Genomic DNA, 72,089 nt, shown 5'->3' with positions numbered 1-72,089 from the left:
GCACATCAGTACGTACCATCAACAGGCTAGTGTTCATCACGAACGTGGTTTTGCAGTCAGTGCAATGTTTACAATTGCGGAGTTGGCAGATGCCCATTTGATGTACGGATTAGCACGGGGCAATAGCCGTGGCGCGTTACGTTTGTATCGAGACAGATTTCCAGAACGAAGGTGTAGCGACAGGAAAACGTTCGAAGCAATTGATCGGCGTCTTAGAGAGCACGCAACATTCCAGCCTATGACTCGCGACTGAGCAAGACCTAGAACGACGAGGACACCTTCAATGGACGACACAATTCTTCGTGCAGTTGACGATAACCCTAATGTCAGCGTCAGAGAAGTTGCTGCTGTACAAGGTAACGTTGACCACGTCACTGTATGGAGAGTGCTACGGGAGAACCAGTTGTTTCTGTACCATGTACAGCGTGTGCAGACACTATCAGCAGCTGATTGGCCTCCACGGGTTTGCGAATGGTTCATCCAACAATGTGTCAATCCTCATTTCAGTGCAAATGTTCTCTTTACGGATGAGGCTTCCTTCCAACGTGATGAAATTGTAAATTTTCACAATCAACATGTGTGGGCTGACGAGATTCGCATGCACAATTGTGCAATCACGTCATCAACACAGATTTTCTGTGAACGTTTGGGCAGGCATTGTTGGTGATGTCTTTATTGGGTCCCATGTTCTTCCACCTACGCTCAATGGAGCACGTTATCATGATTTCATACGGGATACTCTACCTGTGCTGTATAGAACATGTGCCTTTACAAGTACGACACAACATGTGGTGCATGCACGATGGAGCTCCTGCACATTTCAGTCGAAGTGTTCGTACGCCTCTCAACAACAGAGTCGGTGACCGATGGATTGGTAGAGGCGGACCAATTCCATGCCCTCCACGCTCTCCTGACCTCAACCCTCTTGACTTTCGTTTATGGGGCTTTTGAAAGCTCTTGTCTACGCCACCCCGGTACCAAATGTAGAGACTCTTCGTGCTCGTATTGTGGACGGCTGTGATACAATACGCCGTTCTCCAGGATTGCATCAGCGCATCAGGGATTCCATGCGACGGAGAGTGGATGCATGTATCCTTGCTAACGGAGGACATTTTAAACATTTCCTGTAACAAAGTGTTTGAAGTCACGTCGGTACGTTCTGTTGCTGTGTGTTTCCATTCCATGACTAATGTGATTTGAAGAGAAGTAATAAAATGAGCTCTAACATGGAAAGGAAGCGTTTCCGGACACATGTCCACATAACATATTTTCTTTCTTTGTGTGGAAGGATTGTTTCCTGAAAGTTTGGCCGTACCTTTTTGTAACACCCTGTATAACATGGCTGATCTTCCACTTAGCATTCAACAAATAGAATTGATCTGCAGACGGTACAAGTGTTACAACAAATCCCATTAGTGAGAAAGCAACAGAAGAGACTGTACATACTGTTTTTCAGAGAAGTATTAAGTGGTTCTTTGAAAATGGTCTCACCCTTAATTTTCAAAAAACACACTATATTCAGCTCTGCAAAACAAATAGTATCATATCAACAATTGATGTAACACATGAACAGCAGTTAGTAAATAGGGTAGAATGGCCCAGATTTGTGGGGTGCATGTTCTGAAGAAAACTTGAGCTGGGAGAATCGTCTCAGTAAGCTTATCAAATAGTTAAATTCAACAAATTTTGCTCCTTGTATCACTGCTAGTTTTAGAAACGAAGGAATCGTTCTTCTATGATATTTTGCGTATTTGCTCTTAATAACGTCTTATAAAATTATTTTCCGCTGTAACTCATCACTTACAAGCAGTAAGAATAATATGTGATGTTCATCCGAGATCGTCATATGGGTAACTCTTCAATAGGTTAGACATTTTAACTTCACTAGCACAACAGATATATTCTCCAATAAATTTCGTCAAATAATCCATCACAATTTAATAAGAATAGAGATGTTCACACTTACAACGTTAGACCAAAAACTGAACTTTACTACCCACTATTTAAACTATCAATGAGGATTTCAATATGCAGCAGCAAAAAATTTCTGATTGCCTGCCCAAAATATATAGCAGCGAAGCAAGTTTCAAATTTAACGTAAAATCATTTCTCCTGCACAGCTCTTGTTGTTGCGTGCGTAGGACTAACACATAATGTTTTCAGTTACTCAAACTCCAAACATGTGTACATATCCCGTACACTTACTCATTCATCATTTCGATTAATGAATCGTTCAAATGATCAGTGGAACATGCGGCCATCTAAGTAACTAACATGCATCTTCCAATCGGGGAACCGTTATGTGATAGACTATTGTTTATGACAACGGGACTGATTTGATAATTGTTGAAGGATGACTGAATGCTCGCTGGTATCTGTCAAGACTGGTACTCCTTGGTGCGATATCCATCATGACTAGGGTACCATGGGTGGACCATCATTCCATCCTCATAATCGGCTGCAAGTCGTCACCACCGACACGTAAGCCGCCCAATGTGGCGCCACTTGAAGTAAGACTTGTAACCCGGCTGCCGAACTTCCCCCGATGTGGCCTTCCGGCAAACGATGCCACACGATCATTTCATTGTAAACAGAAACAATTTTAAGTTACACTTTGTGACAACATATTGGCGGGGAAGAGCTTCCTGTTTAAAAGTTCAGGCTCACATAGGTGTAGCACAGGAGTGACGAATTCCCACGTTCGTGGCTCTTCAACAATCACCATGTAGTGTGCATAATATGTATATTTACATCAACACTGATACTCAAGAAATGTGCACAGTTGTCGTGGCTGCTCCGAAGCGCACGTTTTTCAGCTATATCTGTAGAAAGTAGCAGTAGTCTTTGTAAATAATTGAATATTAGCTCATGGCACTGACAGTCACTTTGCATTCGCTACTAAGGAAACGCTCCCCAAAAATAACCAACATTTCGCTTGGAGCCACCTAGTTCGACGCATTCACATGTTACAAAATGTCGGCATCTCAACCTCGTATTTGTTTACTGTCAAGTAGTTGAAGTTCTTATAAAGTACAATGTCATTGAGATCTTACAATGAGTTCAATTTAAGATACAACTACAGGAGTAAATGATTTATACACGCCGGCCGGTGTGGCCGAGCGGTTCTAGGCGCTACAGTCTGGAACCGCGTGACCGCTACGGTCGCAGCTTCGAATCCTGCCTCGGGCATGGATGTGTGTGATGTCTTTAGGTTAGTTAGGTTTAAGTAGTTCTAAGTTCTAGGCGACTGATGACCTCAGAAGTTAAATCCCATAGTGCTCAGAGCCATTTGAGCCATTTTGATTAATACACGAACTTCCTCTACATCGGGAACAACAACCTAAATTACACACACACTCTCTCTCTCTATCTCTCTGAAGCTCTTTGCATTGATACAGAGTAATATTGACATCTATAATAATCTCAATCTTCTTCACAAAGTACATCAAGCCTTATAAGTTGCTAATGCAATTTGAATAAAATGAACATTTCAGTTTCTCGTGACTCGATTAGCTAGAAATTTGGTGCTGTGCTGTGTTAGGCACAAATGAATCGTCCTCCACCTGAACGTTGTCTGGAAAACTCGGTTCTCCGCTAGGCCTGGCACTGTGTCAGGCGGCGTTCCCTGCCTCCCGTTGATCGTTGAACTCAGTTGTCTCGTTCTTCATAGATTAGTAACGAAGGGATCCGATCCATTGTAAAATGGAGAAAGTCATTTCCGTTTTCAAGGGCAGGCGCACATTATTATAGGCCTGCATTTCTGAAGACAGTCTGTTGTAGAATTGTGGAACATGTTTTATGCTTGCGTATTACGAACTTTTTGGAGAAAGAAAGCCGTTTCTACATGAATCAACGTCGATCTTATGAAACTCAACTCGACCGCTGTGTTCATGAGATGCACAGCGCCGTTGTGAATTGCGCATAGGTTGATTACGTGTTCCTTGACTGCCGGAAGGCATTCGATACAGTTACGCAGTGTCACTTAGTGACCGTATCACGAACTTAACGAGTAACGGACCAGCTTTGTTTAATGGGTCAAAACAACCCAAACAGAGCAGTTTTCTGTACAACAGGTCATGAGTGTTAGGGGCAGTACTATTGTTCAGATTGTTGACGGGTATGGAACGTTGTCCTAGTTCGAATCTACTGTGCCAGCAATTATATATTTTAATGACCGCATGAAATTAGGAGAAAAAAGAAATATGCACTTGAAAATGGCGTTTTGCCTGCGTCTGCTTACTGTGAGAAATAAATGAATGACATAACCATACAGCCAAGTGGGAAAACGAAAGTGTCGACCCCTGGACATTACAAATGGCGGAACTTGGTTGTTAACGGCTTGGGTGATCACCACGGACGGCAATGCATGATCTGCAGCGAGCAGCGTGCTCACATTCTGGCTACAATGTTGGTAAGGAGTTGTTGTGGTGGGGCGTTCCATTCCACTACCAGCGCGGTTGCCAAATGCTATATCGTATTGGTAAACGTGCTGCAATGCAGACGCAGACGTGCATGATTGAGAGTTGACCCCATGCTGGTGGCGAAGTATTAGCGCCTCTAGGGCGCTTCTCTTTCTAGCTTCGTGTGGTGGGAGGGGAGATGACATCGTGGTACTGATTGTGGCTTGGATTTGTGCGTTCTTTTTTAGATGATAGAATAGTCAGAGGGATAGTAGAAGAAGCAGGAAAATGAACGGCCCAGCTGACTGGCCGGCGTGGTATTTAAAAATGATAGATGACAGGATAGTAGAAGGGACAGTAGGAGAGTGAGGAAAATGAACGGCCCATTGGCTAGGCGGTAAATTACAATTAAATGACAGATTAAAGGAAAGGAGAAGGGACAGTAAGAGTGGAATGAAAACGAAAGGCCATTATCCTGGCCTCATCTTCATGGCGGCGTCGGTGACGGCGGTGGCAGACAGTCTTGAGGCAGTGAAGTAGGGAGGGGGGAGGAGGGGGAAGAGAAAGAAGTCGGAAAGTGACAGATGGAGAAGTGAAAAGGGGAAGGGCCTGTAAGGATTAGGCCGACATTGGGGGGGGGGGAAGGGGCGTGGGGCGGTGGGGGTGGTGTGAGGGGGGGGCTGAATGTCATGACGTGGTAATGAGATGGAGCGATGATATGAGGAAGATAAAGTGACATGAAATGAAAGTGGCTAGTGAATGGGGAGTCATGGGGGGGGGGGGGGGGGGGAAGAGAAGGTTAGGCCATCGGGTGGTGGCCAGACGGTCGACATGGGTGCCCAGGGATAGGATTAAAGGATTGGGAGAGAGGCGGGTTTGCTGGTAGAAGGAAGCGGCTGCGGAAAGGATGCGGGCGTGAAGGAGTGGCACCTCGGCCAGGATGTGGAGTTCTTGGATAGGGAAGTCGACAGGGAGGTGGAGGGCACGCCGGAGGGCCCGATTTTGGACGGCTTGTAGTCGGCGGAGGTGGGTGGGGGCAGCATTGCCCCACACCACCGCCGCGTATTCAAGGATGGGACGAACAAGGGAGGTGTGCAATCCGACAGCAAGGTGTGTAGGGAGTGAAAAGGTGGGATTGATGAGGGGGTAGAGCAGGCATAACCGCCCTATCGCCTTTCGACGCACGTCATCGATGTGGGGGCGCCAGGTGAGGCGCTGGTCCAGGGTAACGCCCAAGTACTTCGCAGTACGAGTCCAAGGGACTGGGGTACCAAGGACCAACACCTGTGGGAGCCGAATGGGAATATGGCGCCGGCAGATGATAAGGGCTTGGGTTTTGGGTGCTGCAATGCGTCTACCCAACGTATTGCACACGTGCTCCATTGGATTTCACTCCGGTGGAAGGGGTGGTGGGGAGTGGGGGGGGGGGGGGCAGTTCATTCACCGAATCTCCTCTCTTTGCGACATCTCCTCTACCTGCGCTTTTCGATACGGTCGCGCTTTGGCATGGCCGAATGCACCCCTGGAAAGTCGCACTCAGAGACTTAGTACAGTGTCACAATAACGTTGACTGGCGAGTGGTCCGTGTTAAAGATCTGGAGGGCAGTGTGTCCTTGCAATATGACGCCTCCCCACACAATAACAGGTGGACCACCAAAAAAATAATGTTCTAGAGTGCATAACGTATCCTCATTAGGCGAGAGGTGGGAACTCGGCCGTCATAAAGCGTCGTGACTTGAGCGTAATTACAGCCTCTGAATAAAAGTGTCATTTCTGTTCGTCTTATTGCATATTTCTTTCAGTTACCTTCCGTACAGTACTGTACTGTGCCAGTTCATTCTATAGATGGGTCACGTTTCATCGAGCTGTCATACCTGGCAATGACGTATCATGCGAAAGCTACATTCGTATATGTCCAGGGTAAGTCACCTAACATTACCACTCGAAACACCTCCCAAACCACACTTACTAACCAATTCCGCAGACCGAAAGCGAGGAGAGGGGCTGGAGTAATTGGTTAATACAAACCATTGAGAAATGCACTGAAGTATGATTTTCAACACATACTTTTTTTTTTAATGGAAACCTGTTATTATTTTTCAGCACAGCATTGTAAAATGTTAATTACATCCAGAGTAACTTGTAATGTAAGGTTGACGATTGAGTAACTCCTCAGCAGTTCGATCGTGTGCATCAGAGAGAACCGAATTATGTAGGGATACAAAAAGAACAGTGATGTAACGTAGGTACAGAAGAGACATGAACAGCACGTTACGTCCACATGCTAACATTTTTATTAGTCTTTTTCTCTGAAGAATACTGTACGGAACTGATTTCTCAGAAGAAAATGTACGTTAACATGAGAATGTAGCTAAACTTACAAATTTACTATCTTATTTTCAATTACAGAATGTAAAAGACTGTGTCCTGACATTTCAGGCCAGTATATGTTCAGAGTCTTGCCCTTCATGTGCTACACACATTTGCAGTCTACCGCGTAATGAATGTCTTACATGACGCAGTCCGCCTGGTGTAATGTTACCACTGGATGCCTCAATACGACGTTTCGTATCCTCTGGGGTTGTGGGCACATCACGGTACACATTCTCCATTAACGTACCCCACAGAAAGTAATCTAAAGGTGTAAGAGCAGAAGAACGGGCTGGCTAATTTATGCATCCGCCATGTCCTATGAAACGCGCGTCGAACATTCTTATCAAGGGTCAGCCTAGTGTTCGCTCCAGAATGTGCAGGAGCACCGTCATGTTGTTACCACATACGTCTACGTGTTTCCAGCGGGACATTTTCTAGTAATGTTGGCAGATCATTTTGTACAAACTCGATGCATTTTGCAGCTTTTTGAGTGCCTTCAATGAAGTGAGGACCAATGAGATCGTCGCCAATTACTCAGCACCGTACATTTACATTCCACGGTCGCTGTCGCTCTGCCTGTCGAAGCCAGCGAGGATTTTCCACGGACCAGTAATGCATGTTTCACAACTTCACTGCACAGTGGTTTGTGAAACCTGCTTCATCGGTAAACAGTTGGATCTGCAACTCATTCTCTGTTAATGCCCATTGTCATAAATTCACTCTATTATTAAAGTCATCTCCATGTAATTGCTGATATAGCGACACGTGATACGGGTGAAATTTGTGACGATGAAGTATGCGCATCACACTACTTTGACTCATTGCACTGCCTCTAGTGATATCACTGGAACTCGTGTGTGGGTTTACGGCAACAGCAGCACCCACCAACTGCACCTGCTTCTCTTGTGATGGGTTTGTTACGGACCCGTTTGCGTGTTATACGATCATACCTGTTGCATACAATTGTTTGTAGATGTTTTCAAATGTGCGGCGCTTTGGATGATCTCTGTCCGGGTACCTATCTGCATAGAATCTTCAGGCAGTAGCTGCATTTTGTCTACACTCGCCATAGATGAGTATCATCTCTGTCTTTTCAGAGTTCTGGGAATAAACCATTTTCACAGATTTTTCAAGTCCGTCCCCGGTAGCTAAGTGGTCAGCGCGACAGGATGTCAGTCCTAAACACCCAGGTTCGATTCCCGGCTCGGTCGGACATTTTTCTCCGCTCAGGGACGAGGTGTTGTGTTGTCCTAATCATCATCATTTCATCCCCATCGATGTGCAAGTCGCCGAAGTGGCATCAAATCGAAAGACTCGCACACGGCGAACGGTCTACCCGACGGGAGGCCCTAGTCACACGACATTTTACAGTTCTTACAACAATGTACACTGTTGTACTTGCGACCTTCTTACATTCCTACTGTGCGTACTTATGTTCTTACTTGTGTACAGTACACTATCACAGACGTCCGGTAACAGAGTGTTCTACAGTTATTCTGAGAACAAGGACTAATTCAGCAAACCCTGCGTGCAGACACGGAGACAGCTAAACTCGTGAACATCGTAGTCTTCGTAAACATACCCCTACAGATCTTGTTTGTTACAACACGCGATTGAAACGTCTGAGGTTTTAAGCGTCAACTTTAAGTTACAAATTACTCCGTCAGTACTTAACATTTTACAGTGTAACAAACGGCTTTGACTAAGTATTTCTTTCTATTTTCAGTTGTGCTAAAAATAATAACAGGTTTTCATTTTATAAAACGTAAGTACGTGCTGGAATTCATACATCCGTGGATTTCTCAGTGGTTTGTATTAACCATTTCCACCAGCCCCTCTCCTCACTTTCGGTCTGTGGAATTGGTTATTCAGTGTTTGTTGTGGTTTGGGAGGTGTTTCCAGTGGTAATGTTAGGTGACTCACCCTGCAGTAGCCAGCATCCAGAGCGCCTTAAAGTGAAACGTCAGCATAAAACTAGTTGTCGAAAAAGCGGTTATCAGGCTGAAATTATTAGAAGAAGTCTAAGAAAATCTATTTCAACCATTTAAAACCTACTTAGACCAATTGGTGAACTTCCCTTTTCACTTTTTGACCCTTAGTATAAAAAAGTGTTTTTCGGCCTCTTAGAATACGCGACCCCTTTCCCAGTAAAAAAAAAGATAATATCTGGCGACACCCCCCCCCCCCTCTCCCCCGTATGTCATTGATTTCAGAGGCAACGTATTTAATTTACTTTTTGTTGACACTAGACCGATCGAGAAATCAAGCGCTCTGTGCAAGGTAGTCGCATAGCTCTGCAGGCAGTTACAGCCTATATTTTTTTGCCGTGGTGGAGGCGTGGAAGCGAGAAGGGGTCGCAAGTCGCACAGCCCCGCGTTTTCGCTAGTTTGTCCGAGTGTTCGCCAGCGAGTATCACTGTCACTATTGTGTCTTTGCCTTTCGTTCCGAGAGAGCATAAAATGACGAAGTTTCTCCAGTGATCTGCGCAGCTCTCCACGTCTGGTACAAGTGTCAGTGGCGAAAGCGAATCAAAATCGAAAAAAATAGAGTTCATGACGACAATTTTTCGAAGTATTCAAAATTTTTGGTAACGTTTTTGCGAAACAGCGATCTTGTAAGATAAATAAAATTAGTGAAAAAACAGTCTAGGTCACGATGGTTATTTCATTTAAAACGACCGGTTGCGCCCTAGTTTTAGGTCATCTTCAGAATAGCACCATCAACTGAAGTTGACGATGTCCAGAACAGTGACTGAAGTAGCTCATATCTAATTTGAGCTACTTCAGTCAGTGAGGTCTACTGACTTCTGGACATTGTCAACTTCAGTTGATGGTGCTATTCTGAAGATGACCTAAAGCTAGGCTGAAACAGCTCATTTGAAGTAAAATAACCAACACGGTCTAGACACTTTGCACTAACTTTATTTTTGAAGTATGTTTTACTGTCATGAATAATAAACCGCAATGTATAATTTGCGGTGAAATAGTGTCACGTGCAGGCATGAAAGCATCAGATCCTATGCGTCACTTCTCAAATAAACATTCCAAGGAAGCCGATAAACCGTTTGATTTCTACGAAAGGAAACTGAGAACCCTTAAACAGCAGCGAATTACTATGATTCAGGTAATAACATAGTACTGTTATTCGTTTGATAAATATAATATTGCGTTAGTGATTATTTATTTGATTTTCTGATTTAACGATATTTATTATTTTATTTTAGGTATCAAATGTCTACGAAAAAGCGTTATTAGATAATTACCGAGTTGCTAAAGTAGTCATGCACAGATGTCAGGAATTTTATTTTACCAGCAGCGCTGGATATGTTTGAAATTAGGAGCAAGCTAAAAAGCACACCGCTTTCTGATAATATCATTGAACACAGAATTAATGAAATGGCTGGTGACATTCTAGAACAATTAATCGAGAAATTAAAGAAGAGTCCACATTTTGCTTTGCAATTTGATGACTCTGCTGATGTTTCTGAGGCGTGCAATTTATGATGTTTTTCTTCTCTGAAGCGGATGAAAGTATCATGCCCGATATTTTATTTTGCAAAGTAAGCACTTCCTGCGAACGCTGCTGACCAGTGTTTGTACGACACGTTATTAGAAAGCACCCGCAACTATGAGATTGATTAGACAAAATGTATCGCCATTGGGTGTAGTGAGTGTGCTAAACTCATGACTGGCAATAACATTGGACTTTTTTGCAAGATTAAAATCAATAATGCAAAATGTTTCGTGGGCACATGCTTTCTTCATCAACAAGTTCTGGCAGCCATGGTTTTACTTTCTGATTTAAATGATGTGCTTCAAGAGGTGATGAAAGTAGTGAACTCTATTAAAGGCGAACCGTTGCAAACTCGACCGTTTAGAGTCATCTGTGAAGACATGGGTTCGCTCCATCAAAATCTCCTTTATCACACAAACGTAAGGTGGCATTCCAAAAGAAAGGTATTGACACGAATTCTAAAACTGAAAGCTGAATTGTTGATGTTCTTCTAAGATTCTAAATCTGGATATGCGAATAAATTTTGTGGCCGTGTTATGGTTATTAAAATTAACAGTTCTCGCCTATTTTTTTCTGCACCTAAATATTTTAAACAGGAGCCTCCCAGGAGAAGAAAACGTTTAACGCCCAAGGATAAAATTTAAGGATTCCTCGCAAAACTTCGTTTGTGGTCAACGTCTTTACGGAAGATGATATTTGTCTCATTCCCTTGCGTTCATGAGATCGTCGAAGAAATTGCAATGGAGGAGTCGGTTGTAGAAATTCTCGCATTCCTTGAACGACGTAATGTTTCCATATTTTGGAGGAGAAATTATTAAGTTACTTTCCTGACCTGAACTCTGACGTTGAGCACTGGCACAGATGAACACTAAATGCTCTTTTGGATATATCAGTACGGCTGGCTGAGCAGTGGACGAGGTCGAAAGAAACATATAGACTTCGTTGCTGACGACATTCTTCAAACAGACATCCTCTGGATGAAACAAAAATAAGAATATCCGCAGCTGGCAAGGGAAGCTTTATAATTATTAGTTCCCTTCGTCATTTACTGCCTATGCGATCTAGTCTTCTCTGCAATGGTGAACATAAAAACTAAGAAGAGAGACAGGCACCTTTTAGAAAATGATTTAGTTATTTGTGACTCAAAAGTATAACCAAGATTTCACAAATTATTAAAAATAGGCACCACCATCTCATTGAAACAGTTGTATTTTTACTGTAGTGTAGGACCTACAAACCTTGCTTACTTTTATCTGGCTAAGTGGCACCAGTGACGGCTTTCACTGCTGTCACACAGTGAATAAAAACTGTTAGAAATAGTAAAATCCTAATACGTTTCATGTATGAATTTAAATAGTACAAATGAGAGACTTTAGTCCTTAATGGTCAAAGAGCAGTTGTACCGATAAAGGGTTGTGCATTTGTGTATAATCGCTGAATCTTACCATTATTGCTAATGACTTTCCTCTCGATGGTATTGCTTATGCTCCACGGGAGAGAAATGACGATGAGATAACAGAAAACGCGGGAGAATAAATAGCGTAATGTTTACATTAGTATTATTATTACAGCGAACGAAGTACAGTGAAGCTTCGCTTAACAGGCACCTTCTATAAACAGTAGTTCGTATAACGAGCCATACACAATGTAATTTTGTAAAAGGTGGAATCGCTTCAAGAGCGCATAACGAGTTTGATCACTGCTTTATTTTTTTATTTTTTGGAACCAATTCAAAAACCGCTTCTGAGAAGACAGACCTCTTCAGCTGCTTACGAGTAGTTGGGCAACAAGTCACTCACTGTTGTATGACCTTCCGCCTTTTATAACAGAGGCTCCAACAAATGACAATGCCGCCGACAATGCAGTACTCGGCTGTACTGTTAGCGACACTGCTCACGTTGCAATTGTTGTCTCCGGTACCTCCGCGCCCACCTGCTCGACGACGTTGCAAAAAATGAAATGAAATGATCTTATGGTACTGATGTTCGGAGTCTCCACCCGTGGAAGTTCGGCCGGCAGGTTGCAGGAGTTTTCATTTGGCGCCACAGTGGATGACTTGCGTGTCGGTCATCAAAATGATAATGAGGACAATGCGACACCCAGTTCCAGAGCGGAGAAAATCTCTGGCCGGACCGGGAATCGAACCCGGGCCCTGTTCATGGCAGCTAGACGCGTTCAAAAATGGTTCAAATAGCTCTGAGCACTATGGGACTTAACATCTATGGTCATCAGTCCCCTAGAACTTAGAACTACTTAAACCTAACTAACCTAAGGACATCACACAACACCCAGCCATCACGAGGCAGAGAAAATCCCTGACCCCGCCGGGAATCCAACCCGGGAACCCGGGCGTGGGAAGCGAGAACGCTACCGCACGACCACGAGATGCGGGCAGCTAGACGCGTTGACCACTTTTTTTTTTATTTTGTTTGTTAGTGTTCGAGACATCTGATCTGGGCGATCGGGCCATAACACTCGTTCCAGTTCATTGTTGATCCTTTCACTCAGTTTTTTGGTTACAGAGGGCAGGCAGCCCACTCATTGAATACGCTGAGCTACCGAGCCGGCAACCCCTTAGATAACGAGAAGGACCTACGACGTTCCAAATTCTCTGTGACTTCTAACACTCGTGTTAATTTATGGCCTTGAAATGCCTATTTATGAACTCCATTTTAGATTTGTCGTCTTCAGCCAGCATGAATTCAATAAAGCTGTCCATTAATCAACATGTACAGAGATGTTTCGTTTAACTAGACGTCTTCTGCATTTAGCACTCATTTTGAGGAGTAAGTAAAAACAAATATATTTAGACATGTAAAAAAGAATGTACAGTATTATACGTAATATTGCTATTTTATATAAAATGTGTTTCGGTATTTTTTGGGAATGGAAAGCTTCACGCTATTTTTACGTGATTTCCCACAGAGAAATATGTTTCGCATAACAGTGTTTTGCATTGCGGACGTCACTCACAAGCGAATTATGCTCATTAAGCAAAGTCCCAAGGTATAGTCAATTTGTAAAGAGTGAGATCTATTTTCGGATTCCTCAAACTTACATAGGATATTGTTCATTTAATTATGTATCGATTACTGAAAACTGTTTTCAGGTTTTGCGTTTATTCATCGCAAAGACGGTGTATTTATTCCAAAAATCTACATTCTGTTCAATTCAGAATTAATGTTAAACATGGAATTACGTAATGTCAGTAAAAATTGTTTCACTTTTTTTTTCTTTTTTACTATGGGACTTAACATCTCAGGTCTTCAGTCCCCTAGAACTTAGAACTACTTAAACCTAACCAACCTAAGGACACCACACACATCCATGCCCGAGGCAGGATTCGAACCTGCGACCGTAGCGGTCGTGCGGTTCCAGACTGAAGCGCCTATAACCGCTCGCCCACCAGCGGCCGGCTCACTTTTCTTAGACCTATGTTTGTGTATTACAGAATGCCTAGTCTTCTGACATGCAGTGGGCTGGTTGTTTCATTCACTGTCATCCAGTTTCAAAAGAAAACAGCATTTCTTTTTAATTAATTGCGACAATATTTAGTACATTTTGTTACAAACTATTGTACCAGTTTTTATACGATATTTTACAACTCTTTCATAACGCGCTATCAAAATAACAGTGATTCGCTAAATGGAAATCACAATTAACAACAAGAAAGTAATGAGAAATGAAACATAGGACAAGCATCGATGATTTTGTGGGAATCTCGATAGATCCACAGAGCTACGAAAATAGAAGCAACGTCAACACAGTGTGTCAATTACTGTGTGAGGTGAGCTGACCCGTCCTGGATCAGCTGTACTTCGTGCCTTCTCTCACTACTGCCAATCCTGGCGAGATATTGTTTTGTTCGAAGAACATTTACTGAAATGCATTCCAGTAACTGTGGTCCGATGCACATGAGATGTGTGCGTGAGTGACTGGTGTGTGTGTGTGTGTGTGTGTGTGTGTGTGTGTGTTGTTGCAGCCATTTTGTATCACATTTCAACGTGGGCACCTTGTAAATGCCCTTTTACGAATTCTCTAGTTACCTGAGATGTTTTTACCACAGCGGGTGATCGGCACGAAAACTTAGTTGTCAGTACTGCTCAAGACGCTGCCCCTGCGCCACCGTTCCCACCCGGAAGTTAATTTGGTTCTTCCCCTCTCTCCGTAAACGTAACAGAGGTTAACTTGCCGATTTAGTGACCCTCGCAGCTCTAGTTCCGTTCCGCAGATGTCGGCAGTGTTCAATACACATCGTGTCACTTCTTTCCGCTGCAAGTCTTTGGGAATTTGAGGTGTTCCACAGGCTTAAATTAAATAAATATTCATCACTACAAATAAGTTCTACATCTGTAAGTGTGCTTTCACGAAACCCTGTCACTTTCGTGTTACTTTTCTATCACAGCAGATGATTGTTACGAAACGCACGTTAGAGACCATGCTGCAAATTCTGGTTGATCCATTTGAAGTCATTAAATTGAAGTCATCTTGCAACCACAACAAGGTCACTACCCAGAAGTCGAAAACCACTGGTATACACGAGCACGTAGCCAAAAAAAGGGGGGGGGGGGGGCTCCAGGTAGTCGAATCCTCCCTATCACTTAAATGAGATTACACACAATCTTGTTGCCATGTAGTGAAATTGATTTTCAATCATACGACGAAAAAGAGGTACCTACTATCGGTAGTCAGCAAGGCCAACGATAGATTTAAACTGTCTATACATCCAGAGCACAATCGGCTATCGCCCATCCCTATTTTAACCAAGACCAGTTGTTGACCTTGCTTGAGCTCAGTTAGTGTTTTCTTAATCAGTTCAGTTCTCACTTGCAGTTGAATTTAATGTAAGTGCTACTATTTATTGTTTTTGTACAGTGTGCTGTAGTGATGGTTTCTAATTTGTGGATATGTTTGTAACAAGAAAGAAGAGGAAAATCGATTATTGGTAAGTTCCTATGGGACCGAACTGTTGAGGTCATCGATCCCTAAGCTTACACACTACTTAATTTAAGTTAAACTAACTTATGCTAAGGATAACACACATACCCGTGCCCGAGGGAGGACTCGAATCTCCGACGAGGGAAACCACACGAACCGCGGCAAGGCGCCTCATACCGCGCGGCTACCACCCGCGCCAGAACCGATTTTGATTCGCCCACTAGTGTTATGGGAAGTTAAAAGTATGTATGACTAATATAAGAGCTTAATCCATCTATAGGAGGGCTGGAGTCGTTATTCGGAGGCCGCCAGAACTTTGGGGTTGCAATATTTCAGTATTTCACAAGGCCGTGTAGCGGTAAATACCATTGCAAATAACATTAAATTGAGATCAGTGCATACGAATACACTTGGGTTTGTCTGTGTCGGGTAAGAAATACCTTGATCAACAAAAATATCACCCAAATGGCGATGGTTGCATTTCTTTCAAATATTTTCATCATTCTCTATCATTAGTAGCGCAAATGACAAAATATCGCCCGATCTGGTCATCCGTGAGATACTCAGTGATGAAAAATAGTTCCGGTACGGAACGATGAGGAGGGGTTTGTGGAAAGTGAAAGGAGTGTGTCATGACAGTACATTCTATAGTTCATTCGTTTCTAAACTATTTTTACGGCGTACTGCGTGAAACCATCCGAACCACCTGCGCCCTGCATCCCTCCCTCCCCGTTCCTTCCAAAATTTATTTATGCTCTTGCAATGCAATAACATCTGAAGCAAGAGTTTGACTTTCGGTTCTTTCTTTAACTCAGTTAATGATCTTACATTGTAATAAATGGCAAGACTCATTCATAAATGAAGAAAAAAATATACACTACTGGCCATTAAAATTGCTATACCACAAAGATGACGTGCTACAGACGCGAAATTTAACCGAAAGGAAGAACATGCTGTGATATGCAAATGATTAGCTTTCCAGAGCATTCACACAAGGTTGGCGCCGGTGGCGACACCTACAACGTGTTGACATGACGAAAGTTTCCAATCGATTTCTCATACACAAACAGCAGTTGACCGGCGTTGCCTGGTGAAACGTTGTTGTGATGCCTCGTGTAAGGAGGAGAAATGCGTACCATCACGTTTCTGACTTTGATAAAGGTCAGATTGCAGCCTATCGCGAATGCCGTTTATCGCATCGCGACATTGCAGCTCGCGTTGGTCGAGATCCAATGACTGTTAGCAGAATATGGAATCGGTGTGTTCAGGAGGGTAATACGGAACGCCGTGCTGGATCCCAGCGGCCTCGTATCACTAGCAGTCGAGATGACAGGCATCTTATCCGCATGGCTGTAACGGATCGTGCAGCCACGTCTCGACTCCTGAGTCAACAGATGGGGACGTTTGCAAGACGACAACCATCTGCACGAACATTGCGACGACGTTTGCAGCAGCATGGACTATGAGCTCGGAAACCATGGCTGCGGTCACCCTTGGCGCTGCATCACAGACACGAGCGCCTGCGATGGTGTACTCAACGACGAACATGGCTGCACGAACGGCAAAACGTCATTTTTTCGGATGAATCCAGGATCTGTTTACAGCATCATGACGGTCGCATCCGTGTTTGGTGACATCGCGGTGAACGCACATTGAAAGCGTGCATTCGTCATCGCCATACTGGCGTATCACCCGGCGTGATGGTATGGGGTGCCATTGGTTACACGTCTCGGTCACCTGTTGTTCACATTGAGGGGACTTTGAACAGTGGACGTTACATTTCAGATGTGTTACGACCCGTGGCTCTACCCTTCCATCGATCCCTGCGAAACCCTACATTTCAGCAGGATAATGCACGATCGCATGTTGTAGGTCCTGTACTGGCCTTTCTGGATACAGAAAATGTTCGACTGCTGCCCTGGCCAGCACATTCTCCAGATCTCTCACTAACTGAAAACGTCTGGTCAATGGTGGCCACAATACGCCAGTCACTATTCTTGATGAACTGTGGTATCGTATTGAAGCTGCATGGACAGCTGTACCTGTACACGCCATCCAAGCTCTGTTGGACTCAATGCGCACCCGTATCAAGGCCGTTATGACGGCCAGAGGTGGTTGTTCTGGGTACTGATTTGTCAGGATCTATGCACCCAAATTGCGTGAATATGTAATCACATGTCAGTTCTAGTATAATATATTTGTCCAATTAATACCCGTTTATCATCTGCATTTCTTCTTGGTGTAACAATTTTAATGGCCAGTAAAATATATTAAATGAGGAAATTTGGTAAAGTGTTGTTTTGGGCTTCAGTCCAAAGTCTGGTTTGATGCAGCTCTCAGTGCTATTCTATCCTGAGCGAGCCTATTCGCCTCCGAGTAACTACTGAATCTGCTTAATGTATTCATCTCTTGGGCTTTCTCTACGATCTTTACCGCCCAAGTGTCCCTCCAATACTAAGTTGGTGATCCCATGATGTCTCATAATGTGCCCTACCAAACCTACACTTCTTCTCGTCAGTTGTGCCACAAATTTCTCTTCTCTCCAACTCTATTCAGCACATCCTCGTTAGTTATTCTTCTGTTGGTTCAAATGGCTCTGAGTACTATGGGACTTAACTTCTGAGGTCATCAGTCCCCTCGAACTTAGAACTACTTAAACGTAACTAAGGACATCACACACATCCATGCCCGAGGCAGGATTCGAACCTGCGACCGTAGCGGCCGCATGGTTCCAGACTGTAGCGCCTAGAACCGTTCGGCTACTCCGGCCGGCCATTCTTCTGTGTTACCACGTTTCAAAAGCTTCTGTTCTTTTCTTGTCTTAACTGTTTATGTTTCACTTCCATACATGGCTACACTACATACAAATACTTTCAGAAGGTACGTCCTGACACTTAAATCTATACTCGATGTTAAGAAATTTCTCTTCTTCAGAAACGCTTTTTGTACCATTGCTAGTCTACATTTTATAGCCTCTCTACTTCAGTCATCATCAGTTTTCTTGCTTCCCAAACGGCAAAACTCATCTACTACTGTAAGTGTTCAGTTCCCAGGAGTCAGAAATTCGCTCTTTGGTCACTGAGCCATTTGAGAACCGCTGAGTCAATATATATATATATATATATATATATATATATATATATATATATATATAAGAAAGTGGGCGTAGGTTCCGTATGAGACCGTGTGACATGAATTACATATAAACTGTGTTTTAAGGTGTAATAATGTGACAGATCGTTCTTGATTATGTGTAAAAGTAACGCGTTGCACTGCTCAGTTTCCTCCCAATAGAGTCAGAAACATCACAGTAAATTTAGAAGTGGAATGTATGCCGTAAATGACACCAGATTTAAGAAATTAACGTGAAAGGAATTCAACAGAGACATTTCAAAGTAAAACTTAAATAATTATTTTGGAACATTCAAAGAAATTCATTTTTATTAATCTGCAACAGAATATTTCATACGTAAAGTAATAATCACAGATGAAAAATTTATTGCAACCTTTCATTTCTCGTGTCCATCTATGTATATGTTAAGTTCAATCTCAATGGTTTCCCAATCAAATTAAACGCAAAAAAGCAAGGAAAGTTCAAAACCAGACGGTCAACTCCCGAATAATTAAAACAGACAGAATCGCATTGAAGATACCGCAGACACGAACAACAGTTGCGTCCCTGAGTCTGGACAGTTAATGACGACCTCTGCTCCTCGTCGTTCTCTCTTTTTTCTCCCTTTGCCAAAGACGAGGACGAACTATCGGCGAGAAGTCTGCGGGTAGAGACAGGCAGACGTTCGTGGGCGGCCGCAGCCGATGACACGAGGTCATATGACGAGGCGATGGCTCACGCACTGATACCGCTGCAGGCCGCTACTGGAGCGCGCCGTAGGGCAATGTATATATATATATGAGGCGAGGGACTCGGAGAGTTGATGACGCACCTCCGTCCCACTCGGCGGGGGGGACGCTGTCTGCGATGAGGCCGCTGCCGGCGCTGCTTCTCGCCCTCGCCGCTCTCGTCTGCACAGCAGCAGGTGAGCACTCGCACTGGCTCCTCCAGCACTACAGCCGTCGTTTCAGAAACTACTCGCACACTTCCGATTATATTCGTGTAGGCTAGCATACCAGTGGTACGTGTTGCGAAAGCTGAGTACATCTACATCTACATGATTACTCTGCAATTCACATTTAAGTGCTTGGCAGAGGGTTCATCGAACCACATCATACTATCTCTCTACCATTCCACTCCCGAACAGCGCGCGGGAAAAACGAACACCTAAGCCTTTCTGTTCGAGTACTGATTTCTCTTATTTTATTTTGATGAGCATTCCTACCTATGTAGGTTGGGCTCAACAAAATATTTTCGTATTCGGAAGAGAATGTTGCTGACTGAAATTTCGTAAATAGATCTCGCCGCGACGAAAAACGTCTTTGCTTTAATGACTTCCATCCCAACTCGCGTATCGTATCTGCCACACTCTCTCCCCTATTACGCGACAATACAAAACGAGCTGCCCTTTTTTGCACCCTCTCGATGTCCTCCGTCAGTCCCACCTGGTAAGGATCCCACACCGCGCAGCAGTATTCTAACAGAGGACGAACGAGTGTAGTGTAAGCTGTCTCTTTAATGGACTTGTTGCATCTTCTAAGTGTCCTGCCAATGTAACGCAACCTTTGGCTCGCCTTCCCCACAATATTATCTATGTGGTCTTTCTAACTGAAGTACTTAGTTGAATTGATAGCCTTCAGAATTGTACTATTTATCGAGTAATCGAATTCCAACGGATTTCTTTTGCAACTCATGTGGATCACCTCACACTTTTCGTTATTTAGCGTCAACTGCCACCTGCCACACCATGCAGCAATCTTTTCTAAATCGCTTTGTAACTGATACTAGTCTTCGGATGACCTTACTAGACGGTAAATTACAGCATCATCTCCGAACAACCTAAGAGGACTACTCAGATTGTCACCCAGGTCATTTATATAGATCAGGAACAGCAGAGGTCCCAGGACGCTTCCCTGGGGAACACCTGATATCACTTCAGTTTTACTCGATGATTTGCCGTCTATTACTACGAACTGCGACCTTCCTGGCAGGAAATCACGAATCCAGTCGCACGACTGAGACGATACCCCACAGGCCCGCAGCTTGATTAGAAGTCGTTTGTGAGGAACGGAAAACTAGAAATACGGAATCAACTTGAGATCCCCTGTCGATAGCGGCCATTACTTCGTGCGAATAAAGAGCTAGCTGCGTTGCACGAGAACGATGTTTTCTGAAACCATGCTGATTACGTATCAATAGATCGTTCCCTTCGAGGTGATTCATAATGTTTAAATACAGTATATGCTTCAAAACGCTACTGCAAGCCGACGTCAATGATATAGGTCTGTAGTTCGATGGATTACTCCTACTACCCTTCTTAAACACTGGTACGACCTGCGCAATTTTCCAATCTGTAGGTACAGATCTATCGGTGAGCGAGCGGTTGTATATGATTGCTAAGTAGGGAGCTATTGTATCAGCGTAATCTGAATGGAGTACAATGTGAATGAGCCGCATCGTAACTGCGTTAGCACTTTCTCTGTTAAACTGGTAGCGTCCAGTCGCTTTAGTAATGACTCCACATTTCCTGAGCATGTACTGAGTGAAGGTCACTACTACCAGCCAGAGTGCCGTGTCCTTCACTAAGCAAAACAAAAAATGCAAAAAACTCAACCTGCTGGGAGCCCTGAAAATTAACAAACATCTAGCTTACAGTCCAGATCTAATCTTAAATGACCTGACACAGCTTAACACTTCTCCTCTCCTAAACTTTACATAATCCCCTCTGTTTTTCATTACTTCCCAATCTGTCTGTTCCTACATATTGCACAATTTTCCTGTATTCATTGTGTTCTTTAACCTTATTAAAATGGTCTGTGTAATCCGTATATACTTTAGTAACATCTGTTAAGTCTTTCTTTTAATTTTTACTTCTATTACTTTCCATGTTTAATACCTCTTGTAGTTGTCACTCAAGTACTGTTTTTATTTTACTTGTATTATTTATTTAATGCAGAGTGTTAAACAGGTACAGGTTTGAGTATAGTGTTAATGTTTTTCCTGTTTGCTCCTTTTATATTTGGATATTGTTTTGAACTTTTTAGTTTTCTAAATGCGGTACCACCAAACTCACAAAGATGGCATTTGCTGTATGTTCCCTCACACTTCTCCATTTTCCTGTACTTATTCACTTCTGTTAATCTTACTGATATTGTTTAAAATGCTCATATATTCTGAGGCTACACTGATAATTCTTTCTTCTTTCAATTGGTTTGTGTATCGCTCTCCATGATTTATACCATCTGAAGTACCCTTATCAAGTACTAATTTTATTTTATTGCTTTTGTTTATTAATATAAACTGTTATGTAGGATTAATCATAGCTAACACTTGGTTCAAGAATCATAAAAGAAGGTTGTATACGTGGAAGAACCCTGGAGATACTAAAAGGTATCAGATAGATTATATAATGATAAGACAGAGATTTAGGAACCAGGTATTAAATTGTAAGACATTTCCAGGGGCAGATGTGGATTCTGACCACAATCTATTGGTTATGAACTGTAGATTAAAACTGAAGAAACTGCAAAAAGATGGGAATTTAAGGAGATGGGACCTGGATAAACTGAAAGAACCAGAGGTTGTACAGAGTTTCAGGGAGACCATAAGGGAACAATTGACAGGAATGGGGGAAAGAAGTACAGTAGAAGAAGAATGGCTAGCTTTGAGGGATAAAGTAGTGAAGGCAGCAGAGGATCAAGTAGGTAAAAAGACGAGGGCTAGTAGAACTCCTTGGGTAATAGAAGAAATACTGAATTTAATTGATGAAAGAAGAAAATATAAGAATGCAGTGAATGATGCAAGCAAAAAGGAATCCAAACGTCTCAAAAATGAGATTGACAGGAAGTGCAAAATGGCTAGAGGACAAATGTAAGGATGTAGAGGTTTATCTCACTAGGGGTTAGATAGATACTGCCTACAGGAAATTTAAAGAGACCTTTGGAGAAAGGAGAACCATTTGTATGAATATCAAGAGCTCAGATGGAAACCCAGTTCTAAGCAAAGAAGGGAAAGCAGAAAGGTGGATGGAGTATATAGAGGGTCTATACAAGTGCGACGTACTTGAGGACAATATTATGGAAATGGAAGAGGATGTAGATGAAGATGAAATGGGAGATACGATACTGCGTGAAGAGTTTGACAGAGCACTGAAAGACCTGAGTCGAAACAAGGCCCCGGGAGTAGACAACATTCCACTGGAACTACTGACGGCCTTGGGTGAGCCAGTCCTGACAAAACTCTACCATCTGGTGAGCAAGATGTATGAGACAAGCGAAATAATTACCGAACTATCAGTTTAATAAGCCACGGCTGCAAAATACTAACACGAATTCTTTACAGACGAATGGAAAAACTGGTAGAAGCCGACCTCGGGGAAGATCAGTTTGAATTCCGTAGAAATGTTGGAACACGTACGGCAATACTGACCCTACGACTTATCTTAGAAGAAAGATTAAGTAAAGGCAAACCTACGTTTCTAGCATTTGTAGACTTAGAGAAAGTTTTTGACAATGTCGACTGGAATACTCTCTTTCAAATTCCAAAGGTGGTAAGGGTAAAATACAGGGAGCGAAAGGCTATTTACAATTTGTACAGAAACCAGATGGCAGTTATAAGAGTCGAGGGGCATGAAAGGGAAGCAGTAGTTGGGAAGGGAGTGAGACAGGGTTGCAGCCACTCCCCAATGTTATTCAATCTGTATATTGAGCAAGCAGTAAAGGAAACAAAAGAAAAATTCGGAGTAGGTATTAAAATCCATGGAGAAGAAATAAAAACTTTGAGATTCGCCGATGACATTGTAATTCTGTCAGAGACAGCAAAGAACTTGGAAGAGCAGTTGAACGGAATGGACAGTGTCTTGAAAGGAGGATATAAGATGAACATCAACAAAAGCAAAACGAGGATAATGGAATGCAGTCGAATTAAGTCGGGTGATGCTGAGGGAATTACATTGGGTACCGAGTCAATTAAAGTAGTAAATGAGTTTTGCTATTTGGGGAGCAAAATAACTGATGATGGTCGAAGTAGGGAGGATATAAAATGTAGACTGGCAATGGCATGGACAGCGTTTCTGAAGAAGAGAAATTTGTTAACATCGAGTATAGATTTAAGTGTCAGGAAGTCTTTTCTGAAAGTATTTGTATGGAGCGTAGCCGTGTATGGAAGTGAAACATGGACGATAACTAGTCTGGACAAGAAGAGAATAGAAGCTTTCGAAATGTGGTGCTACAGAAGAATGTTGAAGATTAGATGGGTAGATCATATAACTAATGAGGAGGTATTGAATAGGACTGGGGAGAAGAGAAGTTTGCGGCACAACTTGACTAGAAGACGGGATTCGTTGGTATGACATGTTATGAGGCATCAAGGTATCGCCAATTTAGTACTGGAGGGCAGCGTGGAGGGTAAAAATCGTAGAGGGAGACCAAGAGATGAATACACTAAGCAGATTCAGAAGGATGTAGTTTGCAGTATGTACTGGGAGATGAAGAAACTTGCACAGGATAGGGTAGCATGGAGAGCTGCATCAAACCAGTCTCAGCACTGAAGACCACAAAACAACAACAATGTAGGCTTACTGTTCCAGTTTTGTGTTAAAGGCCGGCCGCGGTGGTCTCGCGGTTAAGGCGCTTAGTCCGGAACCGCGCGACTGATACGGTCGCAGGTTCGAATCCTGCCTCGGGCATGGATGTGTGTGATGTCCTTAGGTTAGTTAGGTTTAAGCAGTTCTAAGTTCTAGGGGACTGATGACGACAGATGTTAAGTCCCATAGTGCTCAGAGCCATTTGAACCATTTGTGTTAAAGTTTTCGTGTTTGCTCCATTTATGTTGTTTTACTGTTCAATTGTTTACTTTTTACAGTTCATTACCACCACACTGTCAACGATATTATTTACTGTACGTTTCTGGTTCAATGTAGATGTGTAACTTATTTTCGAATATCATTTACAAAATGAGATTTTCACTCTGCAGCGGCAGATTAAAACTGTGTGCCGGACCGAGACCCGAACTCGGGACCTTTGCCTTCCGGGGGGCACGTGCTCTACAATCTGAGCTACGCAAACACGACTCACACTCCATTCTCACAGGTTTACTTTTGCCAGTATCTCGTCTCCTACCATCCAAACTTTACAGAAGGTTCGCAAGAGAGCTTCTGCAAAGTTTGGAAGGTAAGAGACGAGATACGGGCAGAAGTAAACCTTTGAGAACGGGGCGTGAGTCCTGCTTGGATAGCCCAGATTGTAGAGCACTTGCACGCGAAAGGCAAAAGTCCCGACTTCGAGTCTCGGGCAGGTACACAGTTTTAATCTGCCAGAAAGTATCATTTACAAACATTGTAACTTCTTTGGGGACAATAGTAAATGCCTCAAGATGGCCTTGAAATCCGAAGACTAGCGCTTTTCGTTTACCGTTTGAATAACATTTGCTCTAGTCGTCATCGATCTCGTCGTTGTTATGGTCTTCAGTCCAAAAACTGGCTTGACGGACGTCGGAACGCCCTATCTCGCAAATGTTAAATTAGCTACATTTATGTACTTTTTTTTCTCTGAAATTGTTATATCTAGAATTTGAAATTTTGACAACTGTTCTCAACACGTATTATAGCTCACTGAACTACAATCGATGCTCCTTTAAATATATAATACTTTTCAATTTTTTACCCTTTAGGCATTGTTAATTTGGGTGAATTTCATATAAATCTCCCTTATTCAGAGAAAAAGCCAGTCGTTGTCATGATTCTAGTCCAGTGGCACCTTTTAACTATTTTATAGCACTTCCGAAAATTTGAATGTCGTTGGTTTTGTAATTTGTGAGATAAAGGTACATATTTCAAAAGTTTGAAAATGAGGTTAACATTATGTGTTGTGAAGATTCACAAACAACTTTCATTTCAATATCAGAATTGTCCAGGGCAGTTATCAGCGTCATCTTACGGTTCTTCTTCTTCTTCGTCTAGAAGCTCTCTTCTCCTATCTGCCCTTGATTTCTTTATATTATATTCAGCTCCATACTGATCCGTCCGCTGCTCGTTGTCTCGCGGTCGCGTTCTCGCTTCCCCAGCGCGGGATCGATTCCTGGCGGGATCAGGAATGACTGGGTGTTTGTGTTATCCTCATTATTTCATCATCATTCATGAAAGTGGCGAGTTTGGACTGAGCAAAGGTTGGGAATTTGTACGGGCGCTGGTAACCGCGCAGTTGAGCGCCCCAGAAACCAAACATCATCATCCATACTGATCCTTGCTTACTCGCACTTTGGCCAGAAGTTGGTGTTAACATCATGTACAATGTCAAGCCTTTCCACGACCTTTAATCTACCTAGACGAAATAACAGCATCAGTGAACCCCCCCCCCCCCCCGCCCCCCCCCGTTTTAAATTCTTAGGCACACGAGTTCACAAATTATGAGGTTTTTGCACATCTTCTAGAATGATGAGGATGTCCCAAGCCTCTACACATTAGCTGGATTGCTTCCATAGCAGCCACTGGGATAGAATTTTTATGGTGACAAGGAACACGCATGCGCTGTTGTCAAGAAGTCGTGTCTATAGTGCGAGAGCGATAAGATATCTCAGCAGAATCACTTACACGGAAGGTGTCCGTAAATCAGTTCCCACAGAACTTACGCTTTTTAAATAAATATACACTTCAAGACGTCGTAGAAAGTAAGTTGCTCAGGCAATGAAAGTAGTAAGAAGACACGTAACAAACTCCGAACGAGGTGCAAAAAGAAGCTCTAGACTTAAAACATTAATTCACAGATCAAAAACTGTACAGCAAACACAGCTAGTTTCTATGACAATGGCACCAAACGAAATGTCAAAGTTTCTACAACAGAAGAGTGAAATGCATTTGTATCTCCCGAAGTAAGAGTACTTTCAGGTGTGCCGCAGGGGAGTGTCGTAGGACCGTTGCTATTCACAATATATATAAATGACCTTGTGGATAACATCAGAAGTTCACTGAGGCTTTTTGCGGATGATGCTGTAGTATATCGAGAGGTTGTAACAATGGAAAATTGTAGGAGGATCTGCAACGAACTGAAGCATGGTGCAGAGAATGGCAATTGAATCTCAATGTAGACAAGTGTAATGTGCTGCGAATACATAGAAAGAAAGATCCTTTACCATTTAGCTACAATATAGCAGGTCAGCAACTGGAAACAGTTAATTCCATAAATTATCTGGGAGCAGGCATTAGGAGTGATTTAAAATGGAATGATCATATAAAGTTGATCGTTGGTAAAGCAGATGCCAGACTGAGATTCATTGGAAGAATCCTAAGGAAATGCAATCCGAAAACAAAGGAAGTCGATTACAGTACACTTGTTCGCCCACTGCTTGAATATCGCTCACCAGTGTGGGATCCGTACCAGATACGGTTGACAGAAGAGATAGAGAAGATCCAACGGAGAGCAGCGCGCTTCGTTACAGGATCATTTAGAAATCGCGAAAACGTTACGGCGATGATTGATAAACTCCAGTGGAATACTCTGCAGGAGAGACTCTCACTAGCTCGGTACGGGCTTTTGTTGAACTTTCGAGAACATACATTCACCGAGGAGCCAAGCAGTATATTGCTCCCTCCTACGTATATCTCACGAAGAGACCATGAGGATAAAATCAGAGAGATTAGAGCCCACACAGAAGCATACCGACAATCTTTCATTCCATAAACAATACGAACAATAGAAGGGAGAACCGATAGAGGTACTCAAGGTACCCTCCGCCACACCCCGTTAGGTGGCTTGCGCAGTATGGATGTAGATGTAGATGCATACCTTTTATACCTAATGTTTTCGGAAATGTGAATGTTTGAGCGCGTACACAACACAAGTTGGGTAACTTTCCTGGGCGCACATACCATTTTGGAAAAGGAAATAAAAATATTTCTAATTACAGTTTATTAAGAAAGTCTGCACCATTTTAAGCAGAAAATTCCAAATTATTTTATAGACTTAAAAACTGAAAATGTAACTTTTTGCCGCTTTTCGGTATTCCAGCCCCCCTTGAAGCAGCGCTCCACGTTGGACTGTCCTCTGCAAGCCGCCTCATGTCCCAATAACTTCTGCAACCTACATCCATTTGGACACGCTTACTGTATTTATTCCTTCGTTTTCTTCTACGATTTTTATCTCCTAAATTCTTTAATGCCTCAGGATGTGCACTATCAACTTTTCCCTTTCTTTTAATCAACTTGTATCATCTCTTTTCTCCAATCCGACTGAGCACTTTCTCATTAGTTACTCTATCTACCCATATAATCTTCAGCATTCTTCTGCAGGACCGCATTTCAAAACCTCTTATTCTCCTCTTTTCTTAACTGCTTACGGTCCACATTTCACTTCCGTAAATTTATATTAGATGGTCATAAATTCCTCTTTAGCGGAAATACCTGTGTTGCAATTACTACTCTGCGATTTATAGACTGTCTGTCTGGTTTGTCATCATTTACTACGTTGCCGAAATAGCAAATACCATTTACTAATTTTAGAATCTCATTTCCTAGTCTAATTCCCTTAACGTAGCCCGATTTAACTCGACTACATTCCATTACATTGTATTAATTTGTTGATGTTCGTCTCATAACCTCTTTTCAAGACACCATCCATTCCGATCTACTCCTCTTCCAGGTTCGTGCTGTCTCTTACACAGTTCTGCTGGCATCGTCAAAACTCGAAGTTTTTATTTCTTCTCCCTGTATTTTATTCCCCCTCCTAAACTTCTAACTGATTGCGTTTGCTACTTCCATAATGTGTAGATTGAATAACATCCTGTCTCGCTCTGTTCTCAATCACTGGTTCTCTGTCATGTCCTTCGATTCATATGACTAGTCTGGTTTCTGAAAGTTGCAGATAATCCTTATCTACCCCTATCTTACTCCTGCTGCCTCCATACTTTCAAAGAGTGTATCCCAGTCAAAATTGACAAAAGCCTTTTCCAAAGCTGCAAATTCTATAAAAGTTGGTTTTCCTATCTTTAACTTATCTTCTTTGGTAATTCGTAGAGTCACTATTTCCTCGTGTATTCCCATTTATACCATTTTTTCTCCATTATTCTGTAAATACCTCTTGTCAGTGTTTTGCAGCCATGGCATATTCTGATATTGTGATGTTTTGGTAATGTTCACACCTGTCAGCACTGCCTTCTGTCGAGATGGAATTATTAGATTCTTCTTGACGCCTGATCAACAATTTTACTGCTGGAGTCCTATCAGCAATGTTACTGCCTTGTAAGAGGGAGTCAGTGTTCAATTCATGGAAATACGAGTATTTACCGGTCGCTTAGTAGTAATATAAGAACTTTTGTTAAACTTTTAGAAAATGCTCTGACAGCATCCAAGTACGTATTTTGTTGCATTTACAGTTTCGATATACAAGATCATCATAAGGCAACAAAGCATCACTTCGTCATAATTTTTTATAATCCAGTATGAAACGAATAATGACAAATTTTCCTAAAACTCAAAATATTTTACGCTCAGAGCTGCTTCAAATTTATTATCTTGATGTGTCAGATACGTAAAAACTTACAGGTTGAACGTATGTCGTGGATATGACCAAGCAGCTAAATTTGAAAAGCCAACACGTACTCAAACACTTCTCTATTATCATCAAATGCCAGGGGCTGTTGAAGGGCAAGATGTACAGTGTATGTCACCTCTGTCGTTATTTGGAATGTCCCGCATGCAAAACTGTCAGTACCAGAATTCGCAGGATTACATTTTCACATATAAATTCCCATCCCAAATAAAAATAAAAATAGAACAATACTTGTTACACAGTTAAGACCGATAATCATCAAAATCGTGATGGATTATATATTTACGTGCTAAGGAGATTTTAATGGTTTGACAGTGATCCTGTAGCTCGAAACTGACATCCTAACAAAAAAAATTCGACACTAGTTTCACAAGATACATTCCAAAAATGAATAAAACCATTTGCAAACTCATGACTTTTAAAAAGATTTTATTTGCAAAACCCGACTAAAATGAACACATTATCTAGATATGTCTAGCTGTTTCTGTCCTTATGGTTTTGTTTCGACCGTGGTAGCTCCATTCGGCATGGATTTTGTTTTAGTTTATTTTGTTATCATTGATCCATTTAATCGATACTGCGAATGGGAAGTGTACTCAATAGTTCAGTCTCAGAAATACAACTCATGCCACAATTCAACAATTTAGACCAATGATTCTTAAGCTTTCTTAATGGTGGACCACATTTAACCATAAAAACGAAATGCCTAGCCCATCAAAATGTAAACGTTTCTAAATTTTCGGCACAACATACAGTTTACAGATGCAATTCACTGTTTAACTGTTCATGATAGCGTTACGTATTATGGATTGATATGTGTACTTGAGGAAGGCATGTTAGCAATTAGTAGGACAGAAAATAAAGCAGATGGCTCTGGAAGTGTAATACGTGACTAGAAGCGTAATGAAAATGATATGGTGGTAAATGGGACGTATAGGTAGGCGAATCGATAGTGGATGGAGCATGGAAGCTCTGTTGGATTCCAAGAGAGGCAGACAAAAGAACCAGCTGAAAGAGAGCAGATAAAACACGCAGCAGTCTTATGAATGCGTACAGGTGATGAAGCTTTGCATGAGTACAGCATTAGATGTCGGGTGGCTGCTGCTGCTGATGGTGAGAATGACGATGATGATATGATGATGATGATTATGATGGTGATGATGATGAAGTAAGCCGCAAATAATACAATATCTTCTTCGTCTCAGCGATCACAGGCCCTGTAGACCACGCGCTGCATCAACAATCTGCTTCCATCGCCTTCTATCTCTCGCAGCCTCTCTCCACCCTGTGCAAATTCCTAATGCTGCGATGTCCTCCTCTATGTCATCTTTCCAACTTGTACGGAGTCGGCCCAATGGTCTTGTTGCCTGAAGAGTTCCTTCAAATGCTTTCTTGCTTCAAAAAAATGGTTCAAATGGCTCTGAGCACTATGCGACTTAACTTCTGAGGTCAACAGTACCCTAGTACTCAGAACTAATTAAACCTAACTAACCTAAGGACATCTCACGCATCCATGCCCGAGGCAGGACTCGAACCTGCGACCGTAGCGGTCGCTCGGTTCCAGACTGTAGTGCCTAGAACCGCACGGGCACTCCGGCCGGCGTCGCTTTCTTGGTGACTGTGTTGTTTTCCATTCTAGCCACATGTCCAGCCCATTGCAGTCTCCTACTTTTTAATTTCTCGATGATAGTGGGTTGCTCCATTAACTGATAAATTTCATTACTCTTTCGAATTCTCCATACACCATTCTCCAACACAGGTCCTCGTATTTTTCTCATTACTTTTCTTTCGAAAACATTCAGTTTTTCTCTTTCATTCTTTGTACCTGTCCACCCTTCTGAAACGTACAGTACTATGGGGCAGATAATAGTGTTGTATATCTTCATCTTTGTGGTGACTGACGAAGCATTACTTTTTAGTGGATTGCCTAGTGAGAACAGACATCTTGAACCTGAGGCTATTCTTTCATTTATATCCATTGTTATGATATTTTTACTGTTGGAACGTGATCCAAGGTATTTAAACTGGAGAACTTTTCTGAATTTAGAATGCTGGTCAATTTCAAAGGAAGTATTTGGGTTTATGACTCGACCTATTTCCATATATTCGGTTTTCTCTTGGTTAATCAAAAGTCCCATTTTGCTGGCATTGTGCCTGAGAGATCTGTACATGTCTTTCAGTTCTTCTTCAGTTTAACTCAGCAACACCATATCATCTGCATAAACCAGGAGTTTTACTTCACTGTGTTCGAATCGGAGACCATTGTATAAATGTAAATCACTCTCCCGAACCATTTCTCTAATGCAAAGTTAAAGAGGACACATGAAAGAGCGTCTCCCTGTCCTAAGCCTGTTTTAATTGGAAATGTGGGGGATATGGATCATCTGAACTTCACAATACAATATCTAGTAAGATTAATACAGATTTCGATGGCGAAATAAATTGTGTGAAGGTAAAAGAAGAGTGGAAATGCAAACGTTCTAAGTGGAAAATCTCACATTCATTAGGGGAACCAAAAAGAATGAATCGCCTATTTGAATCTAAGTAATTGAGAAGGTATTCAGATATTATGCTGCTTACCTCTTTACTGAAAAAAATGAGAGGCATTAGAAAATATGTAATTTATTAAGAATTTTGAAAGCGCCGTAATAGCGAAATGACGAGGTCTAAATCTCATACCGGAGAACTGATTCGTTCTAAGTGACAATCAGAACGTTTTAGTTTCACGTACCATTAATACTGAGGCACTACGTTTTATTTGTGGTATAACAAGAACAGAAATACAGCAGTTATGTTTTAACCAGTAGAACTGTAGTGGACAAAAAACATTTTCCCCATCTTTTAAATTTCTACACGAGGACAAAAAATTAAATTCAAGAAAAAACTTTCAGCACTGACTTCTGATTCTTACACAAATCCATTCCTGGGATCAGATGTTGCAAAGTTTCCTGTAAAATTCCCTGAGATACTGCGGAAGAAATGGCAATATCATTAACTGGACTTTCTATTCTGCAGCTGAGGAACATGACTGCTCTTTCAGACGAAGTACGGCATGGCCTTCGAGTATATCAGCCTGTTTTGAAGACGTTGGTGTTTATGCTTTCTTTTGTTTCAGAGTAAACATTTTTAATTGCTGTTTGAGATGGATGAGTATGAGACACTTGGATCATACTGCGCTTAGAGATATTAGGCCCTACCATCGATAACAATGTTCCAGCAACATCTTTAAAACCAAAGAAGCCGTTTGTATGCATTTGGATTATGTGGAATGGCTTCATAGTTTCAGCTCACTCAACAGTCTTGTAAATCTTTCGAAACAAAGTCCTTACTTACCTTTCTTCTACCATGCGCCATCTAGAAACGAATGTTTTAAACATTTTCTCCGGTAATTGGCACTCTGAATAAGTCTAAGGACACGCAACAGAGTAAGGAGAACATAACAGCACTGAAAACACACTGTGTTATAAAACGACACTTACGTTTGACATTTCCGCTCTTTATAGACTCTTGCCTCATGAGCCATAGTGGTGAAACATTTGAGCGATAACTTGGGACAGATTGTTGTCTAAATTTCCTGGTTATGTTAAAGTATTAAGTGGACGTAGTCCACTCCTGCTAGCTGAGTGGTGAGCGCGAGGGAATGTCATACCTAACGGCCCGGGTTCGATTCCCACCTGGGTCGGAAATTTTCTCCGCTCGGGGACTGGGTGTTGTGTTGTCCTTATCATCATCATTTCATCCCCATCGACACGCAAGTCGCCGAAGTGGCGTCAACTCGAAAGACTTGCACCAGGCGAGCGGTCTACCCGACGGGGGCCCTAGCCACACGGCATTTATTTAGGTTGACGTTTTACTTTTCAGATATAGACTAGAAAGGAAGGAAGGAGGATTAGGGTTTTCGACCGTCCACATCGAGGTCATTAAATATGGAGCACAAGCTCGGACTGTTTTAAGGATGGGAAAGGACATCGGCCGCGCCATTTCAAAGGAAACATCCCGGTATTTTCCTGGAGCGATTTAGAGAATCACAGAAAAGCCAAATCAGGATTGCCGGTAACGAGTTTGAACCGTCGTCTTACTGAACGTGAGTCCAGTGTTTTAACCACCTCGCTCGGTGTAGACGATGAGATTCAAGTGATTAGGAAGAGCTGCAGGGACAGGGAACAGTATGAAATTGTTATAAATGTCTTATCCGGAAATTTCCTACCACTACTATTTAGAGAGTAGGCCCTTGAAGGTAACATCGTAAGTCTCGTGCTCACAAACGAGCCTGAACGTTTTAATTCAGTGAACGATGAAAAGGGAATCAGTGATAGTTAGGCTTTTATAGCATCATTTCATACGGCTGCAAATAGAAATGCCAAGAACTGAAGGAAGATATTTCCGCTTAGGAAGTGCGACAAGAAACAGGACCGCGCGAAGTATCCGCGTGGTCTGGGTCGGCTTGCTACGGTTCGCGCGGCTCCCACCGTCAGAGGTTCGAGTCCTCCCTTGGGCATGGTTGTGTGTGTGTGTGTTGCCCTTTGCGTAAGTTAGATTAAGTACTGTGTAAGCCTAGGGACCAGTTTGGTCCCATAGGAACTTACCACAAAAGTTCTAAGAAACAGGTGGTTTCAGATTACCTGAGCGGTCAGAATGAAACATTCATCTCTGAGAATAGCGATCAAAGACTGAAACGCCATATTTTTATTCATCTCTGAGACTGAAAATGTTGACTATAAATGTGCAAAGTTCAAGAGTATTGTACAACGCTTCTTAGTTATGTTCCGACTGAAGTTGCGAGGGATGGGAAGACCGCAGTGGCCGAGCAGTTCTAGGCGCTTCAGTCCGGAACCGCGCGACTACTACGGTAGCAGGTTCGAATCCTGCCTCGGGCATGGATGTGTGTGATGTCCTTAGGTTAGTTAGGTTTAAGTAGTTCTCAGTTCTAGGGGACTGATGACCTCAGATGTTAAGTCCCATAGTACTCAGAGCCATTACAACCTCCTTTTTTAATTTTTTTTTATTTTTGGAGACCCGCACCTGTTCGGCAGCAGTGTTAGAAAAAGAAGAGAGCTTCACTAGTGATTAAAATGTAGGCAAAGCCTCTTAGACAAACAAAACTAATGAAGCGAAAATTAGCTTCAGGAGAGCCAAATGAGAATCGTTCAACGAATTCGAAAGAAAAATTCAGTCTATCGATCCAACAAAAAATCAGTAAACGGATCAAAGTCCATATGATTCGCGAGCTTACTCGTATCGAAACCAAGGATGACAGGGTGAAGGCCGAAATGCTAAATTCCTTTTTCCAAAATTGTCATACTGAGTAATAACGCACTGCGATTCCTCTTTTAAATAGTCGCACCAACGTCAGAATGACAGATACAGAAATAAGGGACCTTCGAGACATTAACGAAAATCTCTGAACAGAGAAAAGACTACTGGACTGATGGGGTGCCAGGTCGGCTCCATATTAATTATCCGAAAGAACTAGTTCCTCTTCTAGGAGCTATGTAACTTACGTCGCTGGAGGCCGGAGTGATCGGAAAAATGCACAAGTCATTCCCATTTTCGATAAGTGTCGTCGAAGAAACTTGCAAAACCATAGGCCTATATCGCTGACGTTGTAGATCTTGGGAACCCACTTTATTTCGCATACTACTTGGTTACTGGAGCTCAAAATCTCCTTTGCAGGGATCACCACAGGTTCCGAAAACAACGATCGTGTGGAACACGCGTCGTTCTCTTCGTCCACGAGACGCAGGCCACTGCCATGTTCCTCGACTTCCAGAAGGCGTTCCATGCAGTTCCGCACTGAAACTGCCTGAAAGATTACAACTGTGTACCGGATCGGGACTCGAACCCAGCGACTTGGACTTCAGGGGCAAGTGCTCTGCCCATTGAGCTAACCGAACATGCCTCAGGACACGTCCTCGCAGGTTTACTCCCCTAGTAATTCATCTCCTGCCTTCCAGACTTCACCGAAGTTCTGCGAAACTTGTGGGACTAGCATTCCTGAAGGAAAGGACGTTCCTGAGACATGGCTTAGCCACAGCCTGAGCGACTGTTTCCAGAATGAATTTGCACACTGCAGTGGAGTGCGTGCTGCTGTAAAACTTGTGGCTAAATTAAAACTGCGCCCTAGAGCAGGACTCGAAATCGGGAGATTTGACTTTCTCGGGCAAATGCTCTACCAGGTGAGCCATCAGTGACCTGTTGAAACGTCCCCTTAGAAAAATTATGAATTACTGCGCTGGTAAACTTCTACGTTATATGATACAAAGACAGCTGAGTAAAACTGAACGCACTCAGACATTTCTCTCTTTACATATTCTGATCATCACTAAACTGACACACAATATTTTTCGCGCAGCGCAGTCTAACTTTCAATAATACCTACAAAAGAATGGCCCTGACCAACAATAACCTATACCTTTCATGAATCACTTACCTCACAAAAATATTCGTTACTCGAACTACTACAATACAGCGAACGCCAATACTGCCAGCTAAATAAAAGATTCTAACTACTGAAGGCACTAACTGCTGATAGGCGTAGTTAGCAAATGACAGATTTTGATAGAGAAGAAATATGTATTTACCTTAATAGCGTTCAAAAGTCATTATATATATAATATTGTGACATCCAATTAAACAAATTTCCTTTTTCTGACGGACACACGTCTAGATCGTCCGCTCAAAACTCTGGCTTCTCTATCTCCATATCCACCACTGCTGGCGGCTCACCTCCAACTGCGCAACGCTACGCGCTGTTCCCATCCAACTGCCCAACACTACAGTAGCGAATATTCCAACAATGCCAACCAGCCACAGACTGCACACTAGAGATGGGCAGACTGAAACACGTAACTGTTTCGAAACAAATGAAACAGTACAATGTAATGTTTCGATACGCTGTTTCGAAACAGTGAAACAGTTTGTGTTTTGTAATCTAATAAATCTAGACATTTTATCATCTTGAATGTCTACTGTATAGGTATGTCCATATAAACACAAATGAGGTGCGAGAGCGCTAATCATATCGCAGAAAGTATGAAACCTCTCTTAGGCGTCTTGGCAGTTTCGTATTTCATGCAGCAAATGCGCTGCTTTCATGTCGTGTGACTTTCATACTTTTCAATTGGCTGAGGATAGCCATAGCTGAAGACAGAAGAACCACCACGAACGGAACTGGAGGTGGGAACGAACTGCAGAAACAACGGATATGGTACTGGGATTCCCACATTCCGCTAGTATGGGAAAATACCCATCCTGCTAATTCCCATGCACACAAAGGGAATCATTGTGGATAATAGGCACAGTGACTATAGACTCACAAATAATGCCAAATAATTCGAATAAATAACAAAATATAACAGAAAAAATTTTGTCTTTCAAGGTGTTTTGAACCGTTACTGTAAATTCATCATGCTTCCCAGCCCTTCCCGTTCACCATTACACTATCAGTGATATGTCAAACAGATTGCTTGCAATTACACCTACATTAAATTTATGTATATGTATAATAACTGTCACTCTACGCCTTTTTTTATTCAAAATATTCTAGGTTTACTTGCGTTTCTTAACATGATTACTGTACTTGAACAGAGAAACGTATGTTATAAAAAAAGTGTAATTTAACTGAATGATTTTCATATATTTATTATTTTGAATGTGAATAGTATGCGTTGTTTTATTGTTTGGTTAATGTATACAAAGCAAATGTTGCGCCATTTCGGAATAGGACAGTCATCTAGAAACGAAGCTTTATTTTCGGATATCTTAAGCTTCATGCTATTGCTTGTCAAAACGATTTCGACACTCTTGAAAGTGTTTCACGAAGTGGTATGTTGTGTTTCAGTACCTGTGCCGAGCCCGAATCTCGTCCGACACAGAGCGGAATGAAACATCACTGTTTCGATACAATCAGTCCGTTCCAAGCACAGGTGGACTGAAACAGTCTTATTTTGAAACAACGATACAGTTTCTGTGTCTGGCTCGAGATCGATTCTGGTCCGGATATCCGAGACAGGGGCGGAATGAAACACCACTGTTTCGAAACAGTGAACCACAGCCGTTCCGAAACACTGAAACAGTTCCACGTATCGATACGCTGTATCGAAACATAGAAACAGTGGCCAAGTCTACTGCACACAGCACAGTCGGTGATTTTCATACAGAGCGCTACGTGGCGTTACCAACATAAAAACCTAAACAGCCTACTTACACTGTTAATGGACGATAACAAGATTGCTAAACAATTATTGGAAGTATTTACATCAGTAAAATATCTGGAAGTATGCGCACGAAGCGCTTTAAAGTGGAATGACCGCGTAAAAGTAATCGCAGGCTCGGCAAATGCCAGAAAGAGGTTCGTCGCAAGAATCCTCGGGAACTGCAGTCCATCCACGAAGAAGGAAGCTTACAAAATGTAGTTCGACGAATACTTGAATATTACTCGTGAGGCTAGGATCGACCAACAGGAGTGATCGAGAAAACAGAGAAGATCCAAGGACGAGCAGCACGTTTCGTCACAGGTTCGCTTAGTAAACTCGAAAGCGTCACGGAGATGCTAGTGCAACTCATTGGCAGACGGTACATGAGTCGCGCATTACGTTGTAGTTTACTGTCCCATTTCCGGGTGTGTACGTTCCTAGAAGAGGCAACCGATGTATAGCTTCCTCCTACGCATATATCGCAAAAAGACTATGAGATAATTAGAATGATAAGCCCTCATGAGGGGCCGGCCTGTGTGGCCAAGCGGTTCTAGGCACTTTAGTCTGGAACCGCGCGACCGCTACGGTCGCAGGTTCGAATCCTGCCTCGGGAATGGATGTGTGTGATGTCCTTAGGTTAGTTAGGTTTAAGTAGTTCTAAATTCTAGGGGACTGATGATCTGAGAAGTTAGGTCCCATAGTGCTCAGAGCCATTTGAACTATTTTTTGAACCCTCATGCGGAATGTCATCAACAATTATTCTTCACGGAATCATTCGTGATTGGAATAGGAAAGATGGCTTGCGGTGTGTAGATGTAGATCTAGACGAAGCGTATAGGAGGCTGAGACGGGACAGTAAGGCCAACTTCCATACTAGTCTGTGTTTTATGGGGGAAGAAACCAAAAAGAGAGGCTAATTTATCATCTATATAACTACATTATAAAAATATATTAATTAACAGGATTACAGCAGGAGACTTATAATCCCGATAACAAATTTTAAATACCTCTGAGAAAGAAAACTGCAAGCAGCTACAGTATATCTGGATGAATCATTTTAATGCTTAACAAGTAGTTCCGGGAGTTGGCCCATCATTAGACAACAGCGACGATTTCTCGAACACAACCATACACTATTATATTGATAAAAATGTGTTCATCCGAAATTGCGACGTCCTTTGATGTGTGTCATGTCAGACTTCAGAGAATTTGACCTCGTTGTCGTAATTCAAACAGAACATCTTGGTCTCACGATATAAATGTGAAATTTTTGTCTAGATCCTCGCTGACGTTTGACGGGGGACCTGGGTTCGAAACACTTTATGTAGAAAGAAGAATTATTATTTCAAAAATGATGTTGCTGGTTACAGCTTTCTTCACGGCTCATATTCTCAAAAACAGCCGCGGTTTTATGGTGTCACCAAGGATAAAATAAACTACAGAACAAATTAGTGAGAACCCTGGATTCTTCATCAAGGTATCAACATTGTAAACAGCAGATTAAATTATTGACAGCTGTAACCTCAGATCATGCCTGGACATTTTATATTCCGTTTCTGTGTTTATTACTGTTGTAAACTAATTCGGAGAACGCTGCTTCACAGAACTATGCAGTGACAAATTGCATCACAACTTATAATGCACAATAATCATCATGTAGAGGAACTCGAAACTACGCAATGTTTTGGTCATTGAACGTACATTTTACATCCACGTCTGTTGGTAATTCTAACGAGCTCTCTTAACATACAGATGTCAATTCTTCACTCACGTCGACAGAAATCCGATCACTAATAGAAACGTTACATGAATAACGATCTGGGTTTTCTTGAAAACTTTTGCGTTTGTAGCGACATTTCTACGCAGACTAGCTATTAACAGGGTCGATGTTGAACATTATTGTGTTCGTGTACACTAGTAAATTATGGAGACTGGTACTTGACAAAAATAGTTCCCTCAGATCTAATTTTATCAGTGCTTCAGTTTTTTCTTTCACTTCCAGCGCTGTTACTTATTCTCCATTTAGATGTCGGTTTTAAAGTGAGGACATGTGCGAGGAATAGAAACAGGATGAGATTATACGCATGAACATTTATATTATAGATGCAGGCTCTTTCGCTATACAGACCACTATTACTTATCTCAAGAAAAAGTAATGAGTTAGCACGTTAGTCTCTGATAGCCAACTGACTTCACATTGAAATAATAATTATTGATGTGTTTTGTTTATGCCCTTACAAAGACGTTCAAATAATTCTGAGTTAAAAATAGAATTTTAATAAATTTTAGGATTCTGACTACTTACTAGTCTTTGTCTTAATATTTCTTTAATTACTTAGCTGTGAAAGGTTTTTTTGTATATAAAGCTGTTGTATTAAGTTGTCGAATTTACTTAGAGATCTTTCGTTCGGCGAGTACAACTCGGAGAGCTGGGGATATTAAGAAAATTTCTGAGATGGCGGCAAAGGCATAGTATGAAAATTTTCCTCCATCGGGTATCAGCATGAAAAAAAAAAATATTACATTTTTTTCTGGGGACTGTGGCAGTGCAACCTCAGCTTCAGAGTACGCCAATCCACTGAGGCAGCTCCTAATTGTGTTAAAGGAAGGAGGCACCTTAAATGTGACAGAGGGGCAAATGTGCGGCTCTGAATAAAGCTTGGCTCAAAAAAGTCCTAGGGCTGAGCTGTACGCATTCTCCTTTACGTCCTGTTGCTGTATTAGCAAATAATGTATAAGAAAGTGGTACTGCAGTCGAATAATTCAGGGTAGACTAGTTACACGAATCATACATTAATGAACATAAACAAACAGGGAAACATTTGTAACAAATATTGGCAACACCAAAGATTTAACTTTTAAGAACAGATGATTTTTCAGTTACTTCTAAACTCTTACCGAATGGTAGTTCTACAAGCAGTCTTACGTGTAAATAAAGTTAATTATTGAAATATTTCAGCAGCCCCTGAATTATCTAATGTGACACGAAGGATGACAGAATCCCCTCTAAGACCCAGCCGCGACGTGTTCTCAATACATTCGCTTCACCCTTATTCTTAGATGCTCTTAACCAAGACCCGATAAGAAACCCGGAGTGTTTCTACACAAATAAAATCGCGCCACTCAGCCTTACTCTTCGATGGCTCAAATCTAGAGTCTCTCTATCTCGATCGACATCCTGTTCTTACTTTTTCTCCGTCCCTCCTGCGCCCAAGAGTACCTCTGCCACCACCAGCTTCCCCCAACATCGTGACACATCAGCCAATGAGAACTCGGGCTGCTCCCCAGCAAACTGTCGACTTTGTACAACATTTTGACTTTTATGCAGATTGACCGTCATTCCTACGCTATTGATTCTATAACTAATACATATTCCAATTGACATGTTTCATCATGAGGTGTCTCCTGACATCATTTTTTTCTCATTTCCAATCACATATGTCATTAGCATCGACGTATTTGTGCTTCTAGCGCACCGTCATACATATTAAATCAACGTTGATCCTAGATTAATAAATCGATTCACGAATAACTACACACGCTTCATTTTGTCAGTGTAAGTGTGGAGAACTGTATAGTTCGACCCCCTTAAACATATAAACTTAATATTATAGAATGTTTAACAGTAATATAATACTGGTTGTTCCTCGCAATGATGACTACTGTGCAATGCTATTACGGGCATGTGGTTTATTGTGATTCCTACAATTATTTATTACTCAGTAAAAGTGAGCATTTGCGGTGGGGCCGGACGGAGTGACCGAGCGGTTCTAGGCGCTACAGTATGGAACAGCGCGACCGCTACGGTCGCAGGTTCGAATCTTGCCTCGGGCATGGATGTGTGTCATGTCCTTAGGTTAGTTAGGTTTACGTAGTTCTAAGTTCTGGGGGACTGACGACCTCAGATGTTAAGTCCCATAGTGCTCAGAGCTATTTGAACCATTTGTGGTGGAATGAAGGGGTTGATTGTAAATATGTTTCTGTTTACAGTTGGTAATTTCTTGTATAATGTATTGCATTCTGTTTGTGAGTTGAGCATAGCTGCTCTAAATGCTGAGCATTGCTTTCTCGCAATACAATTTTACGGTTTCTCAAAATTTCATTCCGATTAAGACACCCTTAGTAGGTGTCGAAACTTAGGTCAATCGTACCAAACAGTTGCCGGCCTTTGTGGTCGAGGCGTTATAGGCGCTTCAGTCCGGAACCTCGCTGCTGCTACGGTCGCAGGTTGGAATCCTGCCTCCGGCATGGATGTGTGTGATTTCCTTAGGTTAGTTAGGTATAAGTAGTTCTAAGTCTAGGGACTGATGACTTAAGATGTTAAGTCCCATAGTACTTAGAGCCATTTGAACCAAACGATTACTGGCAAACGGTTGCTGTATAATTCCTATGTTGTCAAAATTGTACACGGTTGCTGAGAAACAGCCGTGTCTAAAACTGTCTGTTGATTGACTTAATGCTCTTCCATTTACTGCACCAGTCTTCCTGGCCTCATGTCGGGTTATTAAAGAGTGTGCCATTTCTGTCGTTGTTGTTGTTGCGGTCTTCAGTCCTGAGACTGGTTTGATGCAGCTCTCCATACAACTCTATCCTGTGCAAGCCTCTTCATCTCCGAGTAACTACTGCAACCTACATCCGTCTGAATCTGCTTACTGTATTCATCTCTTGGTCTCCCTCTACGATTTTTACCGTCCACGCTTCCCTTCAATACTAAATCGGTGATCCCTTGATATTTCAGAATCTCTGATACCAACTGATCTCTTCATCCAGTCAGGTTGTGCCACAGATTTCTTTTCTCATCAGTTCTATTCAGTAGCTGCTCATTTGCTACGTGATCTAATCTTCAGCATTCTTCTCTGGCACCACATTTCAAAATCTTCTATTCTCTTCTTGTCTAAACTGCTAATGTTTCCCTTCCACACATTGCTACACTCCACAAATACTTCCTTACACTTAAATCTATACTCGATGTTAAAATATTTCTCTTCTTCAGAAACGCTTGTCTTGCCATTGCCAGTCTATAATTCATATCATCTCTACTTCTATTGTCATCAGTTATTTTTAGTTAGCCATCCATACACGCTACTTACGGCTCACCTCTCTTCAGTCCAGCGCGGCTGCCCTGCGGCCGCCTGTACATGCCCTGCCGGTAAAACTCGGCCGCTCTAATCTTCTCATTCTCCGTAGGCCCTCTCCGTACCTGCTCAGCGGAAACCATTTCCAACCTTGTACATGCCTGTTCATATTTACTTGCATTCAAACCCCATTTCAACTTCATAATGAATGGAAGTAAAGTGAACTCCAAGACAGCTGTAATTGGTGATTTCCTAACTGTCACAACTGGTTTCGCTGCATTGAAACAACATACACAGGTGAACAACATAAGGAGGAAAGAATCCCATGTAACATATATGATCAAAATACTATAAGAATCTTTTAAAAATCCTTGCAACCGCCACACGGTATGTATAGATTGACGTTTCAAAAATGGCTCTGAGCACCATGGAAATTAACATCTGTGGTCATCAGTCCCCTAGAACTAGAACTAACCTAAGGACATCACACACATCCATGTCCGAGGCAGGATTCGAACTTGCGAGCGTAGCAGTCGCGCGGTTCCGTACTGAGCGCCTAGAACCGCGAGACCACCGCGGCCGGCAGATTCACGTTTCATGTTATTTCAAGTTGCCTTTATCCTTTGCTACCTTATTATCTTAAAATTCTGTCATGGTTAGGTGACCTTTCATTTACTATGGTACGCTTGCCTAAAAGTTTTTAACGTGTCAATAACTGTGTCAGTATGTTGTGGTTTTAATTTTGTGTCCTGCATTTCATGATTCGAAGCGGGTACGCTTATCGGCTTTTCGCTCAATGAAGCTTAGTCTTGACATTTATTCATAGTGATATGAGGATGAGTGAAGAGGGAAGGGGGCGGTGTGAGAAAGCGTCAAGGTGGGTGGGGGGGGGGGGGGGGAGGGAGGGTGGTTATTTAGGTCGGCTGGAGGCCCCAATTTTTGTCTTTCCGTATTTGTGTTTTTTGTTTTCACTCATTTTTCCCGTAGTGCATCCTCGCACTATTTCGCCCCGATGTCCTGTTTTATTTATTCTGATAACTTCCCATTTTCAGGGATATGATTTTTGACTACGGACTTTGGGGGCTTCTTGGTGTGCTAATGTGACCTTGTTGCAAGCGCGTCTTAATTTTTATTTTTACTGCCTGTTTAAATGCTTTACATAGGATCTATAAAAATATTAAATGATGTACTTTCTTAAAATTCTCAATAATTTTAGTTCAAAAAAATTAAAAGATTCTCTCTACATACCCTGTGGCTATTGCAAGGGTTTTTAAAAGATTCTTGTAGTATGTTGATCATATGTATTACATGGGGTGCTTTCTTTCTTATGTAATCCACCTGACGATGCTGTTTTAATGCAGCGAAACCAGTTGTGACAGTTAGGAAATTACCAATTACAGTTGTCATTTGGTTCATTTTACTTCCATTGATTATGAAGTTTAACAGGCTGCCACATTACAAAGTTCTGTGTCCACTTTATGTTCCTCCGCGGCCTCGGTATTGTCCCACCACTCGTTAAGTTGCTCCCTTCTATTATAAGCGTGTCCTGGTCGCAGTTGCCAGGCGGAAACTATACGGCGATCGCTCAACAGACATTAACTACTTTCGATATTGCAGTGCGTGTGTTCGTAAGGAGGACCAAGCAATGCTCCCTCGGTGCATGCACGAATGTCCGAAGGAACAGGCACTGCAGTAATTAGAGGGGTTATGAAATATATGAAATGTATTCGCAGTGACCGATATGAACAGCCATAGGGCAATGATGACAGTGAAGATTTATGCCGGACTGGGACTCAAATCCGGATTTCCCACTTAACGCCAGTGGTCGCTTTATCTGCTTTGGCTAAACGTGCACGACTCACTACCTGCTCCAAACTTCCGTATGTCATGCATGTCTGAAGGAACAATGCACCGTTCTTTTCAACAACATGGCCATTGCAACATCGTATTTATTAAAATGTTTTCTCCTGTGCGGGAATTAAATCATGTTTGTACGAGCACCGGTTGCGACACAGGAACGACGGCATGTGGAAGTTCGTGTCTGGCCGTGAGTTGTGACCAAAGCGGTTGAGGCGTAAAGTGGGATATCTGGGTTGGAGCCCTGGTCTGCTACAAATTTTCACTGAATTTTCTCATCATGAGGGTATCTCAGAAAATGTTTCTTATTAATGAAAACTGTTTCAACACTTTTAGCTCTCATCTTTAGGTCGTAAACTTTTTTTGTAGGAAAACAAGATGTTGAGTGGATAAAACATGTCTTGTGCGTGACGTTCAGCGTGAAATGAACATGATTTACCACAGAAAAAGTTTCACATCTGAATATGACAGCAAAGACTGTTGATACCGGTTGTCTTGAATAAAAAATACTTCGTACGATTTTGGCTTATGGTTTTTATCAAATTTTTATTGTCGTCATTCCCTTATGCAGCTGATGGTTGTTCCCATTGTTGTTGCTGTCGTGGTCTTCAGTCCTGAGACTGGTTTGATGCAGCTCTCCATGCTACTCTATCCTGTGCAAGCTGCTTCATCTCCCAGTACGTACTGGAGCCTACATCCTTCTGAATCTGCTTAGCGTATTCATCTCTTGGTCTCCCTCTACGATTTTTACCCCCAACACTGCCCTCCCATACTAAATTGGTGATCCCTTTATGTCTCAGAACATGTCCTACCAACCGATCCCTTCTTCTAGTCAAGTTGTGCCACAAACTCCTCTTCTCCCCAATTCTATTCAATACCTCCTCATTAGTTATGTGATCTACCCATATAATCTTCAGCATTCTTCTGTAGCATCACATTTCGAAAGCTTCTATTCTCTTCTTGTCCGAAATATTTATCGTCCATGTTTCACTTCCATACATGGCTACAATCCATACAAATACTTTCAGAAACGACTTCCTGACACTTAAATCAAGACTGGATGTTAACAAATTTCTCTTCTTCAGAAACGCTTTCCTTGCCATTGCCAGTCTACATTTTATATCCTCTTTACTTCGACCATCATCAGTTATTTTGCTCCCATTAGCAACTGCGAATACATTTCATGCCTTAACTGCTTGTTACGATCAGTTCGAGCCAAGCGTTTCTCCCTCCCATCATTATGGTTCTTTTTTTATTTTTTTATTTCAGTGACTATCTTGGGCGGGCTGGCAGGAGCATTGGCGCTGTTTATCATCCGAAAGACATACATCATACAATAGAAGACATTCAAAATAACATAAAGGAGACGATATGGGGTACATAGACATAAAAAAAGGTAAACATCATGGACGAGAACAGAAAAAAAGGGGGCGACTGTATAAAGGAGATAAAAACCGTAATAAATGAGCGCACACAAAACAAAACCACACACTGGATCATAAAAGTATCGACAAACGGAAGAGCACATAACAGTCACTGACAATAACACTATGTACAAGTCCAGCACACAATTAAAATCATAGCTCTTGACGTACAGGAGAACAGCACCAGACACAACACTGACGTAGTACACTGATGACGATGAGCAAACAGAGAGGATCTGCCAGGGGTATACAGACAAGGGAGGAGGAGAAGAAGGAGGGGAGGAGGGAATAAGGGAGGGTGGGGAGGAGAGGGGGTTGAGACGCTCGGGGGGGGGGGGGGGGGGGCGCGGAAGAGGGTCCGGGAGGGAAGGACGTGGGAGCGAAACAGTCGAGGAGGGGGGGGGGGGGGGCTGCAAGGCCTCAGGAAATGGGGCGTTTTAACAAAAGCTGTATTATGTATGACCACTTCTAACAACCCAGAGCCAGTTCTAAATTTAGAATTTCTCTGCCTCGTGATGAGTGGGTGTTGTGTGATGTCCTTAGGTTAGTTAGGTTTAAGTAGTTCTAAGTTCTAGGGGACTGATGACCATAGCTGTTAAGTCCCATAGTGCTCAGAGCCATTTGAACCTTTTTTTTTTTAATTTAGAAATAAATGCAGGACCCGGATTTATCAAAATAGGGACGATCTCCCTGCCATATCCTGCTGTATCTCCGGAAGCCCGCCACGAGCAATATAACATTCTTCTCGTATTCCCGTGCTGCAGCTTGTTCACCCGCAGACGCCACGTTCGGCGGCTGCAACTGGTGCATCTGCAACCCCGAGGGCGAGTGGTCTTGCAGCGAGAAGCAGTGCTCCACCCCGCCGCCAGGTGAGAAACCATTGGCCGGCCCGCCCCCTGCCTGGTCCTCTCCGCTGCTTGGCACCTGACCTCGGCGCTATCCCTCTGGGCCTTCCATTCCACCCACCACGGTTTTCCTTACTTCCCCCTACTCTCCACAGTCCCTCCTCTGTTAAGCTCACCAACTCAACATGCTACCCCAAGATGCCTTTTTTCATTGGTTTCAGGCAGAGCTCATTTCACCATCTCGTATACTACATGCTGATCTGTATTTGTATTTGTTTATCAACAACTTCCTGTTACCAGTTCTGACGTCCCCTCTCCGCCGCGTGCTGGTGTTGTCGACGCCGTGGAGCTGTTACTGTTACAGCACGGTCGGTGGAGTCGAGACGCGATGCGCGATGATGGATGTCTCTGTCGGTTAACGAGAGACAAGATCTTAAAAATGCTCTGAAGAAATCGTTCCTCGCGTAATGATTAAAGTTTGATTGCGAGTCCGCACAGTTTCCTTATTAATGAGAACTGCGCACTCTGATTGTCTCTTATGGTTTGAAGTTGAATTATTATGTGCCCGGTGAACACTTTAGTGCAGTAATTGATGAATCTTCCCTCATGCGCATCGTCCACATCACCAAAAGCGAGGAAAAAGTTCAACTGCAGATCGTATTGGTCGTTGTTTGTTCGTTGCTATGTAAAATTGTTCGCTCTATATGGCGCGACATCCACAGATACTCTTTAACAATGTCTTAATTATCTTTCGTCGTAATATTATTATGTCCAAACCTTCCTTGTCACAACTAACAGTCCACGAATTTACTTCCAAGTTAAATAGTCACTGTTCATTAACTTTCGATGAGCATTTACCAAACATTCATCGAATGATGGAGGCCACGCGTTGAATTTCCACTTTTGATGAACAGTTTTATTGTTCCTTTTCGCTAAATACTTTATAAACATCGCGCCACACGCACACATGGTTAATTAGCACTGGCAGTTCTGTTAGTTTCAAGTATCGTGACAATTACGACAGCTTTAACCCTCGGCGTAATTGTATCTTCTTCATGTATTCGTGTCAATGTCTCCTACTCGAGATTAACCGTGTATCATAGTCTTTTGAAACTTCGTCCATTCCTTTCTATAAGTTCACTTATATGAAGCACGATAGCTAGCAAGCGACTTACTTTTTCCGTAAATAAGTATTTTCGACGCATTGAATTTCTTCGTTGCGTTTACAATTCTCTTCCACATAAAAGTTATCTCTGATCGACATTTGTCCACCCCCGGTAGCTGTTGCCGGCACGGTAGCTCAGCGTGTTCGGGCAGAGGGTTACGTACCCTCTGTAATAAAAAACTGAGTTAATCGATCATCAACGAACTTCATCGGATGTCTTACGACGTCCGCCCCGAGCAGATAACAACCAACGAAAGCGAACAAAATGAGATTAAAAAAAAAAAAGACTGGTCAGCGCGACAGGCTGTCAATCCTAAGGGCCCGGGTTCGATTCCCGGCTGGGACGGAGATTTTTCCTCTCAGGGACTGGGTGTTGTGTTGTCCTAATCATCATTTCATCCCTAATCGACGCGCAAGTCGCCGAAGTGTCGTCAAATCGAAAGACTTGCACCAGGCGAGCGGTATACCCGACGGCAGGCCCTAGTCACACGACATTATTATACCGACATTTATTTGGACTTAACTTTCATGGTATTAATTTGCAATTATTACTTAGATGTTTGGCAAATAACTAAAGATGACCTTTCTTTCTTCTTCCTTTCTACCGAAACACACTCTGTAATGCTTAATGTTGGTGTTTATCAAGACTTTCTGATTCTATATCATCGGCAAAGTTGTCGTACCTGTCAGGATAACTTTTCCCTACTTTACATCATGATGGTCTTTCCTAATTGGGTTTTAGGGGTTCATTAGGTTGTTACACAGTCACGATTTTCGATTATTTACTTTTCACACGACGTGGAAGTACATGTACTTGCTGTTTTCTTATGCTCCATTTGTGCAGAGTCTCACACATGTTAAACATCACTCACAACGTTCAGTGCACAGTTACACATCGAGAGTAACTTACATAAACAAACAGTTACAAAGACATTTTTAGCTGTAGTTGACAGAGATAATTGTTACAGGTTCTCCACAGATATGCTTCTGTACAGAAGGCATTTACCTTAACAAAATGGATTACAGTTTGCTTACATCTATTTTACAATGATGTTTATCCTATGTGTCAGTATTTTTATTTACGTAAATTGTCGAAGCGTCTGAAGAAATTCACCGACTCACTTTCAAGTTTTTCCTTTAGCACTTTGTCTTCGTATGTTTGGTAATCTGTTTATATCTCCAGTTCTTGTAAAAACTCAATTTCATACCCTCTATTTAGTCAGTAGAGTACTTTGATGTTTTGCTTTACTTATTTTGTATGTGTGTAGCAACTGTTGATTTATGTCTCTTTTGCGTGTGTAGGCTTTAATGTGCTCTGTGTAGCTGGTGTTGAAATGGATAATGGGCGTGAAATGGATAAAGGACACGAACTGAATTTGTTGAAAGAACTGGAGGTGTATACACATTACAGAAAATACGAAGACGAAATATTAAATGAAAAACTTGAAAGTCAATCGATGAATTTCTTCAGATGCGTCGACAATATACTTAAATAAAAGCAGTAACACACAGAAATAAATACCATTGTAAAATAGATGCAAGGAAATTGTTATCCATATTATTAAGATAAATACCTTCGGCACACAATCATATCTGTGGAGGATCTGTAATATTATATCTCTCAACTACAACTAAAAAAATCTTTGTAGCTGTTTGTTTATGTAAGTTATTCTCTATGTGTACTGTGCACTGAAAGTTGTGAGTGATATTTAACATGTATGAGACTCTGCACAAATGGACCATAAGAAAACTGTAGGTCTTCCAAATTTCGCCACTAACTTCATAAAAATCGATAACTAGTAAAAATTGGGCGCTTTTTATATGTTGCAGTAAAGTCAACAAAAGAAAGCAGAACCTCACAGATCGAAACATGACGATAAAATGGCATAATACAAAGAAATACACAACTGGAAGGTAGCAAACGAGGTACTGACGGAATTAAAGCTGTGAGGATGGATCGTGAGTCGTGCTGGGTAGTTCAGATGGTAGAGCACTTGCTCGCGAAAGGCAAAGGTCCCGAGTTCGAGTCTCGGTGCGGCACATAGTTTTAATCTGCCAGGAAGTTTCAAATACGCAACTGAAAATAGGAATCATTGCCTGAAACGCATAGTATAAAGCATAAATAAAATAAAATCGTGGCTGGTAGCAGAAAGTTATTTGTAAGGAAACCGATTGTTTTCACAATCTCAGGGTTTCAAAAAACCATCTATAATGGACAACATCAGATTAACGTATCTGTATTGCCTCCTCAGAAATGGAATGCAGTTATGTAGTTTCAAGGTTAAAACAAGACATTTGACTGAGAACATAAGACACAATTCGTAATATAGACGCTAGTGATATGCAGAGTGTTTCAGGTAATCGTTTTTCTCTGTGACTTACACAGTAACATGTTTAAAGAATATTAATGCGGACAGATATACATATAATTCTTTACTCTTTCTGCGGATTGATCAGCATAGTTTATTCAGTTTAATTTCAGAGAGTGACAGCAAAGAGCTGTAATATTTTAAATTATTCTGTCACGTAGCTGTAGCATTTAAACCAACTGTGTACAAATCAGTTTAAATCAAATGTGTGTCAATAGTAGCTAGGGAGCCGGTAACTTTCAAAGTAGTAAGGGGTGGGGTCGTATGCAACATGCTCACATTGCCATTTGACGCAGCAAGAAACTCGTGAAGATTTTATTGAACTGACAAGGCACGAAACCTTTCATAGATACAGCCTATGGCTACCACGTGGCTAGCTTCAGACTCGAAATGCTGAAGCCGTGCGAGCAGAAGTTAGGTCGTGACTCCGTCAACAAAGTCAATCATTCTGCAGTGACGGTATTAACAAACTGGTCTTTCTTTGGTAGAAATATGTTCGTCTCCAGGGTGAGTATGTTCAGAAATAAATATGTAGACATGAAGAATGAATGTGCAGAATGTTAATAATGTTTGTTTTATTTAAAGAGCCTTAAGAAATTTCACATAAAAATTCGGAGACATTGCTTTTCAGCCTGACCTCGTATGTATATAGGGAGTAAGAACCCTAGAAGTATTCGAGCCACTCACCTGGAAACCTATTCCGTGTGCTCCTACCTTCGTCAACAGCCTTCAGTAGGGCGTCGAGTCAGATGTATCCTGGAAATCAAGGAACATGGAATCTGACTGTTGCCCTTCATCAATGGTTTGCAGGATATCATGTGAGAAAAGCGCAAGCTGAGTTTTGCACGAGTGACGTTCTCTAAATCCGTGCTAATTTGTGGACATAAGTTTTTTCCGTCGGAAGGAAATTTATTATATTCGAAGTGAGAATATGACGAAGAATTCTACGGCAAACCAATGTTAATAACATTGGTCTGTAATCTTACGGGTCTGTTCTTTTACTCTTCTTGCATATAGGAGTCACCTGTGCTTTTTTCCAGTTGTTTGGGCTTTGCGTAGGGCGAGAGATTCGCAATAAATACAAATTCAGCATAGTTTGTAATTCACCTTTGATGCAGTACGTATGACTACGAAAAATATCTGTAACAACTAGCTTAATGACACTTGTAATGTGTTCTAATGAACAACTGTGGATGCCGAATCAAATTTTTATTTGCCACGACAACGGACCACCGCCAATTACAGATGGCCAAATGTTTAAAACCATTGTTGAGTACCAGTTATGGGAACATAAGGACTTGCTTAACGATAACGATAACCGTTAAAAATACTCGTCGACATGCCGCCACTTCTTCTCATGGGCCAAGCTCTTCATGTCAGAGTAGACTTTCACTCTGCGTCCTCAATTATTTGCTGGATGAATTTCAATCTCTGTCTTCCCAAACAGATTTTACCTTTTACTTTTTCAACTCCCTACAGTACCATAGAAACACTACCACTCTATCACCTCTTCCTGTCAGTGTTTTCCATACGTTCCTTCCTCCGCCGGTTCTGCGGAGAACCGCCTCATTTGTTATCGCATCAGTTCACCTGATTTTTAACATCTTTCTATAGAGCCGCGTCTGAAATGGATCATTTCTCTTCTTTCCCGATTTTCCCACAATCCACGAGTCATTTCCACGCATTATTCTGCTCCAAACGTACACTGTCAGCAATTTATTCCTGAAATTTAGACTTCTGTTTGAAACTACTTGAGTTCTTTTTCCGACGAATACCCTCTTTGCCTATGCTAGTCAGCTTTCCGTATGCTCCTCGCTTCGGCCGACATGTCTCCTTTTGCTTCCAATTTAGCAGAGTTCCTTTCCTGAGTGTACTACATGGTCCCTAATTTCGACGACAAATTTACCCTTAATCTCATTTCTGCAATTTCTCATTAATTTTTTCTTAGTTCGTAATGCTTCATTATTCAAAATTGTTGAAAATTCTTGTAAAATGACTCAGTGGTCCCTCTGTTTCAAAAATAAGTGCCCCATAATTGCCACCTCGTAGGTAGAGTTCCAGTTCAGTAACTCAGAAAATCACTGAAAAAACTTGGCCTCTAGCGTGCTACCAAAATCCCCTTTGGCACAGCGGCTGCCACTTCAGTCACTGTCTACCTAGCAAACGGGAGAGGAGCAAACTCTAACGAGCTCCTCCGAGCGTCTGGGCCAATCTTATTTCCCACGCTCCTACTGAACGCTTTCGTGTGTCATCGCTTTGACCAACTACTGCTGATAATCCAGGCAACAAAGCAGCATCATAAAACAGACCCAAGACAGAAAGTCTCTGCTTCTTTTCGAATTAAAAACATCACTTGCAATAATGTGGTTTTTGGTAGAAGATATGTGATATATGTGGCTAATCAGGTTGACGTCTTGCGGCACTATGAAAATATCTATATAATGTGGTTATTTTATCAGCAAGCAAGTACGCCAACTTTTTCACCAATGGATCTCTGCATTACGTACTGCTTATACCAACATGGTTCGGTAACTACTGTAGGTGAATTATTTCCGAAGTTGCTTTGTTCATTTAAGACATCTCAGTGTCTGTATACCAAGGGCTTTACTATTCTTTTCGATTTTACTCGTAAGGAACTAGACTACTCATCGAACCCATACATACTAGAATTCTGTAGACTTGTTTATATCGTTATTGTAATAGGTACCGAGGAGGGTTGTCCTTATTCTGTTCAGTCAGAAAAATAGTCGAATCCTTCTGAGACATACTAAATTTTGGGACCGTACGAGAACAACCTATGGCCAGAGCGACCCAGTTTTGATAGCGTAGAAAGTATTGATCCTTTACTAATTTGTCCATGATACAGTGAATTACGTAGGTTGGAACTTAAATAGTGGCAACACTGCTGTGGAGACACAATGCTATGGAATCTACTATTGTCGCTGATAGCACGCGTTGTTGACATACCTACCTTACCTCCGAGCAAATGGACTCTCCCGTCCCAAGTCACCGACGTGCGCACAATCGAGGGAAACACAGTCACTTGTGAGCGAGCTGTCTAACTTAACGGTGTCACTATGTTTTCGAAACAGGAACAACGGAATTGGATCAAGACAGTGGCATCAAGGTCTTCAAGAGGCGTGCGGGGAATCGTCATTGCCGTACAGGACAGTGGCACGTTGGGTAAAAGCCTTCAACGAAGGTCGGCAAACTGTGACAGACATGCATCGGGCAGGTCGTCCTAGCGTCTCTGAAGAAGAAGTGCATGCTGTGGCCGCGTTAGTGGACAGTGACCGACGTCATACGATTCGTGAGCTCGCACACGAAACCGGATTAACCCATACGACTGCGCTTCGTATCCTGAAGGAACGCCTGGGCATGCAAAAAATTGCATCATGTTGGGTTCCGCATGGCTTGACGGAAATGCAGAAATAGATGCGTTACGACGCTGCTCAGACGCCCTTGGAGCGCTATGAGCGCGAAGGAGAGGCTGTCTCACGCGGTATCGCAGTACTGGATGAGACATGGGCCACATCATACGAGCCAAAACTGAAACCCCAATCCAACGAATGGCGCCATTATGGGTCGCTGCGAAAGTCTAAAAGTGCGTCAGAGCCCCAGGATCGTGAATGTTATGGTGATTCTCGTGTACGACTGTGACGGTGTTATTCTAACGCATTACGTTCCTCCACGGCAGACCGTCAATGCACAGTATTACTACCTGCGACCAGCTTTGCGAAAGAATCGGCGACCCTTTCTGCGCAACCCACCCATCCTTTTGCACTATAGTGCGCGGGCGGACACACCGCAAGCTGTGGCTGCTCTGTTCGGTCGATTGGACTGGGAAGTACTGTACCATCCACCATACTCCCCGGACTTACGTCCTTGTAACTTTGATTTGATTCCGAAGATGAAGGAAGCACTTCGTGGGATTCGCTTCAGAACTGTGCCAGAGATTCGACAGGCAGTAGACCGCTCCATTCGCACCATCAACAGAACAGGCTCTGCTAACGGTAGCTGTAACTGATCTGAGTACAGCTTGTCTTCATATTAAATGCGCAACTGAAGTAAAACGATTCTCTGGTCTTAATCAAAATATCCACTTACCTAGCGCCTTGACAATATTGTTGCAGATTTCTCGAAAGCGTAACAGCAAACAGCAAGCATACAGCTGATAAGCCATAAAATCTCCAAGCAACATTCAAACTCTTACATACCACATTGTGGAATGTGGTATTGCGTAATGATAAAACTTCTTTAAAAATTGTGATTGGGGAGAGTAACTCACAAAAATCAAAGTGACATTGCCACGTTACACCGTGAATGACAGTACACTATGCTCAGTGAAGCGAACTTTCTTACCATGGATTACACGTTCTCACACTCCAGTGGAAGGACCCCTCTAATCTATGATGCCTGTGGTGCAAAAATAACTGAACACTACACTTTAACTGCTGCATCTTACTTTTTGATGAGAGGACAGAAGAAAATGCAAGGTGGAATCTGCCCTCTATTTTTCATTGATGACGAATGTGGTAAAAAATTTAAAATTTATGTAGTACCTGAACTCCAGCCTAAGCTTTTAGGCTGGAGGTTTTGGTGTGTTGCAGAACAGCTGGAGCCTCCAATTTTAATTCAAACATCAGCCAACTGCACTTACCTATAGCACAATATTAGATCGTTCCAATGAATTTCTCTTTCAGAACTCATTATAAACATGATTCTAGTATTTTTGTGTGGAATGTGCGTGTGTGTGCGTGTTTGTGTGTGGCTGTGTGAGTGTGTGTGTGTGTGTGTGAGATTGATAGTTGTTTTTGGGGTACTGTTACATTTTAATTATTGTTGTTTTACGACTTAATCACTCTCGTTTCACAAAAAATTTCATTGCTAGTCTTACAACCCTGGCTGCCATGTGCTCAAATAAACATCATTATCATCATCAAAAACGTAGACGAAACCAATTAGATAAGCTTGTTAATGAATCTCCTGGACTAGATTAATTTTTCGAGTTTGGTGCCCTCTTATCAGCCGTATTATTCGCTTCCACTTTTCCAGGCATCTCTTTCTTGCTAGGTATCTCCTTACATTCCTCTCACTTCCGTTAGTAGGATTACTTCTTTTGTCAAATCTTTGTCTCTGTCTATCGGCTGATGACAGTTTGTAGATAATAACATACAAAGAAGGATAAAAAATCTGTCCTAAAAGGATATTCGATTGTTGATACCTTTTTATTTTCATCAGTGACTTTCGGATTGCTTGTCTTAAAGGTGTTGCTTTCGAAACTTAGTATACTCTTCGAATCTGTGTATGTTTGCTAGCCACAAGTATTCCGTTGCAATGCTGCGCATTATGTACATTTTTATTTATTTTTTCATGATAAAGATATTGAAAGAAACATGTGGTGCAGCGTACCACAGCATTTCTACCAAAGTAAAAACCTAATTTCATGTTTATGCTCATTTTAAGCCCCTTCAAACAACGTTTTAGATTCCTACAGAGAGGAATTCCTTAAGTCAACTACGTCAATTTATAACCATGTTGGTTGCTACTCGACTGAGTGACCTCGCTAAAATTTATAAACTGGTTTTTCAGAGACCACCATAAGCCGTTATTTTTTGTTAAATTGCTTAAAGTGATTTCATATTGGGACTTAATTTGACCTATGACCTCATCAGCAGGAAAAATACGATAGTACAGAAACGTTTAAGATGAATACACATAGATACGACGGCTTTTCGGGTGCGAAATGGAAACGACAGTGAAAATCCGATGAAGCGTGAGTCTTCTTGTTCTTCTTTCTGCAATTTCTTCTTCTTGTCACTAAGTGTCTGTCGAAGTCCTAATGTCCATGTATGCTTTAGTTATAGACTTCTTTCTGTTAGCTGTTTGGACACGAACTTGTGAAATCTGACCTTCTGTCTGTATTTCATCCATGTTGTTGCCAGTGGGCTAAAGGTGACTTCCTGTTGACCCTCTTTGGGAGTCGACTAGCCGACGTACTTCAGTTTCTTGGATTTCGTTTATGACGTTGGAGACATTCTTGATTAACAGTCAGTAGCCCATTCATGCTAAATGTCCATAAAACTTCAGCTTTCTTTTCTCTGCAATGAAACTAAATCATTCCGTCAGGGTAAACAATTATTCTGAAATTTTGAGTCTTCAAATACCGTCTTGAACATTTGATTGAAATACTTTCCACAGTATCTGTTGTACCATTTTTCCGATGAGATTGACATTCGTGGTTAATGATGTCACAACTGCGTAGAGTGTTTCTGGAAGGATTGGTTACTAGTAGCGTTGTTTTGGGGAAAGTGATATCTACATCTACATCTACACCAACAAGATAGCTCTCCAGTTCACACATTCGTGCTTGGCTGAGCTTGCGAACACTTCCTAACATCTTCTCTACTATTCCACTCTCGAATATCATATGAGAAAAATGAACACCTTTCTGTTAGAGCTCTGAAGTCTTTTATTTCATTTGGATGGTCATTTCTGCCCATGTAAGTGGCTATCTACTACATACAAGGGCCATTTGGAAAGTGAGGAACTATCAGTCGCTAAAAGGAAACCACTGTGAAAATCCGACAAGACTTTTCGCAGATATTTTGGGCAGTGTCTCTAGTATGTCCGTCGATCGCATCAAGATGCTCTTTTCAGTTGTGACCGCACTGTGAGCGAGTAAAGGTGCCTAGAACAACAATGTCTCCCGCCAAGTAGGAGGTCCCGCTGAGAGGCTTCGCCTTAATGAATGCAGCCCACTGGCAATTCTCAGCCGCACTCTGCAGGCGCAGTGAAGACGCTCCTGCAGCCTTTTCGATGGGAAGTGTTCGATCACCCACAACCCAGCCCTAATTGGCTCGTCCTGAGTATCATCTCTCTTTACATGAAACGCTGGATACGAAGACAACACTTGGGCACAGGCTACGCGCTATAGACCAGCGTAGAGAATTATCGGAGAGCACAGGCGGCTGCCTTCTATGACGATGGTGTTGGTAATTTGGTGTAGCGCTCAGACAAGTGTCTAAGTCGGAGCGGCGACTACGTAGAGAAGTACCTGGAAGGTGTAGCTAAGTGTACAAAGAAAACAGTTTCGATTTTCACTGTGGTTTCTATTTCACGACCGATCGTTCCTTACTTTCAGAACAATCTTCGTATTTTATCATTTTCAGGAAGAGTTGATGAATTTAATTGCGTAAAAAAGATCTTGCTGCAAAACAAAACAAAAAAAAAAAACAACTTTCTTTCAGTGATTACCACCTCAACTTCGTATTGTATCCTTGGCAATCTCTATCCCGTTTAATGATCTACCATTCTTTGAACTTTTTTGATGTCCTCTGTCAATCCTCAATAGCAGTACACCAGAAGAATACAGACAGGTGTAATCTCTTTAATATGTTTGTTATACATTCTACAGGATCCAGTCACATTAATGCGACCATCGTCTATGTTCGACGTAAAGTATCGCCTATTGTAGCCTATCGCGATTGCGGTTTATCGCATCGCGACATTGCTGCTCGCGTTGGTCAAGATCCAATGACTGTTAGCAGACGGCACAGACGGCAGGTGCCAGCACTGGCTGTGGACGGTATATAAAGCATGGCTGGAGAATCTGGAAAACAGCGCAGTCACGGTCGTAATGCGGAAACATAGATTTATCTGACGTCCAGAAGGACCAATGGTGAAATCGTCTCCGAAACGGCTAGTTATGTAAATTGTTCGCGTGCCACTGCGGTTAAAGTATATCGTGTATAGCAAAATAGCGCTATCCAAAAACGACTCAGAAGAAACTGTAATGCATCACAGGCCATAGATGACAGGGTGAATGGCGGCTGCGGATATGCGTACAGGCATATAACTGTTAAGCAACTGACCCTTCCAACTGGGCTACTAAGAATGTCTCTCAACGAGCGTTGAGCAAACGTTGCTGCGTATGGGCCTTCGCAAAAGACGCCTGGTTCACGCGCCCATGATACACTACTGGCCATTATAAGTGCTACACCAAGAAGACGACGTGCTACAGACGCGAAATTTAGCCTACAGGAAGAAGATGCCGTGATATGCAAATGATTAGCTTTTCAGAGCATTCACACAAGGTTGGCGCCGGTCGCGACACCTACAACGTGCTGACATGAGGAAAGTTTACAACCGATTACTCATACACAAAAAGCAGTTGACCGGCGTTGCCTGGTAAGACGTTGTTGTGATGCCTCGTGTAAGGAGAAGAAAGTCGTACCATCACGTTTCCGACTTTGATAAAGGACGGATCGTAGCCTATCGCGATTACGATTTATCGTATCGCGACATTGCTGCTCGCGTTGGACCAGATCCAATGACTGTTAGCAGAATATAGAATCGGTGGGTTCAGGAGGGCAATACGGAACTCCGTGCTGGATCCGAACAGCCTCGTATCACTAGCAGTCGAGATGACAGGCATCTTATCCGAATAGCTGTAACGGATCGTGCTGCCACGTCTCGATCCCTGAGTCAAGACAAAAACCATCCGCACGAACAGTTCGACGACGTTTGCAGCAGCATGGACTATCAGCTCGGAGACCATGGCTGCGGTTACTCTTGACGCTGCATCACAGACAGGAACGCCTGCGATGGTATACTCAACGACGAACCTGGGTGACGAATGGCAAAAGGTCGTTTTTTCGGATGAATCCAGGTTCTGTTTACAGCATCATCGTGGTCGCATCCGTGTTTGGCGACATCGCGGTGAACGCACATTGGAAGCGTGTATTCGTCGTCGCCATACTGGCGTATCACCCAGCGTGATGGTATGGGGTGCCATTGGCTACACGTCTCGGTCACCTCTTGTTCGCATTGACGGCACTTTGAACAGTGGATGTTACATTTCAGATGTGTTACGACCAGTGGCTCTACCCTTCATTCGATCCCTGCGAAACCCTACATTTCAGCAGGATAATGCACAACGGCATGCTGCAGGTCCTGTACGGGCCTTTCTGGATATAGTAAATGTTCGACTGCTGCCCTGACCAGCACATTCTCCAGATATCTCACCAATTCAAAACGTCTGGTCAATGGTGGCCGAACAACTGGCTCGTCACAATACGCCAGTCACTACTCCTGATGAACTGTGTTGAAGCTGCATGGGCAGCTGTACCTTTACACGCCATCCAAGCTCTGTTTGACTCAATGCGCAGGCGTATCAAGGCCGTTATTAGGGGCATAGGTGGTTGTTCTAGGTAATGATTTCTCAGGATCTATGCACCCACATTGCGTGAAAACGTAATCACACGTCAGTTCTAGTATAGTATATTTGTCCAATGGACACCCGTTTATCATCTGCATTTCTTCTTGGTGTGGCAATTTTAATGGCCAGTAGTGTAATTACTGTTCATTGGCAATGAAGCCTGAAATTTTCGGGCCAGTACCGGAACCGGCGGTCCACTGAGTGGCGACAGGTGTCCTTATCAGACGGCAGATTACCATTGGTGTGTACGGCGTGAAACGTCTGAAAACAAGCACCCTGCAACAATCGTCGGAAGGGTCCAGGCTGGAGAAGGGAGCGTTATCGTCTGGGAAATGTTTTCTTGGCATGCCCTGGGTGTTGTTGTTGTTGTGGTCTGCAGTCCTCAGACTGGTTTGATGCAGCTCTCTATGCTACTCTATCCTGTGCAAGCTTCTTCGTCTCCCAGTACATCCTTCTGAATCTGCTTAGTGTATTCATCACTTGGTCTCCCTCTACGATTTTTACCCTCCACGCTGCCCTCCAACGCTAAATTTGTGATGCCTCGATGCCTCAGAACATGCCCTGCCAACCGATCCCTTCTTCTAGTCAAGTTGTGCCACAACTTCCTCTTCTCCCCAATTCTATTCAATACCCCCTCGTCAGTTATGTGATCTACCCATCTAATCTTCAGCATTCTTCTGTAGCACCACATTTCGAAAGCCTCTATTCTCTTCTTGTCCAAACTATCTATCGTCCATGTTTCACTTCCATACATGGCTACACTCCATACAAATACTTTCAGAAACGACTTTCTGACACTTAATTCTATACTCGATGTTAACAAATTTCTCTTCTTCAGAAACGCTTTCCTTGCCATTGCCAGTCTACATTTTATATCCTCTCTACTTCGACCATCATCACTTATTTTGCTCCCCAAATAGCAAAACTCCTTTACTACTTTAAGTGCCTCATTTCCTAATCTAATTCCCTCAGCATCACCCGACTTAATTCGACTACATTCCATTATCCTCGTTTTGCTTTTGTTAATGTTCATCTTATATCCTCCTTTCAAGACACTGTCCATTCCGTTCAACTGCTCTTCCAAGTCCTTTGCTGTCTCTGACAGAATTACAATGTCAATGGCGAACCTCAAAGTTTTTATTTCTTCTCCATGGATTTTAATTCCAACTCCGAACTTTTCTTTTGTTTCCTTTACTGCTTGCTCAATATACAGATTGAATAACATCGGGGATAGGTTACAACCCTGTCTCACTCCCTTCCCAACCATTGCTTCTCTTTCATGCCCCTCGACTCTTGTAACTGCCATCTGGTTTCTGTACAAATTGTAAATAGCCTTTCGCTTCCTGTATTTTACCCCTGCCATCTTCAGAATTTTAAAGACAGTATTCCAGTCAACATTGTCAAAAGCTTTTTCTGAGTCTACAGATGCTACAAACGTAGGTTTGCCTTTCCTTAATCTTTCTTCTAAGATAAGTCGTAGGGTCAGTATTGCCTCGCGTGTTCAAACATTTCTACTGAATCCAAACTGATCTTCCCCGAGGTCGGCTTCTACCAATTTTTCCATTCGTCTATAAAAAATTCGCGTTAGTATTTTGCAGCTGTGACTTGTTAAACTGATAGTTCGGTAATTTTCACATCTGTCAACACCTGCTTTCTTTGGGATGTAACCTCCCCACCGCAATTTTAAAAGAAAGAAAATAGACAATACTTAATAGAAATGGGGAGCCAAGTGTAACCTCCCTACAAAAATTTTAAAAGAAAAGGACGATACTAATTAGAAATGCTGATGGACATGGCTCTATGCGTAACCTGCCCACAATGAAATGTACTGACAATGGCAACAAAAATGTGAAATTCGCAATCTGACTCAAATATAAATTCCTCATGAAAAATTAAAGTCCATTCAGTGATAAGAAAATTTAATTAAACCGAAATATCGGTCTTTGGCCCTGTGTAAAACAATCAGAATTAAAGTCTTACCTCAGAATAAATGGATGTCACATATCTGCTCTTGTTGTTGCGCACCGCTTGGAGGAACTGCATTGCAAATAATAATATTCTCTCTTTTTTTTTGTGATTTTAGTGGAATTTTTCTTCAAAAGAAGTGGAATGAAATGGGAAGTGCAACGAAATCTTGAGTTCAATAAAAAATTAAATTTTTGAGAAAATGCTTTTGAAATAAAAAAAATTATTATTGGGAGACTTGTTGGAGAATAATTACAATAAATAAAATTTTCATTATCTAATGATTATATTAATTAACAGTATACCTTATTCCTCATCTTGACCAGTGTTGCCGACCGCCTACATCACACAACCGCACTGGGCTGCTACTACTGACCGACCGCTCTGCATGACGACTACAGACTGAGTTCTGCTCTCAACTAGACAGAGCTACAGACTCGCAACGACTGAACTGACAGACTCGCAACGACTGACTACCAACACACTGAGAACCGCTCGCAACACTCGCGCGGTCAAGCGCATACTCTCTGGTCACAGATGCTACAATGCCTCGCCATCGCTGCTGCGTTACATACGTGTTTCATAACCCTCCACTGGGGGGGCAAAAATTTGGCAGCGATGGTGAGTCATTTGGACTTGCCAAGCGCGGCAAAATTTTTCTTTAACTAACAAAATTCTACAACTTACAGAATATTTAAATGTTGTGCACACGCACTAAGTACAAAATATATCAGACAAAGACAAAATGTGAATACTAAACATAGTAGCAAATCAGAAAAAAAGTATGTACAAATTTTTTGACAGATAAAGTGCACAGGCACTGAAAAAATTCTTTAGCATATTCAGAACAAATAAACAGACTGGCAAAAAATATTATGTTGACAAGTGACATAAGTGTACTCGCATTGGAGTTCAGCGAATCGAAAAATGTATAACCTATGAACATAAATGATGTTACCAAAAAAAATTTTTTCTTTATGTGACAAGAATCAGGATAGGAAAGGGAAGGATTGCATCATGGTTGTAGCACTTTAGATTGCACACAGCTGCTCTGAAAGTCCATATCTTTCCACAGAAGTACAACACCAAGTGACACAACTTGAAGATCTTTTCCCATCAGAATTTATCAGTGTAGCAAAGACACTGAACTGTCGTAGTAATGTTCCATGTTTTCATTTTGGCAGTACATTAGGTACACCAAACAGTGGGACCATAATAACGTCTTCATTGCTCACGGTGGTGGACAGCATGTCGTGTCAACACCACACTCTTACAAGGCACACCAACGTAGAATTAGTGCAAAACCAAATATAGTGCTCCATGATCACTAGGATAAACAGGACAAATGGACATTGCAGTAATTCAGGGTAGTTAGCTCATAAGGTGAAGGACATCAAGTCACATAATATTGACAATTACAGACTTAATTAGTAGTTTGTGGCATTCATAGCCCAGTTATTGAACATTTCTGTACCAAGTATGTAGTATTACAGAAAAATGTTCATTAATTGTTGTACATAGAATCAGTAGCCTTCTTTTCCTGGTTACAAAGCATTATGAAATAATCGCATTCTTTTCAGTTACAGAGTATAATTAAGAATCAAGAAAAATGTTCATTGATTGTTTTACATAGAATCAGTAGCCTTCTTTTCCTGGTTACAAAGCATTATGAAATAATCGCATTCCTTTCAGTTACAGAGTATAATTAAGAATCATTAACCTTCTCCTAATTACAGTTAATTAATCATTTGTCATTCCAATAATAATCATTAGCCTTTTCCTAATTACAGTTAATTAATCATTTGTCGTTAATTAATCATTTGTCTAATTACAGTTAATTAATCATTTGTCTAATTACAGTTAATTAATCATTTGTCGTTAATTAATCATTTGTCTAATTACAGTTAATTAATTAATCATTTGTCATTTCAATACAGTAAGAATTATTAGCCTTAATTAATTACAAAGCATTATTAAACAGTCACATTCTTTTCTGGTTACAAAGTATCAACATTGGAAACAAGAGCTAATCAATGGCATAATTAATCACAATTCTTCAAGTGACAATTATTGGCACTCAGTGGCCAGCAAGTATTGAATAGAATCATCATTCAGTATTATTCAGGTTATTACGAAGTCATTATTAAAAATCAGTTAATTACAGTCAAATCATTAATAATCACAGGCATTATACGTAGTATCATTATAACAAACAGTGGCAGTTATTAGCTAGTGACAAAGCATTATTTTGAATATAGTCTCATTAAGAGGTCATTACTCAAGTGACATGCTATTCAGTGTTGATCAGTATTATTCAGAATTATCATAAACTAGTGACATTATGTGGGACTGGTAATACATTTTTTTGGTAGCAATGCATTGCGTTGGGATCGATAATTAATTGCTGAGGCATAATACTTTTTGCTTTTGACCTATTGCTGCAAATGAGGATAGGTAACGTCATTCGTCATGAGTCAGCTGTAGCAAGATTATGTAACAAGGCAGTACATGTGATCACATTTATAAATGATAAACACAAATGGGTAAAAAATATAAAAATGCAAGTACTAGAACAGGTATAATAAGTAACAGGTTTAGTAAGTGTCATGAAAAACTTCTCCTGGAAAAAAAAATACAAAAACGGATTATTGACCTGAAAGAAGAAACGCACACTATGCTGAAAAGTAGTGAACTTCGAATTAACAGGCAGTGAAGTGTGTATAAAATGTGTTCCATAGCTGTCCTTTCCAAAACTTTCAGTCATCCTACTATGCAATGTAACACCTGCTGTCAAAGCAAACTGCAACAAATACTTAAATAACTACGTAGCATAAATACATTACTTCAACATTATCCTCATCTGTAAAGAAAAAAAACTTCATTATCCATATCATCATAACCTCACCATTATCATCACCTGTAAAGAAAAACTTCATTATTCATAATACCATATCCTTCATCATTATTCATCAGTATTCATTATCATCTGCAAAAAATCACTTCATTACTCATTTCATAACTATTCCTTATCTCTAGCATATTTCATCACTAAAACTAAGATGTGTAGTTCAGTCTGACAGCCTGCATCAATCACCTTGTATTCTGAAAGAAAAAATTAGTTAAGACTGCTATTCTGTGATGAGTATAGTATAGTCTTGTTAATGCTTGTTAATCCTGATCCCTTTACTCTTCCTCATAAAGTTATTGCATCTCCTTTCGTTTATTCCGTAGGTGAAATTCCCATTTATGTTAAATTTATTTCTTAGAATCATCATTCCTTTCTGAAATTGATGAACAAAGATTAATGTCCTGCATTTAAATCATATACCCTCTAGATAATGACTGGTTTATGGTAACATAATTAACCCTACAGCATAACATGACAGAAAACGTAATATGTCCAAGACATTGACAGTGTTCGGATGCGAAAAAATGTACACAGAATAATACAATGCAGTAGCAAAAGGAAAAATGTAAAACAGTCACGATGTTGAGATATCATAGGGCAAAAAAAAAAAAAAAATGTCAAAGTCGACTGGTGTGTGTTATATCTTAATTATTTCACAGTGCATATAAACAAAACTGGAATACAATCGTACATAAAAAGACAAAATGTGACGTTCGTTGTGTTCAGCTTGTATGTAGTGTAGTTAATCGAGGCGAGAATTAAAGACTTTAATGGAGAGAGAATTTGATAAAATTAATACGTCATTACATAGAATTGCATAATTGTTCATAAAATACGTAAGTTCATTTGGAAAAATATGCACGGTCTGATGTGTAACGACAAGAAAAGCGACCTGCTAACCCTACCTTGCCGGGCACTTGCCAAGAAAAAATACGATAATCATCAGTAATTAGTCACGTGAAATAATTGCATTAGTAAATGGCATCATAGTGTGTTGAATCATACAGTGGTTTCACTCAATAAACGGTTTAATGTTTGAGATATGGTGATTGCCTTTCGATTTTCTGGTTCTCAAAGTTTCGACGTGTACAACATTGGGGTGAGGAATGCTGCGAATCCGATATGGACCTGCGTATAGAAGTTCAAATTTACTGCACTTACCTTTTAATTTGCTGGATAAATAGTGTGAACGTACTAGTATCTTCTGTCCAACGTGAAAGTCGCGGCGTGTACAAACCTGTTTTTGCTGTCTTCTCCGGCGCTCTGCGGCACGTTTGATGTTGTTCAGCGCAATGTCAATTATTTCGTGGTGTCGTAGGCGACGACTTTTGGGAAATTCTATTAATTCTTTAATTTTGTTCGGTGGTTCAACGTTTTTCAGTATAACAGACGGAGATAGCATAGTGGATTCATTTGGAATGGAATTAATTACATCTTGGAATGAGAGTATGTGTGTATCCCAATCAATATGTCTTTTGTGGCAGTATATTCTACACAGTTTACCAATTTCCTTCATTAATCTTTCACAGGGGTTCGAAGAAGCATGGTACTTGGATATATAAATCGGAGAAATGTTTCTGGCTCGTAACATGCGTGTCCATACGCTACTACGAAATTGAGATCCATTGTCAGAAATTACTTTCATTACATGCCCTACATGAAATAGAAAATGTTTTACAAATGCTTTCGAAACAGTTTTAGCAGTAGCTTTGCGTAATGGAGTGAAAGTAACAAATTTTGAAGTGAGCTCAACAGCGACAAAAATGTAGCAAAAACCTCTGTTAGTTCTGGGAATCGGACCAAAAATATCTACTGCGGCCATGTGTCTTAATTTAACAGGTATAATGGGATATAAAGGAGGAATATGTGAAATGGTGTCTGATTTAGCTTTCTGGCAAATTTTACAAGACGCTAAAACTCGTCGTATACGTTTCTCCATGTTGGCAAAATAACAGTTCTGTCTCAGTATAAGAAAACATTTTCTTGCTCCGTAATGTGCGTAACTTAAATGAGTGTACCAAATTAGTTTGTTAACCAGTTCGTCAGGAATGCATAATAACCAATTGTTGCTGTCAGGATGAGAGCGGCGAAACAGAATGTCATTGCGTACAGTGTAGTGGTTTCTAATCGTAACATTATTCTTATCTTGCCAAAGCTGTTTAATTTCTTTCCACACATTGTCTTTGTTTTGTTCTTGTGCTATGTCCTGTAATGACGATGAAATAAAGTTTTCAAATGCGACTTGCTGAATGTACATGACACTGAAATTTGTTTTGCAGAAGTTGGTTGCTACGTCTTGCTGATTGTTGCCGAGAGAACGCGATAGTGCGTCTGCTATAACATTTTGTGTACCGGGAATGTGAACTATTGTAAAATTAAATTCTTGTAAGTAAAGTTTCCATCTGCTTAATCTATCATGCGTGAATTTGGCCGAAAGTAAAAATTGTATCGCTCTGTGGTCTGTGTAAACGGTGGTATGTCTGCCATAAAGAAAGTGCCGAAATCTCATAAAAGCCCATACAACACATAATGTTTCAAGTTCTGTAACAGAATAGTTTCGTTCAGCAGGTGACAGAATACGGCTTGCAAATGCGATGTTTTTAATTACTGTAGAACCATCTTCTTCAATTTCCTGGAAAATGTGTACGCCTAAAGCGGTGTTGGAACTGTCGGTAGCAATGGAAAAATTTCTAGTAAGATCTGGGTGCGATAAGAGTGGAGCATTCAACAGAGCATTTTTCAAATAACATTCTCGTGAGCAAAATTCTGCGTGTCAAAAGTAATGTTTGCGTTACTGTAATATAAAACCTGAACTGTGTCTGGTGAAAATCTATCGTATGTGTTATTATTTACGGGAGAATGTTGTGGCATATCCACTATATGAACTGCTCTGTTATTTCTTACTGACGTATTACGCTATAGATGACACCTATTGTCTGTTTCATTCATCACAATATGTTGTTGCTGGTGTTGTTGCTGCTCATAAGATCGATTGTTATTAAATGTACGCTGAAAATTGTGCTCATCATTTTTTTTTACGTCTGTCATGATAGTAATTTCTACACGGCGCATTGCGATACGAGTTGAAATAGTGTGTTGTCTGTACGTAGTTGTTTCTTTGCTGCCATGCGTTACCATTTGTTGGAGCTGGGACTATACGTGCACGCGGCGAAACATTAAAGTTTGGTTGACCTTGCAGACTGCATTGTTGGTTAGATATGCTAAGCGGCTGACTTTCATGCTATTGTGGTGGAAAACGTCTATTGTTACAAAAATGTGGTTCCGATTGCTCAAAATTTTATACATACTGATGATTACGATTTTATCCGTTATTAAAATTACGGTGGTAGTTGTCATTACGGGAGTGCCTACTGAAAATTGTCACATTCGGTAAAATATTTGTCATATCGGGTTTTCATTACTCGTTTCTTAATACTAGATAGAGCAATAGTTAAAGAGCAGTTTTGATAGATATAAAGGATAGTAGAAGAGAAGGCAGCAGTGCAGAAAACTAAAGATGAAACAGCACTACTACAGCTCGGGGCCCTATGCTCGCTACGGCACATATTCATTAAAGCGTAATGAATCCCCTGAGGTCAATTACGCACTGCAAATCAATTTTAGCTTTTGCGTTGCAGGAAATGGCGGTAAAATTCCAAAGGCAAATTGTTGTATCCGTGCTAATTCAAATTTCCTCATTACAGGCAATGCTGATGAAAATGCAATAGCAAATTGTCGCATCTGGTTCAAAGCTAGTTTCTGCATTACAGGTAATAGCGTTGAAAGTACAAAGGTAAATTGTCGTATACAGTGCAAAGCGTGTACCTGTACGCTGTCATTATTAAATTCCTTAGATTTTCTTACAAATGCAAATTGCTCGAAATCTACGTTCTCGTCACTTAGTTTGATAATACGTTCAGGTTTGTGTGAAAGTCTGTTTGTCTGTGTGATTTCGGATTTCAAGTTGCGTAGCTTTTCAGATTTTAAGTCGCGTGGCTTTTCGGATTTTAAGTCGCGTAGTCTCTGTAAATTGTTCACATTATACACGCTGCGTGAGTCAGACAAATGCTCGCAACGTGGCGGATTCTGTGACGTATTGGTGACTGAAATAGTTTTCAACTCTGTTACTGTAACACTTTTGTCGATTTGGTTGATCTGTCGTGCAAATTTCTCGCCAGCTTCCGTATTCGGAGTGTGTGAAACTTCCACTGACTCTAAATTAATTTCGTCGCGAATCTGTACTTCGTTTTTAGGGCATCGTTTATTGACTGCATTAATTTCGTGTATCAGTGTTGCGTTTGCTGAACATTGTTCAGTGACTGCATTAATGTTGTCTTTATGTGATTCTGTTGTGCCTACACGTGTGATATTTAATTCTTGTGCAACAGTGCCAACTTCTTTATTACTGTTTTTAGCACAAGCCTCAGTATCCTCACGTAATTGTTCTTTAACGTCCTGGCATTGCACGGTAATAGCTGTATTCTCTTCACTAACTTGTCTGCTCCGTTCGTTAAGGTTGTCTTGTTTTTCGTTCGTCAGTTTGAAACTTTCATTAATTGTTTCGCTAGGTTGTTTGTAATGGTTGTCGACACTTTCATTTAGTTGTTTGAAATAATTAATCATCATTTCCTTCTGCTGTTTGAAATCTTCAATAAGTTCGTTCCTAAACTGTAGCATTATTGCCCTAAATTGATCCAAAGTAACATTACCTACTTTATTCTCAGTACTGTTTGATGGTGTATCTGAAATTGTCTTGTTTTGCGTGACCATTTGGTCATTCTGTAATTTACAAAAACGTTTCTCACTCGAGTCCGTCGTATTTTCGGTACACTGACCACTTTCATTAGACAAATTTGTCTGTTCGTCACGAGAATTTTTCAAACCGGGTGTGTTAGGCTGGGCAGCGCTCATTACAATATAGCGTTCTGCGTCATCAATTGTCGTCAAATTAACAGACGAGACAATTGAGTTCGTTTGTTCATTATGAGGGTAAAAGTCATCACTAGTGGTTGGAATGCACTGATTGTTAGTGAACGCAGGATTGTCACAATTACTATCGGTCACGCTGTTTAAGTCGGTAATTTCGTTCATAATACCTCGCGATACACTATTCACAGTCTTTCGCGGCATTTTTGCAATAGTCACAATTATTCACAAAACAAATGAGCACAATGCAAAAGCAACACACAAATACAACAGAGCAACAAATTGTCGTTGACCTGTAGAAAGAAAGTCACAAGTTAATAAAAGCGTAGCGCCAAATCCTAATTATACTTAAGCAAATAAGAGCAGATATCTGACTGTCGCTCAAAAGACTCTCAACGAAATACGATCCTGGACTGGGTGTCGCCAAGTGTAACCTCCCCACCGCAATTTTAAAAGAAAGAAAATAGACAATACTTAATAGAAATGGGGAGCCAAGTGTAACCTCCCTACAAAAATTTTAAAAGAAAAGGACGATACTAATTAGAAATGCTGATGGACATGGCTCTATGCGTAACCTGCCCACAATGAAATGTACTGACAATGGCAACAAAAATGTGAAATTCGCAATCTGACTCAAATATAAATTCCTCATGAAAAATTAAAGTCCATTCAGTGATAAGAAAATTTAATTAAACCGAAATATCGGTCTTTGGCCCTGTGTAAAACAATCAGAATTAAAGTCTTACCTCAGAATAAATGGATGTCACATATCTGCTCTTGTTGTTGCGCACCGCTTGGAGGAACTGCATTGCAAATAATAATATTCTCTCTTTTTTTTGTGATTTTAGTGGAATTTTTCTTCAAAAGAAGTGGAATGAAATGGGAAGTGCAACGAAATCTTGAGTTCAATAAAAAATTAAATTTTTGAGAAAATGCTTTTGAAATAAAAAAAATTATTATTGGGAGACTTGTTGGAGAATAATTACAATAAATAAAATTTTCATTATCTAATGATTATATTAATTAACAGTATACCTTATTCCTCATCTTGACCAGTGTTGCCGACCGCCTACATCACACAACCGCACTGGGCTGCTACTACTGACCGACCGCTCTGCATGACGACTACAGACTGAGTTCTGCTCTCAACTAGACAGAGCTACAGACTCGCAACGACTGAACTGACAGACTCGCAACGACTGACTACCAACACACTGAGAACCGCTCGCAACACTCGCGCGGTCAAGCGCATACTCTCTGGTCACAGATGCTACAATGCCTCGCCATCGCTGCTGCGTTACATACGTGTTTCAGGGATTGGAATTATTATATTCTTCTGGAAATCTGAGGGTATTTCGCCTGTCTCATACATCTTACTCACTAGATGGTAGAGTTTTGTCATGACTGGCTCTCCCAAGGCCGTCAGTAGTTCTAATGGAATGTTGTCTACTCCGGGGGCCTTGTTTCGACTCAGGCTTTCAGTGCTCTGTCAAACTCTTCGCGCAGTATCGTATCTCCTATATCATCTTCATCTACATCCTCTTCCACTTCCATAATATTGTCCTCAAGTACATCGCCCTTGTATAGACCCTCTATATACTCCTTCCACCTGGGTGGTTTCATGATTTTGGAAGGCACAATGGATCAAGACGATGTCCACCCGTTTTCCCCATCACGATGGCATCTACCAGCAGGACCATGCAACATGCCACACAGCTCACAGTGTACATACGTAGTCTGAAGAGCACGGGAATGAGTTTACTGTACTTCACTGGCCACCAGTCTCCCCGGACTTAAATCCAATCGAGAATCTGTGGGGCCATTTGGATCGGGGCACGGCTGTACATCCCTGACGGCGCCTTCCAGAACATCACTGACTCTCTTTCTGAACGTCTCTCTGTGGCGCTGCAAAAGGTGATTATTCAGTCTTTTGACAAGTGGTCACGTTAAAGTGTACAGACAGTGTAAGTCTTCTGTCAGTAAAACACAGTTTTTGTTTCCCCTTCCCCAAAACATTTTCTATGTGGCGATTTCAATTAAAATTGTACGTAACTGTAATATTTAGGTACCTACCTGAAGCTGGCCGCGGTGGCCGTGCGGTTCTAGGCGCTTCAGTCCGGAACCGCGTGACTGCTACGGTCGCAAGTTCGAATCCTGCCTCGGGGATGATGACCTCAGATGTTAAGTCCCACAGTGCTCAAGAGCCATTTGAACTTACCTGAAACCGACAACCTTTATATTTCTTGATTTTTAGTAGCAGCTGATTTAAACAGAATTTGTTTTAGTACTAGCGTGGAGAAACTTACACCTTTAATTGGTCACGGCGAATTACCACTTTTTGCAGATTGTTTTGTAATTGTTTTTTATCTAATTTTACTAGACAGTAAACGATAGCGTCATCTTGTTATAAATATTTCAGATTATTGTTAAGGCTTTTGGCAAGTTTTATCGACTGTTTATAAACTGTTATAATGCTGGGTAAAACTCTATTTTTTCTCCTGTTTCAGATGATACAAGAAACAACGACAGCGGCGCACGATAGAGTGACGTAACGAACCACCACAGAGATGATTCTGCGAGAGCTCGGCCGGGAGGGATTACTGGAAAATAAAATCCGGGACAGACCCGGAGTGCCCACTCGTTTCAAAAAACGCGGCAGGGGAGACGTCGGCGGACGCAAATAGGAGGAGACGGCGCGACTGCCCTTCGGGCGTGGCCTCCGCCGGGCGGGGAGCAACAAGCCGTTCCCAGGCCTGCGTCACTTCCGGTTGCCACCACCCGGCGTAGGACACGGGCGCGGGGCAGCCGCGCCGTACGCTTTTATTTGTGTTTGCCGACCTCGCCTGTGCTGTGCTTTCTGGACCGAGCGCGGAACACCGGATCTCTCCCGGATTTTATTTTCCAGTAATCGATTCGCACCACTGATGTACTCTTCGTATCGACCGCACAGCACTGTAATGTTTTTCTGTTGGTCTGAAGTGTCTCACAAGTAAAGATTGTCTGATGGGAAAAAATCTTGACATGAAGTTTACGTAATTACACCGTTACCTTCAACTCCTTCCTCAAGAAACATATGATGTTCAAAATGGTTCAAGTGGCTCTGAGCACTATGGGACTTAACTTCTGAGGTCATCAGTCCCCTGGAACTACTTAAACCTAACTAACCTAAGGACATCACACACATCCATGCCCGAGGCAGAATTCGAACCTGCGACCGTAGCGGTCGCGCGGTTCCAGACTGTAGTGCCTAGAACCGCTCGGCC

The 72,089-nt window shown here is 41.6% G+C and overlaps 1 protein-coding gene across 1 annotated transcript; it reads left to right on the top strand.

Moving 5' to 3' along the window:
* The first annotated feature begins 19,108 nt into the window (after positions 1–19,108).
* On the top strand, positions 19,109–71,844 carry LOC124712000 (serine protease inhibitor 3-like). Its single transcript, XM_047242286.1, has 3 exons — positions 19,109–19,261; positions 46,193–46,297; positions 71,334–71,844. The coding sequence occupies exons 1-3, from the start codon at positions 19,135–19,137 to the stop codon at positions 71,366–71,368; spliced, it is 267 nt and encodes an 88-aa protein (XP_047098242.1). The 5' UTR covers positions 19,109–19,134; the 3' UTR covers positions 71,369–71,844.
* The last annotated feature ends 245 nt before the right edge of the window (positions 71,845–72,089 follow it).

This window comes from Schistocerca piceifrons, chromosome 8, assembly GCF_021461385.2.
Source record: "Schistocerca piceifrons isolate TAMUIC-IGC-003096 chromosome 8, iqSchPice1.1, whole genome shotgun sequence".
Taxonomy (NCBI): Eukaryota; Metazoa; Arthropoda; class Insecta; order Orthoptera; family Acrididae; genus Schistocerca; species Schistocerca piceifrons.
Note: the sequence above shows the minus strand (reverse complement) of the source record. Positions and strands in the feature narration are given on the sequence as shown.

What these genes read in the sequence shown, in the direction of transcription:
- LOC124712000 (XM_047242286.1), top strand. Translation starts at nt 19,135, where the DNA reads ATGAGGCGAGGGACTCGGAGAGTTGATGACGCACCTCCGTCCCACTCG. An exon ending in TCTCGTCTGCACAGCAGCAG is followed by an intron (nt 19,262 to 46,192) that starts GTGAGCACTCGC and finishes CCCGTGCTGCAG; the next exon opens with CTTGTTCACCCGCAGACGCC. An exon ending in GTGCTCCACCCCGCCGCCAG is followed by an intron (nt 46,298 to 71,333) that starts GTGAGAAACCAT and finishes CTCCTGTTTCAG; the next exon opens with ATGATACAAGAAACAACGAC.